The 72,089-nt window shown below is 29.5% G+C and overlaps 4 protein-coding genes across 4 annotated transcripts; 3 read left to right on the top strand and 1 right to left on the bottom strand.

Moving 5' to 3' along the window:
• Positions 1 to 2,415: 2,415 nt before the first annotated feature.
• On the bottom strand, positions 2,416 to 4,713 carry LOC124910306 (probable aminotransferase TAT2). Its single transcript, XM_047450934.1, has 7 exons — positions 4,295 to 4,713; positions 3,865 to 4,204; positions 3,563 to 3,781; positions 3,404 to 3,463; positions 3,166 to 3,321; positions 2,987 to 3,080; positions 2,416 to 2,842 (listed from the first exon to the last, which is right to left on the bottom strand). The coding sequence occupies exons 1-7, from the start codon at positions 4,570 to 4,572 to the stop codon at positions 2,727 to 2,729; spliced, it is 1,263 nt and encodes a 420-aa protein (XP_047306890.1). The 5' UTR covers positions 4,573 to 4,713; the 3' UTR covers positions 2,416 to 2,726.
• Positions 4,714 to 33,021: 28,308 nt separating this feature from the next.
• LOC124946296 (protein CUP-SHAPED COTYLEDON 2) lies at positions 33,022 to 34,636 on the top strand. Its single transcript, XM_047486860.1, has 3 exons — positions 33,022 to 33,226; positions 33,318 to 33,601; positions 34,082 to 34,636. The coding sequence occupies exons 1-3, from the start codon at positions 33,022 to 33,024 to the stop codon at positions 34,634 to 34,636; spliced, it is 1,044 nt and encodes a 347-aa protein (XP_047342816.1).
• A 5,374-nt stretch (positions 34,637 to 40,010) lies between these two features.
• On the top strand, positions 40,011 to 40,355 carry LOC124946295 (uncharacterized mitochondrial protein AtMg00820-like). The gene has a single exon (XM_047486859.1). The coding sequence runs from the start codon at positions 40,011 to 40,013 to the stop codon at positions 40,353 to 40,355; it is 345 nt and encodes a 114-aa protein (XP_047342815.1).
• Positions 40,356 to 52,184: 11,829 nt separating this feature from the next.
• LOC124910311 lies at positions 52,185 to 60,048 on the top strand. Its single transcript, XM_047450938.1, has 17 exons — positions 52,185 to 52,372; positions 52,462 to 52,525; positions 52,652 to 52,760; positions 53,471 to 53,533; positions 54,483 to 54,583; positions 55,752 to 55,818; positions 55,905 to 55,976; positions 56,420 to 56,581; positions 56,695 to 56,774; positions 56,877 to 56,974; positions 57,453 to 57,578; positions 58,046 to 58,143; positions 59,010 to 59,147; positions 59,335 to 59,382; positions 59,451 to 59,565; positions 59,650 to 59,750; positions 59,822 to 60,048. The coding sequence occupies exons 1-17, from the start codon at positions 52,300 to 52,302 to the stop codon at positions 59,906 to 59,908; spliced, it is 1,602 nt and encodes a 533-aa protein (XP_047306894.1). The 5' UTR covers positions 52,185 to 52,299; the 3' UTR covers positions 59,909 to 60,048.
• The last annotated feature ends 12,041 nt before the right edge of the window (positions 60,049 to 72,089 follow it).

Raw genomic sequence — 72,089 nt, 5'->3', positions numbered from 1 at the left:
AAGTGTGAAAATAAGGTCACGAAATGAGAGCTCGATTGAATTGGTGGTTGGTTTGTTAAAGTGAGGATAAAATATCGCGATAATGATATAAGATAGTTGAGGTACAAAATACATGAAGTGAGATCACGAGATTAGTAATGAGATGCTCATTGGAGAATAAAAAATATTAGTAGTTAAATATATTAATGAATTTGTTGGTTTACCGAAGAAGTTGGTGATACAATTAGGGATGGCAATGGGGTGGTTCGGGGCAGGGAATGCATTTACCATCCCACCCGTTTTTACTTCGAAAATATTTTACTACCATCCCCGCCCCATTCGGGTTTGTGGGTTTCCCGCGAGACACCGTTCCATATTTTCAAAAATAAATAATTTTTTTATATAATCAAATTATATAAACAAAATTTTTATTCTAATATATATTGTAATATATTAAAAATGTATGTTATTATATATAAGGAAATAATCTTTAAACTTTATAAAATATAATTAATAAATAAATATATTGGTGATGTTATATATTTAATTGTATTTTTAGTGTTCGGAGCATAATCGGGGTGAAATCGGGGTAGTTCGGAGAGGGGGAACAAATACCATCCCCGCCCCATTCCCGGTCAACTACCGATCAAACTGAGAAAAACTGTCCCAAACAGGGCAATTCGGTTCGGTTACCATGGGACGGTTTCAAATTCTCATCCTTAGATATGATGAGATTGTTGGTTTACCAAAATTGATGATAAAATATGTTGGTATTATTGAGATGGTTGAGTGTATAAGTGAGCTCACGAGATAAGTAGAATGAGATGTTTATTATGTAATAAATGATATTGTTGGTTAACCGAGTAATGAGAGTAAGTGGTCGAAGAGAGGTTAATGTTGATAAGAAAAAAGTTAAATGAATATTTTCTTATTAAATTTATTATCATTTTTATATGAATAACGAAAACAACGATGAATGGGAGGAGAAAGACGATCACTATGATGTCTCAACCATTGAAGCCCCTCATGTTTATATCATAGATGTTGACGACAAAAAGGATAATGAATGTGATGAAAACGATTATGATGACGACCATAAAGAGATAAATATTATTTATTTCAACTTTGTAAATGTAATTTTTATTTATGATTCACGTCATGCTAGTTTATATAAAACTTATCTCGTACAAGTACATAATTATTTTCAATATATTAATTATTTTTTTCTAATTGTCTAATGAAAATAAAAGAAATATCATCCATCTAATCTATTTATAATTTTAAAATTATATGTTCCATATATTTTTAAGTGATTATTTTCAGTATAGTTTTTACTTTGTATATATTAGAAATAGTTTAATTCAATTTATTTGTAGTTTATTTACTCCATAGTATTTGTTAAAAGTTCGGATAAATGTGATTATGTGATAATATTCTGCTAATCTTAATTGCTAACAATAAATGTCTTTCAAAATAAGTTTAATTGTTTTACTTTATATTTTTTATTTGGTCTATAATATTCTCTAAGCATTCATATGTATTTTATTTTATTTATATGGAATTTATTATTTTGCAATCTCAACTTAATTTAATGTATTTGTACTTATAAACCGAAATAAACTAAACCTGGTAAAAACAATTGAGTTTATTTTTTAAAAAAATCATTTTGTCAAAATTCAAATTGAATCATGTTTATTAAAAAAAGTTATCAAAAGACATTTATGTAGCTTATCTAAAAATTTATTAAAAAATCACTTTTTCCTTATTATCGAGTTGAATCACATTTGATCATTTTAAAAAGTGATTGTGATGACTAGATAAAATATTAATTTTTAAATAATCTCAATGAATATTTAACAAAAATATTTGTTAAATATTTTTACATTACAAATATTTACAAATCTCACATGTTTAAAATTATTTACATTACAAATATTTTTGTTAAATGGTACCAGGACTCCCAAAATCCAATATTTCCATAAAATTAGATATTAAAACTTTATCAAATGAAACCGTGTCAAACACTCTCTCAATTCAATAAGTTAAGCTGATTAAAGAATTTTATCAATGAAATATATAATAAGACTATTTTCATTATTTTAAGAGTGTTGGTATTAAACTATGATGAGAAGAACCAATATAAAAGAACAGTTTAAGGAAATACATTTATCTTGAACTCTTATCGAGAGTCAATTTTTGGATAAACCCTATCTTGTTAAATCGATAATGACAAGCTTAGTCTCATCTGGAAAAAAAAATCTACTTAAAAAAGCAGGTGGTCAAAATGATAAATTTTTTATTTTTTAAATATGACCATTTTATCCTTCCATGTGAGGGGAATAGAAGATCCCGTTAACTGGTAATAAATCTCAATAGCTATTCAACAAACTCAACATGTCGGCAAATCTTTACGACCATCTCTGCTAACGATGGAATAAATGAAAAACCGGGTACTAGAACCATTGAAATAATAAAAATTGATCAAATCTTTACAATTATTTCTTAGTCTATTGAAGAGAGTAATAAATGATACTCATCATATGTAGACATTGATTACATAAACCAAACCAAACCAAACCAACCATCAAACCACATTACTATATGTGTAGAAACATCAAACATTATTGTTCTTTCTTTCTTACTATTCCAAAGTAAAATCAATCTATCTGAGGCCTGTCATCTTAAATGTTCCGGTCCACTAGTAATGGCGCCGTCACAAACTCAGAACCAAACTCAAAACCCCGGTTTCACTGATGAGAATGCCTCTCGCAGAAAACCTTAAGCCTATCTAAAGCTTCTTCAAGAGAAGTTGGATCAACCGCAAAAGTAATCCTAACCCAATTCTTCAAACCAACCGCAATCCCTAAATATCCAAAAACAATTGCAAATTGTGTGCTTAAAAAACTATTAGTGGGTATTGTTCATTCATATTTGGAAACATTTATTGACAGTTTCTTATCTGAATCAAGTAAGTGTTTCTAAATGGGTAGTTATTATTATGTTTTACCTGGGAGAAGAATGACAGATTCTTCTTTCGCCAGCTTGAAGCAAAACTCAATATCATCATAAATGTCTTTGAGCAAGAAAAAGTTGATCTTCACCTGTGAATTAATAATCAATCACCCAAACATAAGCAATATGATGAATTAAGATCAAAATTAACTAACAAAATAGTTACTTTTTTACCATTAGAGTCATGGAACCATCTGGTTTATGAGGACATGAAATGCAAGCAATCTCCTTCACCCTCTCAAAACAAATATCTGATGTCTGTTTTAATAATTTAAGTGTTTTCATGAAGAATATCTCGTCGGTTTGACTTAGAATTCGCGGAACTGCAGCCTAAGTTTCAGAATTTCATCAGAGAAACAAGATTTTAAACGCATTTCTTACAAGTTATCTTTATGAATTATGATGCACTCACCTGTATAAAAGTTGCTGGACCCCCCAATATATCGAAATATTTCTTTATGTGTTCAATAATCTGCAAAAGGATTTAAAAAAACAAGCATATGTGATTAATGAAACAGCCAAATTTATTGAAATAAAGAAAGGAAATGACAAGAAAGTGGTAAACAAAGACCTTAGAATTTCTGAAGATGTTTTGTGGGTCATTCAAAACAAACCAGCCAAGCCGCCAACCGGGCACAATCCATCGCTTTGATAAAGAACCAAGAGTAAGAACGGGAGTTATCGAACCAAAAACACCCATTGGCACAAATGGATGACTCCCAAAAGCAAGATGCCCATAAACTTCATCAGCAATTACAAGAATCTTAAGCCTTTTTGCAGTTTCAGCAATCTAATTGTGACAGAGATTCAAAACAAAACAAAAAGTAAGAATTTGATTATGAATTACAAAAACAGAGACAGAATAGTATCAACCTTCTTCAAATGCTGATATGAATACACATTTCCACATGGGTTTCCTGGATTTATAATCACCATTGCCACAGTATCATGGTCAGCAAGGGTTTCAACTGCACTAAGATCAACCTCCCATCCATTTTCAGGAACAAGATCAAAATGACGAACATCCAAATGTCTAAACGAAGCACAAAGCTTGTATATAGGAAATCCAGGTCTGGGAATCAAAATATTTGCACCTGGCCGAGCAACCATTGACAAAGCTACATCAATAGCTTGAGTACAACCAGACGTGACGAAAACATCATCTGGGTTCAGTTTATATGGAAGATTCCGTGTCAAATATTCAGCAATTGCCCTATTCATAAAAAAAAAAATCACATGCAACCCATGAATGAAAAGTAGATAGATTTATCCCCAAATGAAGTAAATTGAAATAAAATTTTACTTTCTGGTTTCAGGAAGACCGGCTGTAGGAGCATAGCCATTGAACTTGCGAGATTGAAGAGAATCGACAACCGATTCTTCAGCGACGGCGGTGGTGTGAAAGCATGAGTAGGCAGATGGGTCTCCCATCCCAAGAGAGATAACCCTTTTTCCATTAGCGGAGGAATCGATGCTTTCAATCAACAATTTCAGAATCCCTTTAATTGTAATGTTGTTTGGATTCTCCAAAACTCCATTGTAACTTCTCGTAGTTGTCCCGTTTTCGCTCTGGCTGTCCATGTAGATGCGTGTGGATGGAAATATGTGTAGGAGAGAACTTATATAGATAGAGCGGGAAGTGAATGACAAGTTGAATATGCATGGAGGGGGTATTGAAGAGTGACGAGTCAATTATATGAGGGTGAGAGAGAGAGAAAGAAAGAAAGAAAAATAAAGGGTTGGAGAAGACTGTTTGAGGGACAGAGAGAGAGTGACAGGAAAGAATGCTGACTATTGAACACCGGGAAGATGAAACCAAAATGAGTTGCGTATCTGGCTCTATTCGAACGCCATTTTTAGGTTGTGTGGATGAAACTAAGCCACGCGCACAATAAGCACGGTTTAATTTGAAAGTAGGCTCATAAATGGGTGTTCTGGCTCAGTTCAACCTAATCTAATTCCTTCTTCAGATTGATTTTTTTTTTAAACTCAGAAGAAAAAAAAATAATAATAATAATAATAATTTGTAGATGATTCTTATGAAAAAATATTTAAAAGGTATTGATATGTAAATTGATTTTCTCACTTTCAATATTTTCACACCTCACTCTTCACTTACCTCCAAAATTATTTATTTATATCCATCACTTTTATATATTTATCTTTTTTATTTTATTTATTTTATTTTATTTAATTATTAAATATTTTTATCATTAAATATAATTAATTAATTAATTTTTAATATGTTTTTTTCTACTTTAATATATAATTAATATAATAAAATATTAAATATTTATATTTATTAAATTATAACCCACTTCAATATTTAATATATTTTAAAAAGTTATAATATAAAAATAATAATATTTTGTATTTTTAATTAAATAAATAAAATAGAAAAAGAAAACATATTAAAAATTAATTAATTTTATTTAATGATAAAAAAAACTTAATAATTACATAAAATAAAATAAATAAAATAAGAAAGATAAATATATAAAAGTGATAGGGATAAATAAGTAATTTTAGAGGTGGGTGAAGAATGAGGTCGAAGTAGGAATATCAGAGTGGGTGAAAAAAGCACCTTCCATTCCATTGATATATATAAATAAAATAAAATAATTTAAAATAAAGTGTATTTTAATATTTTTTAATGAATTAATGATAAGATTGTTAAGAAGTGCTTAATTGAAAAATTAATTTTATTTAAATTATTTAAAAACTCACACCAAACAAGGCTAATCAAAAAGGGCCATATATTGATATAAAAAGTTGTTGAAATAGCTTTTAACTCATAATGGTTATGAGGCTCAATTGAACATGTTAAGAAAAGTTTTAGCTCAATTTGATTAAAGTCTAGACTAATCAAATTAGCCTAAGTTGACTCAAACTAACCCTTTATGGTCTTTAAACTTATTCTCTAATTTGGAAGGCTAGTTAATTGAATAATCCTATACTAGTTTTTTTTTTAATTTAGACTAGGTAAATCATTTCACTAAAGAAATTATAAGAATAAAATTGAAAGGAGAGTTCGAATCATGTGGCGGGTTTGTTCCCAAAATTGAATGTAGATATTATAAGATGTAATATGATTATGATAAATGAATAGATCAGATATAATATGATATTATGATATTATAAGTTACCCTAAATAACTTATACTGATAAAAAAGACAACCTTATTTATTATTAGTTTATCATTAATTCAAACTAATCTTAATTTATTTATAGAATGTATTTAATTGACATAAAAATATTTTGATATATTTGAATTAATATTTTCAATTCAATGAGGCAGTTAGATGGATACTAATATAGATAATTTTTCAATCAAATGCAAATAAATGCATAGATAAATCGAGACTTTTCAAATGTAATGGTTGAAAATGCAATCAATTGCATTAAATGATCTTATTCTCATAATAGAATTTGTTATTTTATTTTGATATAAATTCTCAATCACTCCCTTATTGTTTAAGGCTACAACGAAACTACATTGTCTTGTCATTTAATTATTGATTTGATCTAGATAATAGTTCAATTAATTTTTTTCAAGTACATTGCGTAGTAATTATAATATTGAATCGCTAATAAATTCGTATATGTCTTGAATCAATCTCTTACTTTGGTGATTTCATTTTATTCGTATGGTAATTTATTTTATTTGTAATATTATATTTTATATTTTTTTTAATTTCGAGACAGGATACTTAACCGTTTTAACAAATAAATTGTCGTAAATAAATAAAATTAATAATATTTGAGAGTTTAAAAAAAATTAGCTTGAACAAAACAAATAAGAAATAAGAAGAATAAGTTTAAAAAGGGAAAATGAGAATTTTACAATTTTATATTTTTATATAAAAAAATTGTTTTGTCCAAAACATTTCTTCTTTTGTCAAAGTAGGAAATTCTCTAAAAGAAATAAGGGGTTACGCTTCTGACGACAACATGCTATTGGGTGGTGGGAAAATAGGAAGTTTCCAAGTCCACGGCTAAGTAAGGGTTCCTCCGCAAGGTGAGTCAAAGCCTAAGATGGGTTGTTTCCCTCTTGAGGATGAAGTTTATCCCCACTGTCTCACTAGCTCACCTCATGTACAAAAACTCAAGCTAAAGTTTGAATCAATTCGAGCCAAATCAAACTAGCATTAATGTTTTTGATATACTAAAATGGTAAGATATTGATAGATTTGATTCATTAAATTTATGATTAAGGTAAACATTATAATTTTTTTCTATCAATTTATAAATATTAAAATGATTATTTTGAGTAAATAAATTTAAAATAATTAAAATCAAGGTCAAATTAAGATTAAATAATTAATTGAAATTAACTATTATGTTAATTAAATTCTAATTAATTTAAAAAAAATGCCAGAAAAAATAAAATAAAATAAAATAATTTGAGATAAATATTATATTCATTTCATCCCAAATTAATTTTAAATGGCTCAAATAAATTAAATAAATAATTTGAGATTAATATTGTATTCATTTAAATTTCAAATTAATTATTTAGAAAGCTCCAAAGATATAAAAAAAATTAAAAAATAGGCAAAATAAATATTTTCTAGGTTGAAAATAAGTCAAAAAGAGCGAAGAAAAATCAATCTCAAACAAGCTCCAAGGCTGAAAAAGGGATGTGATCCAGTGCAGCCGAAAATAAAAGAAACGGTTGCAGCCAACCACACAACCATTAGATGAGCGCCTAAGTCTCATCTAAATAACAAAAGCAAGTTGTGTAGCCTGCTGCAACAGAAGAAAAGCGTTTTCGCGCAGCAGCGGGTCAACTAACGCGCGCATCAACGCTGTTAGCCCAAACACATATCATTATAATTGTATCGTTGAGGTGGTCTAATTCAATCCTCCTGGATTGAAATTTAACTACACTCTAACGAATGTTTCTCAAGTTGTTGGTCTCTTCGTCATGTAGAGACTCTCCAACTTTTTGGGGGGAATTAAAAGAGAACTAGCATGACACCCCATAGTCATGCCCCCCGCTTAAACTCAAAGCGCTTCCAGATTAAATTGAACCCGTGACATTTTGGTCTTTTAAGCCAACTTTTACTGATGGGCTACATTGACAACGGTCTTCTCCTCCTTTGTCACCTCGATGATGACATTATCTGCAAGGTACAACATAATTGTTGAATGTGTCTTCTCCTTCAAAATAACCATCTCAATAATTACTTTTGTTTATACTGACAACTTCAGCATCCCCATAAGCCATATTGTTTCAGTAAAGCCCACATCTTGATTTGCCAAAACATTTGAAATTTTTTCTCCCTGTAAACTTGTCTATCTTAATTCTTACCGTTGTCATTTTAGTTAATAGTATATAGTTATGACACGACATTATATAATACTCGGTCCTCCAAAATTCTACAGATACAAAACTATGACTAGAAACGATGTTTTCAAGACAAAAACTTTTATTTTCTAAAGTGCATGGTTGCATCTTTAAATAAGCTTCAACTAGGTTAATAAAAATATATTTTCTAAGAGCCTCCAAAATATTGTCATAATATTTTGTAGTTATATTAACCTAACAAAAATTTGGTAGTTATATTAACCTAACAAAAATTTTGTGTTAATTTTATTTCCTTATATCAATATTATACATCAAAAGAAAAAAAAAATTCTTTTATTTAATATTCATTTTTTTTCTTTACACCAAAACATTCAAAGGTAATTCAACAATCATACTCTTTTTATCTAAATTTTTAGAATTCATTGTCTTATTCTAATTATCAAATCAATAATTTATTAATTAAAATATTAAAGTATTTTTATTTTATTTATTTGTATTAAATTAAATTTATAAATATAAAAGATATTTTAATAATTAAAAATACAAATAATTTATTTTCTTTATCAAACCAAAATTCTATTTTACAAAAACTAAAAAAATCAATATTAAAGAAAGCTGACTATTTTACAGCACATAGTGATTTGTTTAATTATTTGAGCTTAATATAGGGTAATGTTTGGGCCCCACCCACCACTATTCGTAACAATAATGACAACTAATTCACTGTCAATATTAAATGTGATTTAATTTGGAATTATACTTTCAATCGGTCAATTCTGTTATTCAAATTATCTTATTTGAAAGGGTTTTTAATGATCAATGGAACTCATAAATTTATAAAAATATTAATATATTTATTTTAATATTTTATAAGAATTTAAAAATATTTTTATATATTTATTTGAATTTAAATTTAATAAACTATTTTATAGAGGAAAAAAGTTCACCAAAAAGTTTGTTTAATAAGGTTTTTTTGGTTTGTTTCTTTTTTAAATTGTTTAATAAAAAATAAGTTATTTAAGTTTTAATTTGATTAATTAATAAAAAAAATGTATTTAAAAATTAAATTTAATAAAAATAAAATAAAGATATTTTAATTGTTGAAACAAGTGATTTAATAATAATATGATAGAGATAAAATATGAAAAAACTGGTAAAAATTCAAAAACAATTTTTAAGCAAACTATGATCAAACTAGCTCTAGAATTTCTCTTAGTTATGTTTGATTAGATTTATTCTAAAATCAAATACTTCTGAAATAAGAGCTTGATTTTGTATTTTTGAAAAAAAAAGTTGTTAGAATGTATTATTAAATTATTTTTTCTATTTATAATTATATTTAATAAAAATAAAATATGATTTAATTTAATTGATGAATAAAGTAACTTGATATAACTCTAAGGGTTAAGACTTAAGAGCATATTAAATTAACTTTACTTATTAGAAAAATGGGATGTAAATTTTAATATAAACACACATATTGGTTAGAATTTTTCATAAATTGATATTTAAAGCATTCAAATTTCAATTTTTTATTTTATATAATCAAATATAACTCAATTGAATTTACTAATGAAAAAAACATATTTGTTGTTATACTTAACATGTATTTTTACCTATAGTCTTAACAAAATTAATTGAATTATTATGAGAAATATTTAAAAACTATTTTAAAACAAAATAATGACTAAATATAAATATATTTAAGAATAAAAACTCAATATTTTATTCTAAGCAATATACAAGTGTGCAAATGAAACAATCTGACCCTAAAAATCATAACTAATAAAAAAAAAAAAAAAAAAAAAAAGTCTCTACTATCTTTTATGAATAATAACGTTGTGGGGGTAAAGTTCGAGTTAGTCAACTCAATTCAATCGAAGTCGCGGTTTCTATTCAAACATCCCAACCATCAACGATTAACTAAATTAAATTTATAATAAATAAATAAATTCATATCATTCAAACTAAATTTTATATATTATTTTGAAATTTTTAAAAATAAAAAATATTTCAACTAACTAATGTATGATATTAACCGATTAATTAAGTATCTGATTATTCTTATAAAATATTACTTATAAAACCTATCTTTCTCATCTATAATCAACTATCTCTTTCATCAAGCTTCGTCATCATTATGAATCATCCTTCCTCTCATCCTCATCGGATTAATTTTTTAGATTTATTTTTATCATCCTTACTCATTTCATCCTCATCGCGAAACCACTAAAAACAAAAATTCATGCACGTCTCCATACTTTTTATATTTATAAAAAACTTTTATTATTTAATATCTGAAATTTTATTTAAAAGTTTATAATTGTGTAGTTTTATTTGTTTGTAAGTTTATAATGACAAGAATCATATTGTTTAACAAACAAACAAACAAAAAAGTCAATTAATTGGTACTCATGTATCTATGTGGAATATAATTGGTTTCTTTTATTTCTATGACTTATATTAAGGCTTTCCAAATTTACTAATTAATTATAATTAAAAAAATTAAAGATATAACAACTTCTCATATTGGATTTTCATTTTAATGTATAATTTATAACGTTATTAATTGAGAATCGAATTAAAACATTTAATAATTTAATTACGACACATAAAATTATATATTAAGATTTTAGTACTATTCAAAGCAAATGAATAAAAGTAAGATAATTGCATTTTTGCCATAAAGACATTTGGATTTGAAACTTCCCACTTCATATCTAGGTTTCATGTTCTTAGTTTTAGGATATGGAGTGAGTGTTGTAAATATATTTATTTGAATTGAGAAATAGATCTATATATATCTTGGTTAACTTTTAATTCTTTATATTCTGAATCTTTTTTAGAAATAGTTAATGTCACTTTTTTTATAATAATATTTCATTTGTTAGGTTAATGTATCTCAATTCTCAACTATAGTATATTTGGCTTTGGAGAAATAGAAATTAATATTTAGCCCACAAAGATGGTAAGCCTATATTTAATGTGGCTTGCCAGATTAAGGAAAAACAAGACACATGCATGTAATTGACAGTTATGGAAGAAGCTTTCAAATATATGTTATAAACATTGAATTTTGATATTGACATATATTATAAAATTATAACATACTGAAATCTAATATATATATATATATAATAGATGAATAAATGAAATTTTTTAAATATCTTCCAAATCATACTAATATTATGAACCTCTGAAATCATTGGTTTTAGACCCTAATTTCTATTACTTTTTGTGATTACTTTTTTTTTAGTAATTTCTGAATTACTTTTTTTTAATGTAAAATGTTAGCAACATGATCCCACAACACCTACTTTAACTTAAAAATAAATTATGCTAATAGAATAACTAATTCATGTAATATTTGACACTTTGAATTGAATTGTAGTTAATCTAAGATACAAAGATAGTAAGAATATGTTTCAATTTTGAATTTAAATTGTATGTATTAAAAAAAATTATTTTAAATCTTGTGATCACTCTAATTTATTAAAAATTTACATACAAATATAATTTAGAAATTGATTCATAATGTATTATAGTACAAAATATGTGTACTGTGGCTAATTAAATAAATGTAGTTGCCAACCTTGACATTTTTTATTTTGAATTTAATGTTACAACCAACTAATTAATTATGGTATGTATGTGATACCCTAAGACCTTCAAGATTTCAAAATTAATTGAATGCTCAACCACACCAAAAGGTTTATAGCATAATACATTAAAATGTTGTCTTAGAGCTGCTTGTTTGATGTTACTTCCTTTTCAATTTAAATATTGAGGAGATATAGAGGGGAAATTTGGGGGTTGATTGGAAAAAATAAAAAAGTGGGAGGAAAGAGAGAAATTATTTTATTTTTTCTGTTTTATTCCCTCACCTAAATCATTTCTCTTAAATATTATTGGATTTTTTTTTTAAAATTGATAAAATAGTAAGTTATTTAAAAAAAAAAGAATTGTAAGATTATTTCTAAAATATCATTTATATTTAAAAAAAAATTAATAAAAATAAAATATAAATATTTTAATTGATTAATTAAATGATTTAATTATTAAAATAAAAGTCATATGATAAAAAAAATATCATAAATCTAAGATCAAACAAGCTCTTACTTTTAACATTTGTAATATTTTTTTATCTTTTATAACAAAGGATATTCGCTCTAAGTTGATCTGATGATAATAATCATTCTTACTACTTTTTTGAATCTAATTACCTCTGAAATAAAATTGGTGTTATTTATTTTTATTAATAAAGTAGGTTAATAGTTTGATATTGATTTTTTTCTTTTAGAAACATTATCTTTATCCCATTACATTGTCATTTTAATTATCATTTCACAATTTTAATCTTATAGACTTTGGAAAAAAAGAGTATACGGTCTCGATAATTGTGAATTGCAAACTATAGTAATCTGAGCACTTACACCACCAACAATTTCAACAATTTAAATGTGATTGATGTTAGAGAATAATCATGGTTCTAATTTATTCTAAAGGATTAATAATTATAAAATTTATTTAGTCTTTTTAGTTATGTAGGTAGAATTAATGTAGGTAGAATTGAGTCTTTTTAAGTTTAAATATTGTCTCATTACTTATTATTTCTGAGATTCCATATAAATCGGGCAAATATTGTTTACTAAATAATCTCGCATCCTTTGGTTAGAGCCCTAGAGATTGGTTTAGGTCTTCATTATCAAAAAAAAAAAAAAAAAAAATACTTAATTTAACAATTACAATACTAAAATATTAATTTTTTCATAATTTTTTACAAAAATTTCAAATAACTTACCTTCTTTCTTCTTTTTTTCAAATATTTCTTTTCTAAAAATTAAAAAAATATCCAAGATCAGATATGCCCTAAAATCATAAACATGACACAACTAAAATCCATTGAAATCAAATCAAACAATGATAATAAATAATCATTGGGTACATTGTTGGGTTTGTAAAAAATCAACAATTGTGGGCCTTTAATAGTAGGCCTGATAAGTTCATTAGAGCTTTCTGAATGGCCTGACTTATAAGAGGTCTGTGGTGTACAATGAAACAAATAAGTTGGGCTTTAATTCATGATTAAATTAATAATTATATGAGTTAGTATTTTATAATTATAAATAATGAAATTTTAGTTCAAAATAAATAATCGAGAGAATGCTAATTAGATATATATATATATACATATAATAAATAAAACTTAAAACTATTTTATACTAATAAAATAATATATTAAAATAAAATAAAATGATACTTGTAACACTTTCAAAAATTAACTAAATGTTATATAGTTTATTTAGATTAATGGAGAAACAATCATTTATGTCAATAAAATATCATTACCTAACAAAAAAATGCATTCATTATTGAAACTTTTTTAAGATCTTTATATAATAAATATTTTAAATTCGTGATTATATTGTATAATTTATACATAGTTTTATTTAATTGATGTGAAAGTTTTTGTTATTTTAAAATATCATTTTTAAATAACGTGTTCCTCAAAATGATTGACATAAAAATGTATGTAAATTTGTTTACTAATAAGACTCGTCAAAATATAAATAGACTTTAAAATAAATATATATAAAAGAGATGATCACAAAATTCTTTATACTTGCTTCATATTTATCTTAAAAAATGTATATAAGATATGGTAAATATAAATTCACATCATTTTTGTAACTCTGATAAAAATAAAAAAAATAAAAACTGCTCACCTGATTCTTTTCTATGATCTTGAAAAGTGTCACGTTAGAGAAATTATTTTTTTTTAGAGATACAAGTCAAAATTTTGTAAAAAATTAAATTTTATAGTTAACCACATCACTTACATTCATGTCGTGTCGAATATCAGACGAGACTGAGAATAAAATAATAGGTTAACATATGTCTCTTTAATTTTTTTACAATTTAAAGAATAGATCTCACAACAAAGAGTCGTCACCTATTTTTTTACGTAAAATTAGGAAAATATAATTTTTGGTGTATGAACACCAAGAATTTGAGATTCTATTTTGTGGGCTTGGTGTACTTGGTTATGTATGGAAAAAGGCATTGGCGCTATACATCGGTGTAGACGGTCTCTACTAATATATTTTTAGCCTTTTAAAAAATATTACTTTTACACTTATTATTTCTACGTTTTAGCTTTGGTTTAAATTGTTCTACCATACTAATCTTAGTGTTAAAGAAATTATTAACTTTTGTGCAACCCTATAATGGTTTATGAGAGTGAAAGAAATAATACAATAATAAATATACACGTACAAATTAATATATAAAATTATAAATATATTGATTTAATATTTTTTTGACAAACGGTTAAGAAGTTATGACAATGCACATGCGATGCTGTCTTTACCTTTGTGAAACTTATGATCTCAATTGGAAAAGACTTTGATGTATATTTATGATGCAACTTAAATAGATTAAATCAAAAAGATATTAGGGAAAATGATAATCTAACCATTCTATTAAGGAAATTGATAATACGCATTTTAATAGTACTAAAAGTAGACAACAATTAACTCCAACTTGTTTCTTATGAAGCATAGGATAAGTTGTGAATGTTTAGGGTTGAACAAGAAACTCATGCGCACATAACATGTCCCTTATATGCTATCCAACTTAAGAAACTTGGTTTGTTTGTCCCAAATTCATCGACGCTGTATTTACATTTGTGAAACTCAGCTCAATGGAAACAGACTTTGATATATATTTATATTACAACTTAAATAGATTCAAATCAGAAAGCTATTAAGCAAATTGATAATCAGCATTTCAATAGTGTTCGAAGTAGACAACAATTAACTCAAACTCGTTTCTTATGAAGCATAGGATATATAAGATGTGAATGTTTTGGGTTGAACAAGAAGCTTAGGCGCATATTCCATGTCCCTTATATATTTTCCAACTTAAGAAACTTGGTTTGGTTGAAATTAAACTTAGTTGAGCTCACAGCTTCCCTTTTTTCCAAATTCATCGATGTTTCTTTTACCTTTGTGAACTCAACTCAATGGAAAAATACTTTGATGTATATTTATATTGCAACTTAAATAGATTCAAATCAGGACGTTATTAAAGAAATTGAGAATTTAACCATTTTATTAAGGAAATTGATAATCTGCATTTCAATAGTGCTAGAAGTAGACAACAATCAACTCCAACTTGTTTCTTACGAAGCATAGTATAAATTGTACAGTGAAACAATCAATCATCAAAATCATATCCATAATATTAATCATTAAATACATTCATGGAAATCACTTGAATTAACTTTTTTTTATTTTTTTTTTTAATATAAACTATGTTTTTAGGAGTTGAAATCACTTAATTAATTTAATATGCAACGTTACAAATATTTTTGAGCATTTGTCCTCGAACAAGAGTCCAAGAACATGATTTAACAAATTACTACCATTTATTCAATTTGGACGTTTTCATTCTAGATTATTTTTTATATTTTTGGTAAAAATAAAAAAGTTTTTAAACTAGTTTGATTTGACTAATATGCAATCAATTTTACAATTCAATAATCACACAAATAGATCATTCAAAAATAGCAAAAGATATATTTATTGAAAATTAAAAATGAAATAGTTGAATTTAAGGGAAAAATTATTTACAAAGTTTATGGAGATTCTTAGGAGCTAGCACACCGAATCGAATTTTCCAAGCATAAATTATTTTAGAGTACTGAAAAGATCAATTCAATATTCTAGCTTGTAAAATCGGTTTCTCGAGTTCTAATGGGTCTAGGTTGCTTTTTTTTAGGATAGCTATATAATAGTATTTATACACTATCCTAAAAATTTCAACTAAAAATTCAAAGTACAACGCTCAAATTTTTTAAAATTGCTCAAAGTGACCAAAGTTGCTTCCAATATTTTTGATGGATTTGTGATTCTTCTTTGATTGAAATTGTTAGCGAATTTGAATTTTACACACTCATACGATGATACAACACATTGTAGAGTTAAATTCGAAGTTGTAATGAAAGAGAAATACGCGTTTTAGAAAATCGTTGGAGTCTTCACGCAGCTTTGACTTAGTTTGTTGGAATTTTGTTGAAGAACACCAAGAACATGAACATTGCCTAGGCTTTCTCGGTCGCTCCCTCGGTTGGGTCCTAGTCGATCTTCTTCCTTTTCCCAAAATACCTAAAAAAAACAAATAATATCATATTAATTAACAAATAAAAATTCATTTATATATTAACATATCATTTTATTTTATATATTTGGTTTAATTTACTTGAAATTAATTTTTTTTCAAAGTCGATAGAGACGGCTAAGCTCTAAAAATTATTATTTATTTAACAAAGATAAAATATATCACAATTTATTCAAATCTAAGTTATTATATATTTATCATTTATTTGAAATCTGAAATTAATTATTTTTGAATTTAAACGTTACAAAATTTATTCAAAAATAATTATTTATTTAATAATTCATGCAATAAATTCTTCCGTATATAAATTTTATATAGGATTAGTTTGATTTAATTTATTCTCAACTTATTGACGCGGTTTATTCAGCTTATTTGTAGATATGTTTGATATGATCTCAGTTTATTTATTAAGATTGGGTATGTTTCATTCAACTTATAAGTCCAATTTATTTATTTTTTATATTTATAATATTAATTAATAATTAATATATATATATTTATATATTTATTTAATTTTAAATATTAATAAATGATTTAAATTAAAAAATAGTATATTTGAAAATAAATTATATTAATATATTAATTTTTGTAAATTTTTATAATTATTTTTTAATATATAATTTTAAATATTAATAAATGACTTAAATTAAAAAATTATATATTTTAAAATAAATGATATGAATATATTAATTTTTATAAATATATATAATATAAATATGATATAAAATATATATAAATATTTAATAATATTAAGATCAATTTCTTCATTCATATATATATATATATATATATATATATATATATATAAAAATGATGTTTAATTTTTAAAGTGTCCGGATTGTCGGGTCGAGAGTTGTGGGTCGAGAGTTGTGGTTAATTTGGATACTTGGGTCGGATTGTGGGTTGACCCGTTTTTAAATTTAAAACGGTTAAAAATAAAATTAAAAATGCTAGAGGTATGTTTCAAACTTGCAACAACCTAACAAAACAAGTACAACTCTTTAACCAACTAGGCTACAAAGATTTTATATTTTAAATTCAACACCAAATTTGATAAACGCGAGACGTTTTAATATTAATATAAGTTCAACTTTTTAACTAACTAATATATAATGATGTTGAGTAAATGGATACTTGGGTCGGATTGTGGATTCACTCACACATAAACTTAAAACGGTTAAAAATAAAATTAAAAATGTTATCCGTAATTTTTTTCACGGTTTTTTATATTATTATTCGTGAAAATGTACGGGCTAAATTCTAGTGATAAAATAAATAATATAAATATATTAATTTTTAATTTATTTTAAAATAAATAATATAAATATATTAATTTTTATACATTTTTATTAATTTATATTTTTTAAATTTAATTAAACGTGAGTGATTACTTATTAATGTGTTCATAAACACGTTTTTTTTTCTCAATTTCTATTTCCTTTTTTTTTTTAAATATTTAGATGATTATTCATGTGTATGTACATATTATTATGTGGTTATATAAATTGATCATAATCAATAAAGAAAATTAATTTATTATTATATATTTTTTTACATTTTTTTTTTAAAATAATCTTTTCATTATTAATTCATTTTAGGTTACTTGTACCCTCTTCATATCCTCTCGTTCATTTTGACCATAATTTGATTGTATTATATAATTAATTAAAACTAATTTAATTTTTAAAACTATAATTATAAATTAAAAAAAAATTACAATGTATTTATATTTTATATTCTTTTTAATTATTTTATATATTAAGATATATATATATTATAAATAATAAATTAATAAAAATATATTTAAATGTATGTTTTATTATTATAATAATTTTATAAAAATGTTAGAAATAGATAGAATAAATGAAAGAATGAATAAAATGACTAAAAAGATATTAAATAGATGAGAGAGAATAAATAAAATAATTAAAAAATAATAAAATAGATAAGAGAGAATGAAAAAAAATATATTTAAAAGTAATGAGAGAGAAAACAAAAGGTTGAGATTATAAAACTTAAACGTCTAGTAAAGAGTTAAAGAGAAAATTGAGTTTAAACGCAAAAATGAGTTTGATTATAATTTTTTTGCATGGGCTTTTTACACAAAGTTATTATAATAGCTTATTAAGCAAACGCCCAAACGCGTCTTATAAACACTCAATTAAACGAGGCCCATAATAATAAGTCAAAATTTATTAAAATATATAAATTATATAATAAATTTAATAAAATCTACCTAGTTTTACCAAACACTCAACTCCAAATGCATTTATTAATTATGAATTATTATATATAACTAGCATGTATCCCGTGTATTTACACGAATAATAATATAAAAAAACCGTGAAAAAAATATTACGATAAAAATGTGAACATTTTTAATTTTATTTTTAACCATTTTAAGTTTATGGGCGGGTCAACCCACAATCCGACTCAAGTATCCATTTATTCTCACATTGCAGAACGATATCTAAAACAATTGATACAGTTTGATTCTTCAACTCATTTAGTTTGACTTCTAGAGTCCACTTCTTCCTCATACTACGAGTGAAAAGAAAAATATAAAGACTATCATTAAAATAGGCTAGACAAGACTTACTATATCCATATGAATTATGTCCCCTATCTCTATAAATATGACGGAATTCTTCCAATATTGCTCACTAATAATAGTGAAATCTATAGCGTAGAGACAAAAAAGAATTATGATTGATTAAAAATTATTGATGAATCATCGCGTTTATCAAATTTGGTGTTTAATTTAAATAATAAAGTGTTATTAGTCTAGTTGGTTAAAGAGTTGTACTTGTTTGTTAGGTTGCAAGTTTGACCATATCTATATGTTGGGTTTTTTGTTTCCTTAGTCCATGAGGAAAAGCCCAGCAAATAGGCTCATCTTGGGCCCCCACTTGATTCACTTATTTGGGAGTAATATAAAAGGGGAGAAATCTTCTTTTGCAAGAAATAAGAGCAAAAGAAAGAGAGAGAAAATCAAGAAAGAAAATAGGGAAAAACTTCAAGTTTCAGCAGCCTTAGTGTTTTGATGATTACTGGAGTTTGCACCGTTGGATCGTCCTAATTTTTGGACAGTAGCTTCACAACTTATGGGCCAACATTCTGGACGGTGGAGATCGGATTCTGAGGTCTGGAGGTCGGAGTTTCGTTGCCGGAACAATAACAATTGTTTTTGGTGATATCCTTCCTTTCTTGTTCTTTGATTGTTTCTATATCTTTGATGTGCATGTTTCCAAGGGTATTATGAATTTGTATGCCTCTAGTATTTTCTAAAGAAGACTTCTGTATTACTCTCTTACTGGTGATAGTGGATTTTAAGCGGCACTAGGTGTCCCGTGGTTTTACCCATTGAGGGGTTTTCCACGCTAAAATTTTGTGTTGTTTGTGTGTGCTTGCTTGGTGTGTTACTCACTTTTTAGGGGCTGTGTTGATTGCATTTGTGCATACCTATTTGTTATCTTCCTCACAGGTTTAAACAGTTTGGGAAAATGTTGCCAAACGAATGATAAATTCCGCAGTTTGTAGTTTACCGTTGTGGTGCATTTCCATCAATGTGGTATCAGAGCCTTGGTTGCTTATTTGTGAATTGAACTGTTTGAACGATGGAAACTAATACAAGTAGGATGATTAATTTGAATGGTTCTAATTATCATGTTTGGAAGGCAAAAATGAAAGATCTCTTATATGTGAAAGATTATTACTTACATGTTTTTGCTACTGATAAACTTGAGAATAAAACTGATGCCGAATGGACTATTTTGCATAGACAGGTTTGTGGATATATTCGGCAATGGGTGGAAGATAATGTGCTGAATCATATTATTGGGGAGACACATGCTCGTACTTTGTGGAAAAAGCTTGAACAGTTGTATGCTCGGAAGACTGGGAACAATAAACTGTTCTTGATTAAGCAATTGATCAAGTTATAGTACAAAGATGGCACTCCTGTTACAGATCACTTAAATGCGTTTCAGGGCATTGTGAATCAGCTTTCAAGAATGGGTATCAAGTTTGATGATAAGATTCAAGGTCTATGGCTACTTGGTACATTACCAGATTCTTGGGAGACTTTTAGGGCATCCTTGTCCAACTCTGCACCGGATGGTATTATCACCATGGAATTGGATAAGAGAAGTGTTATGAATGAAGAGATGAGAAGAAAGTCACAGGGTTCCTCTTCACAATCAGATGTCTTGGTCTTTGAAAAGCGGGGGAGAAGTCAGAGTAGAGGTCCGGGTAACAAAGGAAATCAGCGTGGTACTAGCAGCTCCGGTAAAGGGAAGTATGCTAATGTTGAGTGTTACTATTATGGTAAAAAGGGGCACACAATAAAGTTCTACAGACAGAGAAAGAAAGAGAACAAAAAGAAAAACTACAACAACCAGAACAACAATCAAAGGAAAGATGACGATGGCAGTGACAAGGTTGAAGTCAATACTATCACTAATGATTTCTTTGTTTGTTGTGATGATAATTTGGTGAACTTTGCACATGATGAGGCGAGTTGGGTGATTGACAGTGGAACTTCGTGTCATGTTACATCACGAAGAGATTTTTATTCATCTTACACTCCAGGTGATTTTGGGGATGTCAAGATGGGTAATAGTGGGCTATCAAAGGTTGTTGGTGTTGGAGAAGTCTGTTTGAAATTTGATACTGGGATGGAGTTGGTTTTACAAAATGTAAAACATGTTCCGGATATGAGATTAAATTTGATTTCTACAGGTTTACTTGATGATGATGGGTACAACAACTACTTTGGTAATGGTTTGTGGAAACTCACTCGTGGTTCTTTGATCATGGCAAGAGGTAAAATGTGCTCAAAGTTGTATGTGGTACAACCGAAGATCTCCAAGAGCATTGTTAATGCTGTGGAGAATGCTGACATGACTGAAATATGGCATAAGAGACTTGGTCATATGAGTGAAAAAGGCATGGCTTTATTGTCAAAGAAGGAAGTGTTACCAGGTGTAAATGATGTCCAGTTGAAGAGGTGTTCTCATTGTCTTGCAGGTAAACAAAACAGAGTTTCCTTCAAGAGCCACCCTCCCTACAGAAGAGAGCACATACTTGATCTTGTTCATTCCGATGTTTGTGGTCCTATGAAGACAAAAACACTTGGTGGTTGCTCATATTTTGTCACATTCATTGATGATCACTCCAGAAAGGTATGGCTTTATACTTTGAAGTCTAAAGATCAAGTTTTAGATGTGTTTAAGCAGTTTCATGCCTCAGTTGAGAGAGAGACTGGAAAAAAGCTCAAGTGTATTCGGACAGACAATGAAGGTGAATACATTGGGCCATTTGATGCTTACTGTAGAGAGCATGGTATTCGACATCAAAAGACTCCTCCAAAGACACCACAATTGAATGGCTTAGCAGAGCGGATGAACAGAACATTGGTTGAGAGAGTCAGATGTTTGCTTTCACATTCAGGGTTGCCGCGTTCCTTTTGGGGTGAAGCGTTGAACACGACGGTACATGTTATTAATCTAACCCCTTGTGTTTCTTTGCAGTTTGATTTTCCTAACAGGGTTTGGAGCGACAAAAATGTTTCTTACAGTCACTTGCGAGTCTTTGGATGTAAGGCATTTGTGCATATTCCCAAAGATGAAAGGTCAAAGCTTGATGTGAAGTCTAAGCTTTGTGCGTTCCTCGGCTATGGCGATGATGAGTTTGGATACAGGCTTTATGATCCAGTTCAGAAGAAGCTTGTTCGAAGTCGGGATGTTGTGTTTATTGAAGATCAGATATTGAAGGATGTTGAGAAGATAAAGACAGTTCCTCGACATAGTGATGATCTTATTGATTTGGGTCCAGTTCCTCTACAACATGTTGACACACAAGTTGGAGATGATGTTCCTATTGATGACCATGGTGCTGATGATGTTGATGCTCAAGAGCAATATGTAGATGAAGTTGTTCACCCAGAGTTACCAGTTCCAGACATGCCACCATGTGTTCCACTCAGACGATCTACGAGAGATCGTCATCCTTCTATACGTTATTCTGCAAATGAGTATGTTCTTCTCACTGATGAGGGGGATCTTGAGTGTTATGCAGAAGCTATAGAAGATGAGCATAAGAAAGAATGGGCTGAAGCTATACAAGATGAGATGGATTCCTTATATAAGAACAATACTTATGAGTTGGTGAAGTTGCCTAAAGGCAAGAGAGAATTGAAGAACAAGTGGGTTTATAAGGTGAAGACTGATGAGTTCACCACACAACCCAGATACAAAGCTAGATTGGTGGTCAAAGGATTCAGCCAGAAAAAAGGTATTGATTTCGATGAGATTTTCTCTCCAGTTGTGAAGATGGGTTCTATTCGGGTGGTTCTCGGTTTAGCGGTCAGTCTTGATCTTGAGGTTCAGCAGATGAATGTCAAAACTGTTTTCCTTCACGGTGAATTGGATAAAGAAATCTATATGGAGCAGTCTGAAGGGTTTCAGGTAGAAGGTAAAGAAGACTATGTGTGTAGACTTCAGAAAAGTCTATATGGGCTGAAGCAGGCACCGAGACAATGGTATAAGAAGTTTGAGTCTGTTATGGGGGAGCAAGGCTACCGAAAGACTACTTCAGATCATTGCGTTTTCTTTCAGAGGTTTGGTGATGATGATTTTATCATTTTATTGCTTTATGTTGATGACATGCTTATCATTGGAAAGAATGCAGGAAGAATTGCTAAGTTGAAACAGCAGTTGAGCAAGTCTTTTGCAATGAAAGACTTGGGACCGTTGAAACAGATTCTTGGGGTACGGATCACTCGAGATAGAGCTGCCAAGAAGTTGCATATGTCACAAGAGCGATACATTGAGAAGGTGCTTTGTAGGTTTAACATGGACAAAGCTAAAGTGGTTAGTTCTCCTCTTACTACCAACTTTAATCTAACAGGAAAAGATTGTCCTACTTCAAAGGAGGACATTGAAGATATGGATAAGGTTCCATATGCCTCAGCGGTCGGTAGCTTGATGTATGATATGGTATGTACAAGGCCGGATTTAGCTCATGCAGTTGGTGTTGTTAGTCGGTTTCTGCCAAATCCTAGTAGGAAACATTGGGAAGCAGTTAAATGAATTCTCAGATATTTGTGCGGTACTTCCAAATTGGGTATCACATTTAGAAATGAAAAGTCAGTGCTTATGGGATACACAAATTCTAATATGGCTGGAAATAAGGATAACATGAAATCCACTTCTGGATATTTGATGACATTTGCAGGGGGACCTGTTTCATGGCAATCAAGATTGCAAAAGTGTGTGGCCTTATCGACAACAGAGGCTGAGTATATGGCAGCAACGGAAGCTTGCAAAGAACTATTGTGCTTGAAAATATTTCTGCAGGAGCTTGGCTTTAAGCAACAGCGCTACGTGGTTCTTTGTGATAATCAAAGTGCAATACACCTTGCTAAGAATTCCATGTTTCATAAGAGAACGAAACATATTGATGTGCGGTATCATTGGATTAGAGAATCTCTTGAAGATGGGTTGTTTGAACTTGATAAAGTTCACACTGATGATAATGGTTCCGATATGTTGACAAAGACATTGACAAGGGAAAAGTTGAAGGTGTGTTGTTCGATCGCCGGTTGGCGAACTCTTCCTCATAGTCAGGAAAAGGGGGAGATTTGTTGGGTTTTTTGTTTCCTTAGTCCATGAGGAAAAGCCCAGCAAATAGGCTCATCTTGGGCCCCCACTTGATTTACTTATTTGGGAGTAATATAAAAGGGGAGAAACCTTCTTTTGCAAGAAATAAGAGCAAAAGAAAGAGAGAGAAAATCAAGAAAGAAAAGAGGGAAAAACTTCAAGTTTCAGCAGCCTTAGTGTTTTGATGATTGCCGGAGTTTGCACCGTTGGATCGTCCTAATATTTGGACAGTAGCTTCACAACTTCTGGGCCAACATTCTGGACGGTGGAGATCGGATTCTGAGGTCTGGAGGTCGGAGTTTCGTTACCGGAAAAATAGCAGTTGTTTTTGGTGATATTCTTCCTTTCTTGTTCTTTGATTGTTTCTATATCCTTGATGTGCATGTTTCCAAGGGTATTATGAATTTGTATGCCTCTAGTATTGTCTAGAGAAGACTTTTGTATTACTCTCTTGCTGGTGATAGTGGATTTTAAGCGGCACTAGGTGTCCCGTGATTTTACCCATTGAGGGGTTTTCCACGCTAAAATTTTGTGTTGTTTGTGTGTGCTTGCTTGGTGTGTTACTCACTTTTTAGGGGCTGTGTTGATTGCATTTGTGCATACCTATTTGTTATCTTCCTCACAGGTTTAAACAGTCTGGGAAAGTGTTGCAAACGAAGGATAAATTCTGTAGTTTGTAGTTTACCGTTGTGGTGCATTTCCATCACTATAACATTTTTATTTTTATTTTTAACCGTTTTAAGTTTATGGGCGGGTCAACTCACAATCCGACCCAAGTATTCATTTACTTTCATATATATATCCAAATTAACCATGTTGAATTTAAAATATAAAGTGTTATTAGCCTAGTTGGTTAAAGGGTTGTACTTATTATTTTAGGTTGCAAGTTCAAACCATACCTATAGCATTTTTAATTTTATTTTTAACCGTTTTAAGTTTATGGGCGGATCAACTCACAATCCGACCCAAGTATCTATTTACTCTCACATATATATACAAATTAACCACAACTCTCGACCCGGCAATCCGGACACTTTAAAAATTAAGCATCATTATATATATATATATATATATATATATATTAGAGTTAAAAACTTGAACTTATATGGTTAAAAAGTCTCGCGTTCATCAAATTTGGTGTTGAATTAAAATATAAAGTGTTATTAGTCTAGTTAGTTAAAGGGTTGTAATTGTTTTGTTAGTTTGCAAGTTTGAACCATACTTATAGCATTTTTAATTTTATTTTTAACCGTTTTAAGTTTATGGGCGTATCAACCCACAATTCGACCCAAGTATCCATTTACTCTCACATATATATACAAATTAACCACAACTCTCGACCCGACAATCCGGACACTTTAAAAATTAAGCATCATTATATAAATTCAAGTTTTTAACTCTAATATATATATATATATATATTAGAGTTAAAAACTTGATTTTTATATGGTTAAAAAGTCTCGCGTTCATCAAATTTGGTGTTGAATTTAAAATATAAAGTGTTATTAGTCTAGTTAGTTAAAGGGTTGTAATTATTTTGTTAGGTTGCAAGTTCGAACCATACTTATAACATTTTTAATTTTATTTTTAACCGTTTTAAGTTTATGGGCGGGTCAACCCACAATCTGACTCAAGTATTATTCACTCTCACATATATATTCAAATTAACCACAACTCTCGACCCGACAATCCAAACACTTTAAAAATTAAGTATGATTGTATATATATAGATTGTGTATTATTTCAATCCAATCACAAACAAAATGCATTCTCTCATCAATCAAATCACTTCCTATTCACTAATCATCACAAATTAATATTTTTAAAATACTAAAATATAATTTATTTGTTTTTTAAAAAAATTATCACTATATCTAAATACCTTATTATTTAAAAAAAAAAACATATCTACTCAAAATCACAACTTATCAATATATATTTTTTAAATAAATCAATCCTGAACTAATTATAAGATTAAAAAATTGATTGTTAAAACAAATATAATGCAAATGAATATGATTGAAACTATGTACCAAATTAATATTTATTTTAAATTTTCAATTATTATATAAAAGATTGTCACAATATAATCAAATATTATTTCTTTTATAGTTAATGAGTCACACTATTCAAATTATTAACTTAAACTAAAATATATTATTTCAACTTTTTCAGTATTTTTTATAAGTTAATCATAATTTAACGTCATTTTATCTCTTCTCATCGACCAAATCACTAAGCAAAAAAAATCATTTATTTAAAAAATATATTTTATAACTCTATATTAAACTAAGTCTTTTTTACCAAAGATCTCTTTTCTAAATCATCATTAATTACCATTATTCAAATACTCATATCATTTGAAGTCATCTACCAAAAAAAACATATAAATCTTCAAAATCAACACTCATCCACATTTATTTAAATAAACCCTGGCTCAATATATACTCATCCACATTTATTTAAATAAACGCTTGCTCTTATTTTAAATTGGGTTGGAATAGGTGTAATTTTATTTTTTTTTAGTTTAGCGGTAACAAAATATCGATATCTTCAATTATTATGAAGTTTTTGGTTCGAGCTCGTCAGACCACCATAAGTTCTGCGTCTGATTAAATATTTAAGTGTGTTTACGGACTAAGTGATTAACACGCAGAAATTAGTTGCACTACAAAATAGAAGCGGAACTCAGCATTCTATTTTAAAACCAAACAAACCCTTAAAGATGTGGAGAGAGAGAGTTACCGAATTAGTAGTGCTTATAAGCTTAACCAAGAAAGCACGGCAGAGAGTAAAAACAATTTGTAAGAAGAAGAAGAAGACAGGCGGGTTTCGCAGGCGGAGGGCGGCGGAGAATGACTCCGCTTGTCGTCATGCCCTAATTTCACGGCCATCTCTCTCTCGTTATTCACGCTCTTTATTACTTGTGTTGTTGTGCACTCCATTTTCCTTTTTTCTTGTCGTTTTCTTGTTACCTCTTGTTTGTTTTCAAACTTAATTAATTTGTTCTTTTAACCACACTTTTTTATTTTATTTTAAATAACAATGAAACTAGCTAGTATTAAAATCGAATTTCAAACGAGGTCTATAATTAAAATAATAACATCACTGACATTTTCTATTCTCCAGTTTACCTTTCTTCTTCTGAGGAGAAGGAGGAGGAGTAATAAGAAATCTAAACAATTTCCTCTGTAATTTGTTTTTCTTTTAATGTTACAAAAATAAAAGTCAACTTGAGCACGTTTGATAAAATAAAATAAATATTTTATTGAAGTTTTTTTTATATATTGAAAAGGTTAATTATTTGAGTATTATTTAGGAGTTTGTTTATATATGAAATAATTTGGGTTGTTTTCAAAATATATTCTTTGATGAAAATATAAATTAAATATGTTTAATATTTATAAAAAAAAAAATAAGTATAATATTTTGATAAATTATGATATTGATTTTTTTAGATTGAATTTAAATAATTTAATATTTCTTACATAATATATTAAATATTATAAAAATAAAGTAAGATTATGAGTATATTTTAGTGAATTATTGAAATGAATTTAATTTTAAAACTAATGAAATGATGATAAAATATCATGTCAATCAATTTTGAATTAATTATGTGACTATCAATTTTGAGTTAATTATGCTACTATAAAAGAGAAAGTTTTGAAACCGAATAAAAGAATGAGTATTCAAATTCACATCGACAAACTTTTTAAGAATCTCATTCAATAAACTAAATGTCACAACTTTTGATATTCATCTATTGGTGGAAGTCACAACATTCTTGACAACTTTTTGTAGTTTTAGTTTGATTATGTTACTTTTGGTTGATTGATGTTTATTTTAGCTCCTCTTTTGTGGTTGTAATTTAGGACAATTTTTTATGATAACTTGTATTCATATGTTTTTATTGATATTTTCATATTAATTTTGTAACTTTGCAAAATATGGATTAATTCAATTGTTCTACTTTTGTAAAAACAAGTAAAAGTATCATTTTTCACTTTGTTATAACTTATAACTGGTGTTGTTATGTTATTCTTCTAACCAATATATTTTCCTCTAGACTTCACCTTCTATTGCAAGTATAAATGGTTGTTTAGTCAGTTTCTACTCCAAAATACATCACCAAAACTTTATTTGAAATTCGTTCAAACCGTCGGTCTCGGTTTATCGATTGATTCGATCAATTTTATTCATTCGCCAAAATTCATTACTAAATAATGCAACAACCTAAAATTTTGTTTCAAAAAATAACAGCAATAATAATATAAATAAGTATATCATAAATATATTTTTCTTTACAAAAATAAAAAGACTTTATATATATTTCTAACATCTATTTTCTTTCATGGTTAAAAAAGAGATTTAATGTATCAACTATTGGCTGCAACTGTCTTATAGATTTTTTTTTTTATAAATTTTAAGCAATAATATATCAATAAAAATGGTTCAATTAAACAGTTTAAAAAAATACAATTATTTGATTTTGACAATTGTATTGATTTACCTTACACCTTAATTACTTATATAGGAGGCTCTCCACACTCTAACTAAATTAAAATTTTAAGTTATATCAATCAATACTCAATATACTTGATAGGACTATTCACAACCATATATCTTATTTATAGGTGGGATAAAAGATAAAAACGGATTATTAATCCAAATTTCATTACCATAACCCTTTTTAAAACAATAGATTATAAGAAGAATAATGTTATATTATTCTTTTATATGTAGGGAACATATTTATGAATAAATGATTTGTAAAAGAATATAAATTATAGAGAAATAAATATTTGAAAAGGAGATAGACAAATTGACTTGTGGGTATGTAACTGTTTTAAAGGAGAAAGAAGAGTTGTCCTTTCAAGGGGACTTGTGTCAACGAATAAAACAGATCCTCTAAATAGAACTTTTAATCTCGTGTCGTCAAAAATCATGTTTTTTTTATCTAATTAATTCTCCAAATTAGGAGAATATTATAAATTAATTATCTTTTGAGTGTTTTCATATGAGTATTGGTACTACTGTGTCAACCAAGAAATTAAATTAACCAACTAACTATTAATCATTACGAACTTGTTTAAGTTGACTTTTGAAAATAATAAAAAATGAATTAAAATATTAATTATTATAATATTATTTGTTTATTTAATTTTTATAAAAATTAAAATAAATATAGTTTAATATTTTGAAAGATAAAATTGAATAATTTGATCTTCATTCATTTAATTATTTTAGAAGAAATCTGTATACATAATCTTTAAACTATTCAACTAAATCACTTAAATTTATTATTATTCATCAACTAATTAAATATCAAATTATATTTACTTTAATTTTTATAAAATTTAAATTAAAAAACAATTATTTAACTTGAATAGATTAAAATAATTATTTTTTAATCACACAAAACTTTAAATCAAAACCCATTATTTATTTTTTCACATAACCCAACATCAAAATCCAATTATTATTATTTTTTATTATATATACTATAACTTTTTTAAATTTTAAATAAATAAAAAGCTTATTTAACTTGAATAAACTCAAATAATTAATTAATAATCTCAGAAAATTTTATATCAAAAAACCAAAAATCAAATCTCAATTATTATTATTTTCAAATAATTCAAGATCAAACACTATATGATTTCAAAACTCTTTTAATTATTTATAGTCTTGTTAAGTTTGATTATAATAAAACATTATTTTACTCATCTCTAATTTATGATATAATTTAATTTATTAATAAAAAGACTAAAATATTTTTTTATTTTAATTATAATAATATTTTATTTTATAATTATATATTATTAACTTCTAAATCTTTTTTATCAAAAAATTATCTGCACTTTTCAAAATCATTAATAATCATCACTTTTTAAATAATCCATCATCCAACATAGTCTTAACTCCAACCCTAAGTCCTAAGTTTTTTCTTTTGTTGTAAAGTATCATTACTAATCATCACTTTTTAAATAACCCATCATCAAACAAAGTCTTAAATCCAACCCTAAGTCCTAAGTTTTATTCTTTTGTTGTAAAGAATCATCACATTTTAGATAGGGCTCTCAATCAATCTCTATTGTAATAAGTATATAGAAGATGCATGCTATATAATTAATGTTTTAATTCTCATCACATTAAATAGGTTTAATAAGCTAACAATTCTTATTAAAGTGAAAAGAAAAGTAAAAATAAGATGTGGCCTAGATATAAAGGAAGGGAATAAGATGAATCAAACAAAACTTGATGGTTGTATAAGAGGATGAGTTCACACAGCGTGCGCTTGGGTGGATGAGATTATTTAATGCAAAAGTCTGACAAAATATGAGAGAGAGATCTATAATATATGTAGTAGGCAGCTAGCTAGCTAGCTATAATATATATGAAACCTATCCTATAAGAGAGAGAAAGAGAAAGAGAGGGTCTCAAAATCCGAGCATGAGGTGTCTAAATCTGAGTGTCAATTCTCTCTCTACTTCCATCCGATGGATGACTGACGGTGATGGACAGACGGATGGATGTATAGATAGATTGGATTGATGAACAGATCGATGCATGCAATTTTTACTTTCATTTCTTCTTTCTTCTTTTTTTTTAATTAAATGTGTTACGGGGGCATGTAACAATGGGCATAAGTTTGATCTTGGGTTTTTAGGATTTGAATGAATTAGCTTTACAAAAATTTGTTTGATAAAAAAAAGGTTTATTATAAAGTGGGATTTATATATGTCAAACAACAAAGGGGACTTATATATCTTTTTGTTTATTGGATGTTGGAGCTTTTCCTAGCTTTGTTATGACTACTCTTGTTTTTCAACTGTTTTTCTTTTGTTAAGTTTCATGAATTTGACAAATTTGATCTTCTATCGGCTCTAACTCCGGCTGAAGTTGATTTACCAAATTCTCAAACTTCAAAGCAACCGTGTCTAGGCACTTACCAAACTATACAACACAAGTTAAACAAACTTTCGAGTTGAAAAATATCATTGTCTTATCCCTTCTTGATTCGTTAGCTTAATCGTCGTGGATAACTAGATAATTCTTAAAAAAAACACACATGTTAATGTTCCAGTATTAGTAATGTCATTTTCATAGATTATCAATAATTTTAAGACATTGTATACTCTAATAAATCTTATTAACATGGTATAAGTATGTATCCTTCCCTCCCATATTGTAACAATTATGTAATTTGAAGGCATTTATCTGTGCAATCAGTTTGGTACAAAAGTTAAGGGCACTTAGCTAGGCTATATATTTAGAAATTAAGTTAATTAAAAAGTCTTTTTTATGAGTAATTAATATGATTCTACTTGTTCACTACATTTTATTTGTTAAATGTTCATGTATATATAATTTTTTTTAAAATTGTTTTTATGTATGTGGTAACTTATTTGTTACAACTATTATACTCGCTCATTACCCAAAATTATTTAGATTTTGATATAGTTTAAATTAATAATTGTGATTCTTTTAGAATTTAAACTTTGTCTTATCTAATCTATTATTAATAAGTTATTTTTATTTATTTTAATCTTGTACCTATGCTGTGCTGCTGACATTTGAGATAGGGAATCAGCTTTATTGATCCATGGTAAAAAAAAAATAAAAAATAAAAATACATGCACAGATTTACACAAAATAAAAATAAAAAATCTCTCCCCCTATTAATTAACCTACTTTCTGTTCTCACCCATTAGTTTTTCTTCTCCCACTGAACCAAGGAATACCCTACCCTGTACATTTCCCTCACACACGCACGCATACTCTCCTTTATAACTTGTTTGATCTTGTTTTTTTTTTTTATTTCAAAATAAATTATTAAAATAGTAAATATATTATTTTGTTTAATAATTTAAGTATTTTAGTGGTTAGAGTGATAGTTATTTGATGTAGGCATTGTTCAATAAAAAGTTTTTAATAATATTGAATTTTATTTTATTTTTTTATATAAAGGCCTAGAGCTGGTTTGAAGAAATTTTTTTGAGAGGTTTATTGAGTTTTTTTTTCTAAAAAAATCTGTTTGATAAATTTTAAAAAAAAAAACGTTTTTGGGTTAATATAGTAAAACTTTTTTTTTTCTTTTTTTTGGGTTAGTAAAAGATAATTTTAATATTTTTAATAGATAAAAATAATAATTAGATGAATAAAGTGATATTAGATTTATGTAAAAAAATTAAATATTCAAAATCAAACACATTCTTAAAAGTGATGTGATTAACCAGAAAATAAAAAAGTATAGTGAGTTTTTAAAATATTCAATCTAACAAAACTTTAGAGAGATAACTTGATGCTGGATAAAAAAAAACTAGGTTATTTGACACACTTTTTTTTATTTGTTGAACTATTATTTGTGTTCTTCTGAATTTAAAATCCAAATGTCATAAGAATAACATAAGGGTATTATATATTTTAATTAATGATTGAATAGTTAAAAATAAATACAAAATTTTAATAAAATCCAAAAAAATCAATATTTTTTTAAAAAAATGAAGACAACGTCAAACAAACAAGCCTACTCCAGCCTGCCCTACTCTCCTCCTCCCACCCTCTTCATACATCACCCTCTCTACCCCTATCATATAATTCACATGATCAGCCTTAGCTCTAGCCTGCCCATTTTATCATACACCATTAAAATAAAAAAAAATAAAAAATCATAATACAATAGGACAAATCCATAAATTCCAGATCAATTTCCCCCCAATCCCATAAATCTTCATATCTTATAATTTCCCCTTTTTCCCCTCTTTTCTCTGCCACTCCCATATAAAAACACAACCTCTCCTTTCTTTTCATAACCTACTACGTTGCGTAGTACCAGTACTCTTTCTTCTTCCTCTTCATTTTTTCTCTCAAATGGATTTCAATTTCAATTATCACCATGTTAACAACAACAACCACAACCAACAGGAAATACATTTACCTCCAGGCTTCCGTTTTCACCCCACTGACGAAGAACTTATCACTTGTTACCTTCTCAAGAAAGTTCTCGACAGTAATTTCACCGGTAGAGCCGTTACTGAAGTTGATCTTAACAAATGCGAGCCTTGGGAGCTTCCTGGTAAAAATTATCATTTTCTTGATGTGGGTTTTTACTAGAAGTTATAAAGATGATATTTTTCTCATTTAATTTCTTGCTTTATTTTTTGTAGAGAAAGCGAAGATGGGGGAGAAAGAATGGTTTTTTTTCAGTTTGAGGGATAGGAAGTATCCGACGGGATTGAGGACAAATAGGGCAACTGAGGCTGGGTATTGGAAGGCGACGGGGAAGGATCGGGAGGTTTATAGCACAAAGACTTCTTCTTTGGTGGGTATGAAGAAAACCCTAGTTTTTTATAGGGGTAGAGCTCCTAGAGGAGTTAAGAGTAACTGGGTTATGCATGAGTATCGTCTTGAAGGCAAGCTTGCCTACCATTATCTCTCTAGGAGCTCCAAGGTACATATTTTATCTTTCTAATCTATTTTAGCCTTTTAGGGTTTCATCACTTTCTAGGGTTTCGACATTCTTCCCTTTTTGTTTGTAAACTGTTTGTTGGAAAGCTAGTGGCATTAAGTACTTTAATAATAAGTTTTAAGTTTGCATGATCAAGGGTATGTTTAAAAATAAAATAAAAAAACATTTGTTTTTATTCATTCATACATCATTGTAGTGAAAACCCTTCAAACCATTTGATCATGAGTTAGGATTGAATAATTAGTAATTTTGAACCGAACAAAGCTGGAAATATGAACATTTTGATGATCATGCATACTTTGAAGATTCTTTATGCTCTGAAATCATTGAATAAGAGATGTACAGAGAAGGAACTCATAGTCTGATTTCATTTTCATTTTGATGTTAACTCCGCACATCCTTCAATGTAAATGATGTAATAAAAAGATTAAATTTTTTTCTATCTATCCTTCTTTAATATAGGATGAGTGGGTAATATCACGGGTATTCCAGAAAAGCGGCCCCGGAGCAGTACCCATGTCAGCCACCGCCGGCAGTAGCGGCAGCAACAAGAAGAGTTCCTATAACCGTTTAATGATAAACACTTGTCCTCCAAATTTCTACCAGTCTGACGTCAGCTCTCCGTCATCAGTTTCTCTCCCCGGCCTTCTCGACCCTTCATCCTTCCATGCCGCCACCGCCTCCTCCGCCGCCGATTCTTACACCGACTGTGGTGTGAGTGTCGCCGTCGCCGCTGCCACCGCCAACGCCAACGCCGTCTCAAAAGAGCACGTGTCCTGTTTCTCCACAATGCCTATTAATAGCTTTAACCCTAATAATGGTAACTTTGATCATCTCCTTCCTCTTCCAACTTTACCAATCCAAATGCCGTATTATCTACCGCCGCCGCCGCCTTCATCGTCTTTTAGCCACGGAAGTTATGGAACAACAGCACCGGCCGGTGAACTGCCGGGAAATCAAATGATGGGTGGTAGTAGTATGGGACCCACGGAGCTTGATTACATGTGGACATTTTAATTTTAATTTAAACCTATGTTGTTGTTGTTCTTGTTGTTTATCTAATTAATTAATGTTGTTTAAGATTTGGTGTTTTAATTAGTTAATGTTTGTAATGCATGGGATTTGAATATTTGATTGGAGTGCATGATGATGATGTATTTCTGAGATCATTTGAATATTATTATTATTATTATTATTTGGGAATTAATTAATTAATTATAGTTGTTATTATTGTTGTTATTATCATCTGATACATTGCATTATTATTGAGCTGCCATGAGAATTATATAAGGTAATAATGATCATGAAAATGAAGGTGCTGGTGTATTTAAAATGGACAGATGTACGGATGAGGGTTATTTCAGAGACAGATGATACAATTGCTGGGAGTCTCCACCTGTCATGCTGATACAAAAACTAACTACTCTTGTGAAAGCTGATTTATATGGGATTACATTATTTTTTTAGTTTAATAGTTTTGAATTTGTATGTTTTTGAGGTTGTTTAGTTGAAAATCATTCATTCATGCTTGAAATATTGGAGTGGAATGGTTAGATCTTTTAAAACAAGTCATTCCTGCTTGTTTTGTGGTCATTCTTCTATTCTTTTCGGCATTGTAATTTAATTTAAAACGGAAATTGTTGGTTTTTAAAAGGCGATTTATATATATTTGTACACTTGATAATTAATCGATATTGTTTTCTTTGATGAGACATCTATCTAGTTTTTGTTGGCATTGTGAAAATATATCAAATAACTAAAACATTGTACTTCATGTTTAATCTTGTGGTGATCAATAATACATTTCTAAATGTGAAAAAATGAAAAAATAAAATAAAAGTGTTTTTAAGGTCAATATATAATTCACAACGATAATGTTTTTTCTTATATATATATATATATATTTAACTTGGGTTAAGTAAAAGGTTAAATTTTTTACTTTTTATCATAACAAATCTGACACTTAACCATTTAATGATTCGGAAGCTCATTTGGTGGATTTTTTTTAGACTTTATTCTTTATTTTTGTTAGCTATTAAATTACTTCTTTTATTAATTAAACTATTATTATTATTTTATTTTATAAAATTTAAATATTAAATGAAATTTTAGTAATTAAACCAATTAACCGTTCAAATCATTTTTTTTATAAATAAAATCATTTGGACAAAATTTCAAAATACCAGATCAAACAAGCTCTACAAGTTTAAATCATATTTGAAGTGAAGAGAGTGATCTCCTTCGAACTGATTTGATTTTTTCTTTTTGCATTTTTTTATAAAAATATTTATTTGATTAAAAATATGGGTTATTTGAAATTTTGTTTAAGATAAATTATTAAAAAAAAAATTGTATTTAAATTTAATAAAAGTGAAGTAAGAGATTTTTGCTATTTTTATTAATAAATTAAGTCATTTGAAGATTTTAAAAATTACAAAATAAAACATTAAAAAACCAAAATAACTTAAGATCAAACTATTATTTGAAAAAAAAAACTTGTTTATTGTAAAATTGTTTCTTTAGATTATTTAATAAAACAAATTTAAAATTTAATATTTTAAAAATCAATCATTTTTAATCAAATTTAGGTACATTAAACCCAATTTATGGAAATTTTATTCTCTAATTATTTTAATACTTTTTTTTATTTGTATCATAGGTATTGAAAACTGAGGTAAGAGATAATTACTCCATACATGCCTTTGTTTATTTTTTTATTTATAAAAATTTATATATAATTAAATATAATTTCATCTAAACAAAAACTTTTATCCTTTTAAATTTGTGATATTAAAATTTTATTATTTTACGATTTTATAAACTATTTCAATTTTATACTATTTTACATAATATAATATAATGAATTTATATTCAAAACAATAACATATTTAAATAAATAAGCTCTAAGTTATTCATTTTATAATTATAACCCTTTCGTTATATTATTTGTATAATATTTTCTAAATTAATTATAGATATATAAAATGATAATAATATATAACTATCATCTTTGTAAAATATATTTTTAGATTTCAAGTAAGTTATGATTTTACAAATTTACTTATGTTTAACGATTTTATTTAAAGTTTTAAATATCTACTTATGTTTAGAGACTATATGTAAAGTTTGGACTGTATTGAGTTGAATCAAACTTAACTTTAATTGATTTTTTTTTCTTCTCAAGTGAAATTGAAAATACATGTAAGTGAAATTGAAAATACATGTCCTGACTATAGGATTTCTGTTTATCTTTTTATCACTTAAATTTGTGTTGACGTTATATTTTGTTTATGTGCTATCTTATTTAATCAGATCAAATTTTTTATACCGTTTTTTTTATGATCTGAATAATTCTCTCATCAATCTTCGGTGGATTGTTTCTAACTTATATCCTCCGATTGTACGTGTTAGTGATGTTTTTTTGAATCTGTGTCCATTCCCTATTTAGCAGCAAATGAGATGAAGATACCAGATCTGGAGTTATTTTTCATTTTCCAATAAGAAGTCACCGAACAAGATTTTTCAGTCAGAGACCCTCTTACATATATCATTCTATTATTTTTACGAGTTTCTCACTTTTTTTGACCATATATGTAGATGTAACTATCACTTGACATGATATTTTCCTACTTTGCTTACCAACCCTCTGTCAATGACTGATAAAGTATTAAATAAATAAGAAAAATTATTTATTTATTTTTTATTAATTAGACTAAATATAATAACTAATTCTTAAGTTTTCTCAAATTAGTTATCTTTTCTATTACTATTATAAATAAATAAAGTATTGTAAAGATTATTAATTCAATCAATAATATTATTTTAATCTTTCTCTTCAAAAACTCAATCAAATAGTTCGTATTTATTTTATTAATTCTAGAAATCAAACTTGGTATCATAGCTTATAAGGGAAAACTTCTGAAAACGACTTCAATGGAAGAACAATATCATTTCTCAGTTCTACCAATAATACCTGGAAGCATAAAATTTGATAAACATAACTATATCTATTGGAAATCACAAGTTACTCCAATCATGATAGGTTATGATTTTATAGATATAGTAGAAGGGAATCTTGAAACTCCTCACAAATTTCTTCAAAAACAGATGATCAAAATAATACAATTCAAATCAAGAATCCAAAATTTAAACAATGGCGTATCCAAGATCAAAGGATACTTGCATGGCTCTTTTCAACATTGACCGACGAGATTCGTCAACAAGTCTCAAAATCATCTTCGATGCAAGAACTTTGGGAAACCCTAGAGAAAATCTATGTTTCTCAATCAAAAAGCCGACTATTTCAGTTATAGAGTCAACTCCTAAATGCACACAAAGGTGGTGACTCTCTTCTTAACTTCATTCAACATATCAAAAACCTATCAGATGCACTTATCGCTGCCGGACAATATGTTTTTGATCAAGATCTGCAACTAACTCTACTCAACGGGCTTGAAGACGAGTTCGAGTCGATGATATGTGCTCTAACTTCCGGACAAGATCTATCGTTTAATGAGATGACAAACATCCTTCTAAATCATGAACAACGACTCATATTCAAGAAAAAAAAAGTCCATTATGAAAATATATCGCCCTCAAATGTTTTGGTGAATGTTGCTTATATTTATGGGCATGAAGGCGAAAAAAACCAAAGACAGAACCGAGACAATAATCGTCCGTAATGTAATTTTTGTCATAAAATTGGTCATCGCTCCGAAAGTTGTTTTTATAATCCATCTTGTCAAATATGTAATGTACAAGGACATAGTGCTCTCTAGTGATTTCGTTTTAATCCTTCTACAAATCCTACAATAATGTTAGTTATATCGTTTACTATTGTAGATCCAACTTGGTGTCCAGATTCAGGTACTACCGACCATATTACTTCCGATCTTAATAATCTACATGTACATGCTCCTTATGCAGGTACTAAAACTATTAAAGTCAGAAACGACATGCCTCTGAATATTTATAATATTGGTACCACTAAAATTTTAAATCAACAAAAATCTCTCTACTTACGTAATATCTTGCACGTTCCGGATATTACTAAAAATTGGATGAGTGTCGCGAGATTTTCATCAAATAATAACGTATTTTTTGAATTCCACCCGAATTATTGTCTTATTAAAGATCGAGATACGAAGATAGTGCTTCTTAAGGGATTACTCAAGGATGGACTTTATTGCATTGAACCTACTCAAAGTTCGTTTTCAACATATTCTAATAAACAAGTGTTTATTGGTATTTGATCTCCGGCTCAAATTTGGCATTCACGACTTGAACATCATTTTATCGCTATTACATCTTTAGTTATATCACACTTTAAATTACTAGTTTCAGGTAGTAATACTATTTCTTTTTTGGATCATGTCAATATGGGAAAGCACATAAACTACCTTTTTCGGCTTCAAAATCTACATTTATGCCTCCTTTAGACATAATTCATTCGGATGTTTGGGGACCTGCTCCTGAATTTTCGTCTATTGGTTGTCATTATTTCGTAAATTTTGTGGATGATTTTAGCAAATTCACATGGATATATCCGCTAAAAAAAAGTCGGATGTTTTGAATACGTTTATCAACTTTCTTCGACTTCTTGAAAATTTATTTAGTAGTAAAATCAAAATATTGCAAATTGACTGGGCAGGAGAATATAGAAATTTCCAATCATTAATGGATAATCATGGTATTTTACATCGTTTATCTTGCCCACATACTAGTGAGCAAAACAGTATTGTTGAACGAAAAATTTGTCATATTACGGAAACTAGTCTCACTTTATTGGCTCATGCATCTATGTCACTACATTATTGGAGTGAAGCTTTTGAAACCGCCACATATATTATCAATCGTCTTCCTACTCCGACATTACATCAACGTTCACCATTCGAGACTATATTTAACTCTTCTCATGACTATGGTTTTTTGAAGACATTTGGGTGTTCTTGTTATCCACTCACACAACTGTATAATCAACACAAACTCAATTTTCATACTACTTAATGCAGTTTCCTTAGTTACAACTCATCTCATAAAGGTTATAAGTGTCTTCACATTCCGTCTGGACGAATATTTATCTCTCGAAATGTCACTTTGACGAGCTCACTTTTCCTTTCAAAAGTAAGGACCTTGTGCACTTGTCTAAACCACAAGAAGATAATGAGACATCTCTTCCAACAACTATACTTAATTCATCAATACCACCTCTATTATCTCATATCACTTCATCGTCTCCACCATCACCCTCTTCGACCTCCACAACATCACCAAACACTATATCATCTTCTTATACTACTATATCGTTCCTTCAACACAACCAATTATCACAACAGTTAATGCACCTAAATCTTCTACTCATCAGATGATCACACGTAATAAAGCACGATATATGTCCTCGTCAGCTCTCACTGCTACTTCTTCCGCTACTACACCTACATGTTTTACCAAAGCTAATAAGGATCCGCAATGGCGTCTTGCCATGACAAATGAATATAATGCTTTTATTCAGAATAAAACATGGTCTCTTATTCCCCGTACACCATCTCATAATCTTGTTGGATGTAAATGGGTTTTCAAACTCAAGCATAAAGTTGACAGGTCTATTGATCGACATAAAGCACATCTTGTGGCTAAAGGATTCCATCAACAACAAGGTATTGATTATGAAGAGACATTCAGTCTTATGGAAAAACCCATTAGTATTCGTGTTATTCTTTCTTTGGCAATATCTTAATAATGGTTCATTCATCAACTTGATATTCATAATGCATTTCTTCATGGGTCTCTACAATAAGAAGTTTACATGGCACAACCACCCGATTTTGTCCATCCAGATTTACTTAATCATATATGCAAACTTCATAAAACAATATACAGTCTTAAACAGTCTCCTCATGCTTGGTATGCTACTCTTTGGACTGCTCTACCATCTCTTGATTTCATAGAATCGAAATCTGACACGGCTCTCTTCACGTATTAGACACCTCAAATAACCACATACTTTTTAGTATATGTGGATGATATTATTCTCATAGGCCACTCTAAATCATTTCTAACAAAAATTATATTTCAATTAAATAATTTATTCATGTTAAAGATTTAGGTTAATTACATTACTTTCTTGGAATGGAAGTCACTCGTACCAAAGATGGCTTATTTCTTTCTCAATCCAAGTATATTGACGATATTCTCACTTAGGTTGATATGCTTCAAGCAAAGCCATTACACACTCCCGTCTCTGCTGGCTCATCTTTTTCTAAATATGATGATGATCATTTATCTGATCCGTTTCTCTATGGGAGTATAGTTGGGGCTCTACAATATCTTACTAACTCGTCATGAGTTAACCTTTACTGTCAATTGAGCTTGTCAATTCATGCAAACTCCCACATCTTCTCATTGGGGAGCAGTTAAACGTATTCTTCGATATCTTCGTCATACTCCTCGTCATGGGATCTTTCTTCGTCAAAATTCTCAATTCACTCTTGCTGCCTACTCTGATGTTGACTGGGCAGGATGTCTTGATGATCGTCGTTCAACAATTGGATTTTGTATTTTTTTAGGTGATAACCTAATTTCTTGGAATTATAAGAAACAACAAGCACTGGTAAAAAAAGGGTCTTTACCGACGGTTTTTCCCGAAGGTTTTGTAAACCTCTCCTAAATACTCCCGAGAGGAACAAATCTTTCGCTATTAAAAATAGATTCCGAGAGGGGTGTAAAACCTTCGGGTTTATTCATTATTACCGAAAGTTTTACAAAGAACTTTCGGTTTTTACCTTCCCAAAAAACCCAAAAAAATTCTAAGTGTTGGATGTGGGTTATTTGCGAAGGTTTTTGGAAAAACCTTCGGTTTTGAAATCCCTTGGTTTTTTAATTGCGAAGGTTATTCAAAGACCCTTCGGTTTTGCCTTTTTTGAAAATTTCTTTTCCGAAAGTTTTACAAAGAACCTTCGGTTTTTCTCATTAAAAAAAAATTCAAATTTTTGAAATTGTTTTTTCCAAAGGTTTTTTAAAAAACCCTCGGTTTTGACTAATATCAAAAGCGAGAGTTTTATGAAAACCTTCGGCCTCAACCTCTATAAATACAAACCCTAACCCTTCTCTTTTTCATTCCGCTCATCTCTCCTTTCTCTCTCTTCCGCCGCCGCCGCCGCCTGCCTCCTCCAAGCCGCGGGTTCTTCTCCTCTCTTCAGGTAATTTGTTTGATTTGTTTTTTTTTGTTTTGTTTATTGTAAGATTTAGATTTCTTAAGTTTATATATATATTATAGATCTAGATTTATGTTAGTTTACGTTATTTTGTTTGATTAATATATATATACATATATCTGAAACGCATTTAGGAAATGGGTGATTCGACATGGAAGAGACTTCGGCGTACACCGGAGAAACTACATCCGTGTTACCAGAATCTGATAACACAATCAGAAATTGCGGCACGTGAAGAAGAGGTCAGAAAGATGACGCTGGAAATAGAACAAATCCGATTAAGGGATGCCGAAAGAGGTCGTTTGCTCAGTGAAATCAAAGCGGACCGGGCCGAAATGTCTCAGAGATTAGAGAATCTCGAACAGGAACTTGTCTTGTTGAGGAGTCGACTGAATCAACCACCCCCTCCTTCCACCCCATCTAATAATTAATTTCTAGATTTATTATGGATTTATTATGGGTTTATGACAATTAATATTTAATTTTATGCGTTATGTTTTAATATTTATGAATTATTGTTATTTTGTTTGTTTGGTTTGGTTTAATATGTTTTAAATAATTATGTTTTTGTTGACTTTTCACCTTTTTTAAAAAAAAACCGCCTCGCCAAAACCGAAGGTTTATTTGAAAACCTTCGGTTTTGACCCATTTTTTTTTTAAATCTTGAGGTTAAAACCGAAGGTTTTCAAATGAACCTTCGGTTTTGTCCTTACATTAAAAAAATCAGATTTTTTTCTAAGTATGGGGAAGGGTAAAAACCGAAGGTTTCAAATAAACCTTCGGTTTTGTCCTTACATTAAAAAAATCAGATTTTTTTCTAAGTATGGGGAAGGGTAAAAACCGAAGGTTTTCAAATGAACCTTCGGTTTTGTCCTTACATTAAAAAAATAAGATTTTTTTCTAAGTATGGGGAAGGGTTAAAACCGAAGGTTTTCAAATAAACCTTCGGTTTTGTCCTTACATTAAAAAAATCAGATTTTTTCCTAAGTATGGGGAAGGGTTAAAACCGAAGGTTTTCAAATAAACCTTCGGTTTTGTCCTTACATTAAAAAAATCAGATTTTTTTCTAAATATGGGGAAGGGTTAAAACCGAAGGTTTTCAAATAAACCTTCGGTTTTGTCCTTACATTAAAAAAATCAGATTTTTTCCTAAGTATGGGGAAGGGTTAAAACCGAAGGTTTTCAAATAAACCTTCGGTTTTGTCCTTACATTAAAAAAATCAGATTTTTTCCTAAGTATGGGGAAGGGTTAAAACCGAAGGTTTTCAAATAAACTTTCGGTTTTGTCCTTACATTAAAAAAATCAGATTTTTTCCTAAGTATGGGGAAGGGTTAAAACCGAAGGTTTTCAAATAAACCTTCGGATTTAACACTTCCCAAAAAAATTCTGTTCAAGGTCGAAACCGAGAGGTATATTTAAAATCTTCGCAAATAAACATCAAAACCGAAAGTTAATTTTATAACTTTCGGTTTTCACACTACCTAGTTTGTTAAATTATTTTGTTTTTAACCCACTAATCTTAACTTCTAACTAATATAATCAATTTTGTGTTGTATTTTAAAAATTAATATTGTGTTTCATGTTCAAATATTTAGGATTGTGTTTGATTCTTATAGAGAAGTCTATATGAATGTTCATGTTTGATTATCTTATGAATGTATGTAATGTTTGATCATATGGATTGTGCAATATTTTAAAGACATCAAATGTGTTTAATTAATATTGTTAAAGGTCATTAGAAGGTGAAAAATCAAAGAATTTAATAATTTATCAAGTGCTAATTCCGAAAGTTATATAATTAACTTTCGGAAATAACCATCAAAACCGAAAGTTTTCAAAGAAACTTTCGGGTTTGACATTTCTCAAGACCGGGTGTTTTATATAAAACCTTCGATTTTGATGGTTATTTCCGAAAGTTAATTTTATAACTTTCGGAATTAGCACTTGACAAATTGTTAAATTAAAGTATTTTTTCTTTCCAATATAGACTCCTAACTAGTATAATCAAATGTGAGTTCTATTTTAAAAATTAATATTGTGTTTTATGTTAAAATGTTTATAAATGTGTTTGATTATGTAGAGAAGTGTTTATGAATGTTTATGTTTGATTATATTATGAATGTGTGTAATGTTTGATCATATGGATTGTGCAATATTTTAAGGATATCAAATGTGTTAAATTAATGTTGTTAAAGGTCATAAGAAGGTGAAAAACCAAAGAATTAAACAATTTGTGAATTGTTAATTCCGAAAGTTATATAATTAACTTTCGGAATTAACCATCAAAACCGACAGATTTACCAAAACCTCTCGGTTTCATCTAATTAAATTTAATATTTTATATTTCAAAACCGAGAGGTTTAATAAAACTTTCGGTTCTCAAAATGATCAAAACCGAGAGTTTTAATAAAAACTTTCGGTTCTCAAAATGATCAAAACCGAGAGTTTTAATAAAAATTTCGGTTCTCAAAATGATTAAAACCGAAAGTTTTCAGAAAACTTTCGGTTTTAATCATTTTGAGAACCGAAAGTTTTATTAAAACTCTCGGTAATCACTTTATTAAAAAAAATAAAACTCTTTCTTTTCCCCCGATTCTTCTTTCCCTAATTATCTTCTTCCCTGCTTCTTCCGCCCGCCCGCGCCGCCTTCATTCTTCAAGACACGACACCCGAAGACGACGACGCCCGAAGACGACGCCAAGACGACGCCTCCCGAAGACGAAGTCGTCGCCCTTCCAGTCGAAATCAAGGCGTGACCGCGCCCCTTCTTTTCTCCAAGCCGTCGCCGCCGTCGCCCGCGTCAACGCCGCTGCTCTCCTCGCCTTCAGATCTCCTTCAAAGGTTAGTTATTTCATAATAACAGTTCTATATATGTGATTTAGGTTAGATATATAGGATTGAAATATAGGATTGAAGTTTAGGTTAGAATTTTAGGGTAAAATTTTGATGTTTGGTTAGATTTATTGTTTAATTTAGGGTTTTAGTTTGATTTTGTTTTGGTTTGATTGGATTGATTGTTTGTTGGTTTGATTGTTGTTAAATTGAAGTTTGATTTTAGGTTATTTGTTTGATTTTAGGTTATATTTGTTTGATTGGGTTGAAAATTTGGTTGATTTTGGTTAGTTTAGGTGATATTAGTTTGATTTTAGTTTGATTCATGATTTTGTAGTTTTATTTTAGGTCTTTTGTTTGATATTTGGTTATTTGTTTGATTAGGTTGAAAATATGGTTGGTTTGGGTTAGTTTAGGTTTTTTAATTTGATGTATGTATTGGATTATGTTATTGGATTTGTTTTTTGTAATTGGTTGTTGGATTTGGTTTTAGGTTATATTGAGTTTGGTTGTATGATTTTGTTAGATAATGTTAAATTAGGTTGAAAATATGTTTGATTTTGGTTAGTGTAGGTTTTGGATTGATTATTTTCTTGGATTGATTTGATATATGTTTGGTTGAATGTTTGTTGGTTTGATTGTTGTTGAATTGATGTTTGATTTAGGTTAGATATGATTGAAGTTTAGGTTAGAATTTGAGGTTAAAATTTGCTTTTGGTTAGATTGAAGTTTGATTGGAGTTTGATTTGGTTAGATTTATTGGTTTGAATATTTGGTTATATTAATGTTGGTTATTGTTATTAGGTTTGGATTAGAAATTTCAGCCGCCCGCTGCCCGCCCGTCGATCTACATCCGCTGCTCTTCTTCGTCGCTCTGTTTGTGCAAGGTTAGTCTTGTTGGTTTATTATATGGTTAGGTTAGTTTCATGTTAGATTTATGTTAGATTTTCATGTTAGATTTAAGTCGAGATTTATGTTTGATTTGAAGTATGTTAGATTAGGTATTATGTTTGATTTACGTGTGATTATGTTAGATTAGGTTTGAAATGTGTATGAATGAAATAATTTTGAATTATAATTTATTGTTTTGAAATGTGTAAGAATGAAATAATGTTAGAATATATGTATGTTAGATTTAAGTTAGATTTAGGGTTTAGGTTTTATTATTGTTTGTTTATGTGGAATTTTGGTTATAATATTAGATTAAATTGAATTTTGGTTGGATAATGATAGATTAGTTAGAAATTATGTTAACATTATGTAAGCCTAATTAATTTAGACAAATTTAAGTAATTAATAATGCGGGTTGTTTTCCATTTTATTAGAAATATGGAAGTACCCGATAAAAGCTGGATGACCTTACGTCGAGATCATCCAGATTACGAGGAAGGTGTTGACAAATTCCTCGAGTATGCTGTTAGGAATACATCCCGACAAACCGTGAAATATCCCTGCGTGAAATGCTTGAACACGCCGTTTATGGAAATAGACGAAGTGAAGACTCACCTCATCGTTTATGGAATAAATATTCATTATGAGTATTGGTATTTTCATGGAGAAAAGAGACGCACTACTCAAGTGGTTAATGAAGATGTCGATGAAGATGCCGATGACTACGATGATGATGACGACGATGATCAGTCGGAGGATGCCGTGCCGGAATTCAACGATCCGAGACCGGAGATGAATAATACAGTTAATGAACAGGTCAACGAAGAACGTTATATGCACGAATTTATAAACGATATGTTCCCCAACGTTAATGACGTCCCGAGCAACGATGAACCAGTCGAAGATGCGCAAAGATTTTATAAATTGCTTGATGATTCCAAACGGCCATTGTATGAAGGTGCTCGAATAACGAAATCATCGGCACTACTGAAACTACTTCACATAAAAAATGTATGTCAATGGACGAATTCTTCGTTCGATATGTTGCTGCGTCTGCTTAAAGACTACATATTACCGATTGACGCTCAATTGCCAAACTCATACTACGAAAGTAAAAAATTCATTACTGATATCGGGCTTAAATATGACAAGATAGACGCATGTAAGAACAACTGTATGCTATTTTGGAAGGACGACATAAATGAAGATTCTTGCAGAGTTTGCGGTCTTTCAAGATGGAAAGTCGACCAAACAAGTGGGACAGTTAAGGAGAAGCAAAACGGGAAATTCATTCCAAAAAAGGTGTTGAGATATTTCCCTTTAATACCAAGACTGCAAAGACTATACATGTCCTCAAAAACGGCTCCAATGATGAGCTGGCATAAAGAAGGAAGAGTTGACAGTGATACGTTGAGACACCCCGCTGATTCCTTAACTTGGAAGACGTTTGATGAAAATTATACAGATTTTGCTTCAGAATCCCGAAACGTAAGACTTGGTTTATCAAGCGATGGATTTCAACCATTTGCAAATGGGAAAAAATCATACAGTGTTTGGCCGGTAATTCTCGTCCCTTATAATGTGTCACCCACGACTTGCATGGATTCTAGCAATTTCATTTTATCTATGTTAATTCCGGGTCCAAAGAGTCCGGGAGATGCAATTGACATATTTCTCCAGTCATTGATCGATGAGTTGCATGAACTGTGGCAAACAGGAGTGAGAACGTTTGATGCACACACCTCGCAATACTTTAACATGCGAGCTGCGTTGTTGTGGACCATTAACGACTTTCCCGCATACGCGAATTTATCAGGCTGGAGTACGAAAGGTAAATTCGCTTGTCCTTGTTGTAACAACGACACAGTATCTCTTCGATTGGTTCATGGTTCCAAACAATGTTACTTGGGTCATAGACGCTTCCTTCCACCGAAGCACAAATACAGAAGGGATAAAGAGTCGTTTGATGGTCGAACTGATTATAGAGATCCCCCTAGATTGTTAACGGGGCAAGAAAGTTATGAGCAAGCACAAGACCTAGAAGACATCATTCTTAGTGCGGATATGAGCAAGAGAACCAAGATATATCATGAAACGCGAGGAGACAATTGGAACAAACTTATCATTTTCTTCCGTCTGCCTTATTGGAAATCGTTATTATTGAGACATAATTTGGATGTGATGCATATTGAGAAAAATATCTGTGATAGCGTGTTGGGAACAATAATGAATGTGAAAGAGAAGACTAAGGATGGTCCTAAAGCCCGTAAAGACTTAGAACTCTTAGGCATAAAATCATGGTTTCATCCTATAAATGATGAAGGAGTTGTTCATTATCCAGAAGCGCCTTTCACTTTGACATCCGAAAATAAAATACGTCTTTGTAACTTCTTGAAAGATCTAAAGTTGCCTGATGGGTTCTGCTCAAATATCGGGGGTTGTGTAAATTTGGAAGAGAAAAAGCTTTCGGGATTAAAGAGTCATGATTGTCACATTTTGTTAGAATATCTAATTCCTTTAGCAACTCGTGGATTGCTTCCAGAGTATGTGTATGATGCGTTAGTAAATTTGTCTCGTTTCTTTCGGTTGTTGTGCTTCAAAGAGTTGATTCAAGAGGACCTGGAACAATTGTACATGGATATTACATTGACACTTTGCAAATTTGAAATGATTTTTCCGCCGTCAATCTTCGACATCATGATGCATCTCCCGGTTCACTTGTCATTTGAGGCTTTGCTTGGAGGACCTGTTCAGTATCGATGGATGTATCCCTTTGAACATTACATGGGTACAATGAAAAGATATTTGCGGAATAATAACCACCCCGAAGCCTCTATAAGCGAGAGCTATCTTGTTAACGAAAGTATTAGTTTATGTGCCAGGTATATGGAGGAACAAGATCAAGAAAATGCACAACCTGAAATCTCGGGGATTTCAATATTTGCATCATTGGAAGACCTATCTAACGGAAAAGTATACAACTTGGATTATATCGATCGAGTTACAGCTCATTCTTACATTTTGAAAAATTGTCCCGAAGCAGAACCTTTTTACATGTAAGATTCAATGTTGCTGTTACTAATTAGCATTAAAGAGTGTGCTATTTAATATTCGATCTGTTTGCAGAGATTATAACAACGAGTCCAGTGGAGAAACGTTTACAGCATATTTCAAGCATCGAGTGAGTAAATTACAAACCATATATCCTAACTCTTTTTATTCATATTAACAACTTCATTTCGGATATATAGGTCGCCCATTTAGCAGAAATTAACGACATATCAAGAGACCTCAAGATCTTAGGAGAAGGTCCAAGTATGTACTCGTCTATGTATGTTTGGTGTAAAGTAAACGGATTCAAATTATGTACAGAAAAACACGACGAAGGTTTGACAACTCAAAATAGTGGGGTGGTTGTTGAGGGGTACAACGGATCTGAAACTATGTCATACTACGGAGTTTTGACGGATATAATCGAAGTACAATACTATTCTCACAAACGAGTTGTTTTATTCAAGTGTAAGTGGTTTGATACACACAGAACAAGAATATTGCGCTGTCTAAGAGGCTAGCGGGGACGAGGATCCCTCTAACGTTTAGAGAGAAGGATGGGAGGCCAGGCGGTACAGACGTGGAAAGGACACGGTGGTCTAGACATGTGGGGTCGATTATCCGGGACCCCGCAGTCGTCTCACACCGTCTTCTCAAGTGGAAGACTTTAAGTGCAGACCAATTGGATTCACTGTGGACTGCTATCAAGGTTAATAATTATTACTTGATTATACATTACGTCATTAAATAATTATTTTTAACATTTGGATGTTATTTTTTTTAGGATCCGTTCGAAGCGACTAATGGTGACATTGAGTCTTTTCAAAAAACGGGGTTGGGACATGCCAATCAGATATGGGATAGATGGCGGTCGGATTTGAACAAGAATTATATCCGCGTCCACAACGGAGACGAGGCGGCGGTACTGGCTAATCCTCCACCGGACTACGATCGAGATGATTGAGAGTTTGTGTGTCGCAACCATTTCTTCATAGAAACGTTTAAGGTACGGTTTCATAATTCAAATAAAAGTTGATATTAATTAATCTAACTTCATTTGTTATTTCAAATACAGAGACACAGTTCTACAAATATGAAGAACCGGAAGAATCTGAAATTCCCGCATCGAACGGGAAGTAGACCGTTTGCACAAATTGAAGACGAGTTGGTAAGTACATTATTTGTAATAACTTAATATAAAGATTGTTATTAATTATATAAATCATTTATTTCAACAGGCGATTGAAATGGGACGGCCACCGTCTGTAATTGAAGTATTCAAGAGGACCCGTACACCAAAACCGACACAAGAAAACCCAACACCCGTCCCGGACGAGCACGTGCAAGAGAAAATTGTAAGTGAATTGAATATGCCTAGTTTTTTATTATAGAAATGATATTTTATTTGAATTGTGCAGGCTGAGATGGAAGAGGTTGTTAGTAACGAACCGGGAATATCGGATTTTGAATTGACGGAGAGGGTGTTCGGACAACAAAAACACGGTGTAGTGTTCGGAATGGGATCAGGCGTCCGGCCCACACACTTTCGTGAGGATCGTCGTAGTGGAAACAGTTCACAGCGAAACAATGAGCGATTGTTAGAAGAGAATCAAATAATGAAGCTCAAGCTGGAGGAACTGGAGAAGAGAGATGAAGAAAGAAGGCGCAAAATGAAAGAATTGCAATCAGAAAAGCAAGAAATTGTGGAAAGAATGGAGAGGGAGAAGTTAGAGATTACCGAAAAAATGGAGAGGGAGAAGTCAGAGATGAACGCAAGAATGGAGAAAATCGAATTATATATGAGGCAACAACCACCTCCTCCCCCCACAAGCTAAGGTTGTTTCGATTCAAAACATGTTTTCATTATAGGTTGAATTTATAACAGATTGTTCGGAATATTAGTTTGGTTTCGAATTTTGTAATGTTCATGATCAATTAATGTGATCGTTTAATGTATGCTGCATTTCTTTAATCATTAATATATTGGTTTGGCTGAACAGGTTTTGGTTGCAAGCAAAATAATCCGCACATTTTTAAAAATTTAGGGGAAAAAACCGAAAGTAATATTGAAATCTCTCGGTTTTTTCTCTTTTTGGAAAAAACGAGAGATATTAGAAAACTCTCGGTTTTTAGCCAAAAGAGAAAACCGAGAGTTATATGACAAACCCTCGGTTTTTATCCAAAAGAGGAAAACCGAGAGTTATTTACAAAACTTTCGGTTTTCCTCTTCGGGTAAAAACCGAGAGTTTTCATATAACTTTCAGTTTTCTTGAAAAGGAGAAAACCGAGAGTTATTGGAAAACTCTCGGTTTTTACCCGAAGAGGAAAACCGAAAGTTTTGTAAATAACTCTCGGTTTTCCCACATAGAGAAAAACCGAAAGTTCTTTGCAAAACCCTCGGTTTTTCCACACAGAGAAAAACCGAAAGTTATTTGTAAAAAGAGGAAAACCGAAAGGTCTTTGTAAAACCCTCGGTTTTTCTACAAAAGAGGAAAACCGAAAGGTCTTTGTAAAACCCTCGGTTTTTCCACAAATAGAAAAACCGAAAGGTCTTTGTAAAACCCTCGGTTTTCCGCAAAAAGAAAAACCCGAAAGTTTTCATATAACTCTTGGTTTTTCTCTTTATGGAAGTCCCGAGAGAGTCAATACCGAGGGATGGCGAGGGTAACTAAAACCTTCGGTAAGGTGTCTTCACCGAAAGTTATAGGGTCAAAACCGAGAGTTTTAACTCTCGGTTTTGACCCCTTTTTCACCAGTGAAGTAGTTGCTCGCTCTATCTTGCATATACAACTACTGATCTTTGTTGGATTCAATCTCTACTTAGTGAACTTTGAGTTTCACTTTCTATGGTGTGATAATATTGGTGCCGCATTCTTATCAGTAAACCCGATATTACATGCACGCACAAAATATATTGAAATCGATTTTCACTTTGTTCGAGAAAAAGTTGCTCGTAAACAACTACTCATCCAATACATTCCTACTGAAGATCAAGTGACTGATATCTTCACCAAATGTCTTTTTTCTCATCGATTTGCTCTTTTACGTAGCAAGCTCACGGTTTGTGCCTCACCTTTTCGCTTGAAGGATGTTAAAGTATTAAATAAATAAGAGAAATTATTTATTTATCTCTTATTAATTAGGCTAAATATAATAACTAATTTATAAGTTTTCTCAAATTATCTTTTCTATTACTATTATAAATAAATAATGTATTTTAAAGATTACTAATTCAATCAATAATATTATTTTAATCTTTCTCTTTAGAACTCAATCAAATAGTTCTATTTATTTTATCAATTTTAGAAATCAAACTATGACAAAATTCAATGTCGTTCAAAATATATGGTAGAGATTCTTCTGAACATTGTTTGATTGTTTGTTCCGTTTACTCTATTTCATCACTTATCGTTACATATCTTTAAAGTCACCCTAAAAAATTATAAAATTGTTAGGATCTTTATCGTTATAATTTTAATTATATTATTTAACACCTTAATAACTTAATATTAAGAAAAAAAAAAAAAATTAGCCCTAACGTGTCCCCCAAGCTCATCGGAAATACGTGTCACTTGGGAGCGTATTTGTATTTTGAAACGCATAGGCGGAGCTAGTTCAGTCGGTGGGCCGCCTTAAGCTTTTCTCTGTTCATTTCTCGCGGCAAGAAAGGTCAGACTGAAGGTTCAAGAGTCATGGAAGAAGAAAACTTGAAAATTGATATTGATCAGTTACTTGAGGCAGCGACTGATTTCGCACTCTATCTAGGTAATCACACACACACACACACACATTCTTCACGTTTCCACTCGTTTACCTTACTCATAAGCGTTTTCTATATTATTTTCTTCTTCCAGACGTTCATTCCGAAGCTTCGGTGAAGCAATTTGTCGATCGCTTTCCGATTCCTACCATCATCAGGTAATTCTTTGCACAAAAACTATTTCTCCAACGGAAATGACATGTAGTGAATCAGTGAATGTCTTGAAGTTATTGATGATGAAAGATAGGAATGACACTCTAAAATGTCTAAATTAATATTTGCAGCGTTTTACAAACGAGAAGAGAACCGTCTAATCTTGAAGTTATTTTGACTACTTGCTTAGAAAAGATCTTCGCAACTAAATATGGAGTTTCTCTGGTTCCGGAATTCCTGGTGAGAATCTTGATCCTGTTTATGCTGCTTGCGGATGGATTTGTTGTTAGTTGGATCCTCTTTGATGTCTGATTAGATTTCTTATCCCTATTTTGTTTTTAATATTTTTCCATTTTGGAATCTGATGAAACTAAGTTTACATTCTTTTAAATCTGTCTATTGCCGTCATTACTAGATAGTCTTGGATGATTTATTTTTATAATAGTCAGACTTACTTTTTAGAGGAACTATTGCTGTTTTTTTTGATCCTACGCCATGTTACCCAAAGTTAAGACATGCTAGTACTATCCATGTATATGTTTAACTAGATTGCTCATGCTATATTACAATTCTTCTTGATTAGAAGTTTGGGTTGTATGGCAATAGCTGGTTTATGTGCCTAAAGTTTATCGGTTGTACCTTGTAATAAATTGAAATTATGTAGTTGTATTGCTGATATCAATCTCCAAGCTAAGGTAACATATTGTCCAATGGTCCAAGATATTTTCTCCAAAGGGAATTCAAAGATCAAAACCACTCCGATATAGTCTATCAAAGACAAAAGTTTTGAACAAACCGCACAACATAAAGTAGCTTTATCTTAGTGACTGAAGTTCATTCTTGTGGTTTAGCATGGGCATTCTGCTGTTTTGTTCATTGATTTTGTCAATTGTTTTAGTTGTGATTGCAGCTATTGATATATTTTGTGCTTTATGTGCTTTCTTTTATAGGGTTTCATTGTGATGGGCCTCAAAGCTGATTCCGAGGAAGGCAGAATTGCAGCCTGTAAAACAGTATGTACCTGATAATGTTTAAAGCTTTCTCATCACTCTACTTTTCAACATAATGCTAATATTTCTTTGACAGTATATTTTGTAAATTTGCTGACTTTGCCTTTGTACTACCTGAATTCTCTGCTTATTATATTCTGTTGTGCTCATTCAGCTAGATGTTTTTATGGTTACAAATTGTATTCAGATATTCTTGACATTGTGTTCTTGATATTTTTGTTTGCCTTCATTATATCAAGCATCATGATGAATAACCTACACGAGATTGATAGACCTGATGCTTCATACAGGTTTTTGGGAACCATTGGATGAATGGGGTTATTGTAACACTTAATGTACCAACTGGTCTCATGGTTGCAAATGCATTAGATTGATACTAAGTAGTTATATGTTAATTTTCATAGATAATGGGAGCTCATATTGAGAATACATGCTAATTGCATATCCTATCTTATGCACACTTTCCCATGTAAAGCTAATTATGTAGGAGTCATACTTGCATGTGCAGTTCTCCTTTGCAATTGAAGTTCTATTTTATCATTCTTCTCCATGATGTACTTTGTGTATTTGATGTGAACCAAGCATGTAATTCTGATTTGATGCAATGACATATATTATCATAAGCAGTTGTTTCTAAGATGATCTTGTAGGTTTGTTGCATCTCAGAGCAATTTTTTGAAAATTTGATATAATAAAAGTCAATTCCATGTAAACCTGGAAATTATTCATTATAAAGCCTTCTTATCTCGCTAAAGAATTCTTAGTTTCTCAAAAACTCTTGATGTATTCCTTGTGTTAGCCACGTCAAATGTATTTTTGGATATTTTATTAAACAATTGACCTTAAGAAGAATCCTCTATAAGAAAATGAGAGTGATATAATTTTGTTTCTAGTTGATGTAGTGGAAGGAAATTTGTAGTAACTAGCATGTCTTTGTTACAATTGTGAGCAGGTGTCTTCCTTTCTGAAAAATGCTGAAGAAAATACTTCTGCTCCACAACTACTTCTTGATCATGGGATATATCCACTTTTACTCGACTGCCTCATTAACGGGTGAGTTATCAGATATTGAACCTCTTACATATGGAGTGGGATTAAGACGTGGGTGATACTTGATGTCATATGTGAGTTTTAATTTTAGTTTGAGAAATTAGTGTCACATGCACACATGTATGAGAGTTTTATTTAATTCAAATTTCATTCTCAGCCTCATATTCAATTTTGTGTACATTATATTTATGTGAAGTTAACCATCTTGGTCAAATGCTGTGCAGTAAAATCATTTTGCTAAACATGACTGAGTAAAATGGTAAAAATATTTGTCTAAAATCTTTGAAGGTCTCCGTTTTGTTCACACAATGAGGTTTAAAATATTTTCCTATTAGGGGTTGGTTGTCTCCCAGAAAAATAAAATTTTATGAAGCTCAACTCACTTTAGAATGCTTATATTTGTTCTTAACAAATATTCTCTTATATGTTGTTGCATTTTATGTCTCTTGGAACTTTTAGAAAACTAAAGAGAAGTTATTGCCTTACTTAATAAAGATACCTATAACATAAGGTACTAATATCTTAAGCAATCTAATACTAATTTTCAATCTTATTAATATTATATTGTTAATATATACATAATTATAAAAAATTCCAGAACATACCCCAATAGATATTAAAAAATTGATATTTTTTTAAGAAAATTTAAAAAAATATTTTCCCAAACCCAGCTCCGGAGCTGGGGGTTTCCAAACAGGGCACCCTCCATTGGCGGAAGCAATAGAATAATTCTTGCCTAAAGCTAAACTAAAGAGAACTTATATTATTGAAAATGTCTTGCTTAAATGATCACCTATTTATTGAATATTCTACCTATAACATAAGGTAATAATATCCTAATTAATCTAATTAAATATATGTATTAGAAATTAGAATCATATCATTATTATGTTATGAGATGTTATTCTAGTTCCATGACATTATACAATACCTAATATTCAAACTACATGGATTATGAAGGTAGAAAATGTATTGTCTAGAATGATTTTGTTTGAGCTAACATACACTAGTATGTTATCGTTTATTATTTGAGGGATTCCATTTTTTGAAGTACAAGATGTTTGGTTGTTCTTATCTGCTGTATACAACATTTTCTCTTTTTTTACTTATCTCGACACACCCACTCTTCTGAAGCTTTATGATTATTCATTGCCTAATTTATGTTCTCTAGTGATTCCCGAGTTTCCACTGCATCAGTGAATGCCATCATAGATTTAGCTGGCTCTCCAGAAGGAATGGTAAGGACTAGGTTAAAGCGAGGCTCCAATGCAAATATAATTCTTTATAGAACTATAGTTCTCACTTTTCTGCATTTGTTTTGTAGGCGGCCATTTTTCCAGTCAATGAACAGGAACCTGAACACCTGAAGAATGTTGCAGCAAGAGGCACATCTGTGGTATGTTGGTAGATGTTGTCTGAATAATGATACAGTTCCACAGATAATGTGGAGAAGCTTATCAACAATTCTCTAGCAAAATTCTTAGTAGATTCTGTCTAAATGATGATAAGGTTCCATGATGTAGGCATGACTTCATTATTGAGCATTTCTCTAGCAGACTTTTTCATTTATTCATTGACTACTCAGTACTCACTAGTATCCATTGAAAATAACATTGTTTGCTTACTCAACTATTCCAACATCACTTGGCCTTTTCCATTAATTTGGTCAACAGCTACATAAGTCTAACCAAGTTGACTGCATTTTTTGCGTCTCAAAATCTAGAATGATTATACCCTTTAACGTTATTGCATATTTATGTCTAATAAGCTACTGTCAATAGCTTCATGTGATTATTGAGGATTATATCTCTGAGCCTTGGCTATCTTTTGAACATTCAGGCAAGAGTCCGAGTTTTTTCTCTGGTTTCAAAACTTTTCTCCATTTCAAGCTCTACTGCAGCTGTAGTTTACAAATCAAATCTTCTGAATCTAATAATTGAACAAGTAAACGATATGGAAGATTCAATTGTAACTTCAACCATTCTGGAGCTATTATACGAGGTTTGGCACTGATTATGCATTTCCCACTAATTGTAGCTTCATATGTCTGTGTGCTTCCCTAACTACTTTTTGAAAAAGAATAACGCACCACCATGTTTGAATGGTGATTTTAGATCCATTTGGCAGAAGTTCAGCACGGGACTGAGTTTTTACTGAAGAAAAATCTGTTTCAGATTCTTACATCCATTATTGGGTATTTCCTCATTTGTCTCACCCTTGTATATGAACTATCACTCTCTTTATTTGATTTCGTAGATTACTTCTTTGGTCTGAGAAAAGCAATCTATTATTGTAGAAACTTATCTGCTAAATCAGAATTACGAGAAAGAGCAATGATCATTGTTGGGAGGCTAATACCGGAGGAGAATGCTTTTACTTGCATTGATGAATCTAGTAAGACATTCTCACCTCTGAAATTTTGTTTTCATTCATCAACATTGTAAGATGCCCTTAGGACTTCAACGCATATGTTATTCATAGATCTACTTCTGCTGATTTGCTTATGCGTAACAATAATAAATCTTAATTAGTTCAATGCTTTATTTTGAAGTAAATTCCATTTAATTGTCAATTCCTATGCTTATCTTAACAAGTTCTACGCATCTGTAAATTCCAGTTGCTTAAAATGCAATTAATGATATAGTCATGTTGCTTTCACATCTCAATGTTCCAATAAATGTACCTATCTTGTGCTACATATGCTGCTAAATTGTAACTAGCAAGGCATGCCAAAAGTAGAAAATGTATGTCACATCTTGTTGTAGGTTCCCCTAGTAGGGATAGTTTTGAAAATTGAACAAGTTGTTGTTTCTGTTCTTAAATTGTACTTAAAATATCATTCTGATACTGCTGATTTTTTTTGGTACGACAGGTATTAAAAGTTATCTCTCAGTAATTTCTGGAAGGACTGGGTTGTTTTGGAACAAAGATGCAGATGAGACTGAATTTGCAGATGAGAACGAATGCGCATTTTGGACCTTGGCTCAAATTGGTTCATGTAAGTATAACTCTACATTCATGTGCTGATAACCGCTATATGTTGATTTTATATTGTGTGATTGCCCAAATATGAGTCCAGTTTTTCTTTAGTACCCCTTCACTTCTTCCATCTAATTAATGTAAATGCTCTTATTAAGATGACAAATTTGAAGGACTAAAATAATCATGGCAGCCTGACATGGCCTTTTGTGGAAGTTAATCTTAGTGTCTTTTATAGGAATATCAACCAGGAGTGGTTGAAGGAAAGTTTTAACTTAGAGTTAGAAAAAGATTCTGCAATCTGCATCAATGTTGATATCATGCTGTCCGATTTAGGGTGCAAAGGGACATGTTTCTTTTTGTGGTATTCAAAGCATTAAGGTCGTACTCATGTTAAAAGTTTTCCTGGAAGGGATTTGGATTATCTGTGACAACCCTTATTGTATTTAGAAACTTAATCTCACTCTGATCCTACCATGGTTTTAGCTTTTCAAGGAGCTCTCTTGCTGCTACAAAGTCCTTCCCCTATCATGAGGCATGTTATCAATACTGCTTTTGATCAGCATGCCCGTCACAAGCAGCTGGTGTGTACATCCTTTATTGTGAACTTTGTTACAAGATCTATTTGCATATGCTATGAAACAAATTATACAAATTTTCATTTTTTTCCTTGTTCAGCTTCTAACAAAATCAACTTTTCGTTTCCACTTTAACTGAAAGATAAAGAAAATCAGTTCTCAAATCCACATGGCTTATAGTTTTTAATTATATTTCTGTCAAAGCCAAAAATATCTCTACTGAGCACTTGGCAGAGTAGCTATTGATACTGAAAATTCAATATATTTAAAATACTGTTATGGCATATAAAGAATCAAAGACTTTCTGCTCCACGCGTTTGCATCTATTCAAAAAGAGGGGCCTGCACCGGATGAGATTTTTTTGATCTTATTGGCATCCAACTGTTTCCCGTATTTGCTTTCCCCCATTCCCCATCCCCTTTTTGTAAATTTTGAACTCTTCTCGTGTTCTTTCTTTCTTTGTTTTAATGAACGTTGACCTTAAAAAAGAAAACTTTACAAATAGTGTTGCTTATGTGAATGTATTTCTTCTTTCCAAGGATGAAAACAATGTTCATGTTGCATAGGAACATTCACCAACAAATAAGGGGGAAATAAAAACTAAAAGAAAAGTAATGGTGAGGTTAGCATGCTGGAAAGTATGTGCAAGAAGTGTTTATTCTCGGTTTAAGTAAATGAATGTCATCCATGTTAATATTTTCATTGGTAGTACTAATGATCGACAGTTCGAGTCATCAACCTAATTGGTTGGTTGGTTATCCTAATACATTTTTTTAAGTGGTCCAACTTTCTCATTAGAATAAAAAGGAACACATGAAGCCTTCAAACATTACAAGGTGGTTATTCTAATATATATTTATTGTGAATCACAGGCTGCACTACATGCTCTTGGGAACATCTCAGGAGAAACTCGTCCTCAACATAAGAGGATTCTCAATGTTGATGCAGAAGAAAACCTGAAAAACCTCATGTATGAAACAGCATCAAGCACTTGGAAGCATACGCCCTCTGTCAGTAATCTTCATCTTTATCTTGAGTTTCCTTTCCTTGATTAGGGTGATCAGCCTTACCCTTGAGGATGTTGATTTTTGTTGTGTTTCTTGATGAAATATTGATTCTTTTGATGAGGTTCAAACGGTTATACTGCTCCATCTTGAAAAGGTGGTGTGTTAAAGCATTTGTTGCTGTACATTGCAGGGACTTCTCCTATCAGTTCTCCGACAGGGACCCGAATTCTGCCTGGCAGTGAGTATTATTTTTTTTCCCATTTACTTTCTGAGAAGTAAGGTCTGAAAGTTGAAAATATTGATTAGGGATATAGAGTGATAGAAGGCATGGTGTGTCGGCCATGGTGCCTGATGGAGATATGTTCTAGGCAAGAGATAATAGAGTCAGTGATCAACACGAATAAGGACACGAGTAAGCAAGGTAACAATGTTTTGCACAAACAAACAAACGGAAACAGAAGCAGTTAAACAAAAGCAAGATTAAAAGGATGTTGTTGTTGTACAGGTTTGGAAGCTAGCTACAAATGTTGTCAAGCAATTCTTAGCGCCCTGACATCTTCAGGCAACGTGCATAATGACGATGCTCTTACACAAATTACTATGAAGGTTTGTTTGAAACAAAAAACGGCGTTTTGTTTGTTTGTCGTTAAATGCTGACTGTTTGTTTCTTCTTGTAGTTGGATGAGGTTGTTAGAAGAGGTCCTTATCTTGCGAGAAAGAATGTTGGAGCTCAACCGTTGGTTATGACAGCTGAAAGATTTTGAGATGTTGGAGCTCAACCTTGGTATGTTTTCTTAATTTTATTATAAAACTTTGTTGTTAAAGTTAGAGTCAAAATGTTTGATAAATAACACACCAATAACTTTGTTATATTTTCTTCTTACCAAATATTTCATAATCCCTATATGTCTTACCCTATTATATAATCTATTTTAATATGTTGGTTAAATTCATTATATTTATTTAAATTTTAAATTTACATTTATTTTTTAAATAATAAATTAATATATGAAAAATAAACTTTTAAATTAGATATAAAAATTATTTTCTTAAAAATAAATAAATAAAATTTTAAAATAAAAATAAACTAAGTGTTGGAGAAGTTTGAAATAAAAAGACGGAATTAAACATGTTTACGACGGCTAACAATTTTTTTACAAACAAAACTATTTAAGAGACTATCTTGTTTAAGGTTTTGAAGCTCGAAAAGATTAATTTCAATTCCTCATTCTTCACAAAGAACATTTCTCCAATGGTAAATGAATGGAATCCCTGATGATGTTATTTTAAATCTCAAATACTTGCATTTTTTTTTTCTCTAAACCTCATAGATAGTGACTCCAGAAAACAATTCAACACATTAGAGTATAAATTACTTGTCTTTGTCTTCTCGTTCTACGAAGTGACCATATATACATTTAGCGAGTTTATGTCAAACTAGCATTTAGCCCGTGCATTTGCACGAGTAATATTAATATAAAACTGTGAAAAAAAATTACGGATAACATTTTTTATTATTTTTTAACCGTTTTAAGTTTATGGGTGGGTCAACCCACAATTCGACCCAAGTATCCATTTACTCAACACCTATATAGATTAGTTAGTTAAAAAATTAAACTTATATTAATATTAAAACGTCCCGCGTTTATCAAATTTGGTGTTGAATTTAAAATATAAAGTCTTTGTAGCCTAGTTGGTTAAAGAGTTGTACTTGTTTTGTTAGGTTGCAAGTTCGAAACATACCTCTAGCATTTTTAATTTTATTTTTAACCGTTTTAAATTTAAAAACGGGTCAACCCACAATCCGACCCAAGTATCCAAATTAACCACAGCTCTCGACCCGCCAATCCGGACACTTTAAAAATTAAGCATCTTTATATATATATATAGATTCGAAACATACCTCTAGCATTTTTAATTTTATTTTTAACCGTTTTAAATTTAAAAACGGGTCAACCCACAATCCGACCCAAGTATCCAAATTAACCACAGCTCTCGACCCGCCAATCCGGACACTTTAAAAATTAAGCATCATTATATATATATATATAGATTAGTTAGTTAAAAAGTTGAACTTATATTAATATTAAAACGTCCCGCGTTTATCAAATTTGGTGTTGAATTTAAAATATAAAGTCTTTGTAGCCTAGTTGGTTAAAGAGTTGTACTTGTTTTGTTAGGTTGCAAGTTCGAAACATACCTCTAGCATTTTTAATTTTATTTTTAACCGTTTTAAATTTAAAAACGGGTCAACCCACAATCCGACCCAAGTATCCAAATTAACCACAGCTCTCGACCCGCCAATCCGGACACTTTAAAAATTAAGCATCATTATATATATATAGATTAGTTAGTTAAAAAGTTGAACTTATATTAATATTAAAACGTCCCGCGTTTATCAAATTTGGTGTTGAATTTAAAATATAAAGTCTTTGTAGCCTAGTTGGTTAAAGAGTTGTACTTGTTTTGTTAGGTTGCAAGTTCGAAACATACCTCTAGCATTTTTAATTTTATTTTTAACCGTTTTAAATTTAAAAACGGGTCAACCCACAATCCGACCCAAGTATCCAAATTAACCACAGCTCTCGACCCGCCAATCCGGACACTTTAAAAATTAAGCATCATTATATATATATAGATTAGTTAGTTAAAAAGTTGAACTTATATTAATATTAAAACGTCCCGCGTTTATCAAATTTGGTGTTGAATTTAAAATATAAAGTCTTTGTAGCCTAGTTGGTTAAAGAGTTGTACTTGTTTTGTTAGGTTGCAAGTTCGAAACATACCTCTAGCATTTTTAATTTTATTTTTAACCGTTTTAAATTTAAAAACGGGTCAACCCACAATCCAACCCAAGTATCCAAATTAACCACAGCTCTCGACCCGCCAATCCGGACACTTTAAAAATTAAGCATCATTATATATATATAGATTAGTTAGTTAAAAAGTTGAACTTATATTAATATTAAAACGTCCCGCGTTTATCAAATTTGGTGTTGAATTTAAAATATAAAGTCTTTGTAGCCTAGTTGGTTAAAGAGTTGTACTTGTTTTGTTAGGTTGCAAGTTCGAAACATACCTCTAGCATTTTTAATTTTATTTTTAACCGTTTTAAATTTAAAAACGGGTCAACCCACAATCCGACCCAAGTATCCAAATTAACCACAGCTCTCGACCCGCCAATCCGGACACTTTAAAATTTAAGCATCATTATATATATATAGATTAGTTAGTTAAAAAGTTGAACTTATATTAATATTAAAACGTCTCGCGTTTATCAAATTTGGTGTTGAATTTAAAATATAAAGTCTTTGTAGCTTAGTTGGTTAAAGAGTTGTACTTGTTTTGTTAGGTTGCAAGTTCGAAACATACCTCTAGCATTTTTAATTTTATTTTTAACCGTTTTAAATTTAAAAACGGGTCAACCCACAATCCGACTCAAGTATCCAAATTAACCACAGCTCTCGACCCGCCAATCCGGACACTTTAAAAATTAAGCATCATTATATATATATAGATTAGTTAGTTAAAAAGTTGAACTTATATTAATATTAAAACGTCCCGCGTTTATCAAATTTGGTGTTGAATTTAAAATATAAAGTCTTTGTAGCCTAGTTGGTTAAAGAGTTGTACTTGTTTTGTTAGGTTGCAAGTTCGAAACATACCTCTAGCATTTTTAATTTTATTTTTAACCGTTTTAAATTTAAAAACGGGTCAACCCACAATCCGACCCAAGTATCCAAATTAACCACAGCTCTCGACCCGCCAATCCGGACACTTTAAAAATTAAGCATCATTATATATATATAGATTAGTTAGTTAAAAAGTTGAACTTATATTAATATTAAAACGTCCCGCGTTTATCAAATTTGGTGTTGAATTTAAAATATAAAGTCTTTGTAGCCTAGTTGGTTAAAGAGTTGTACTTGTTTTGTTAGGTTGCAAGTTCGAAACATACCTCTAGCATTTTTAATTTTATTTTTAACCGTTTTAAATTTAAAAACGGGTCAACCCACAATCCGACCCAAGTATCCAAATTAACCACAGCTCTCGACCCGCCAATCCGGACACTTTAAAAATTAAGCATCATTATATATATATAGATTCCATGAGATAAAAGGGCAATTGCCAAAAAGGTGCTCAAGAGATTCAACCTCTTATGAGCATAAGTGATGGTCGACACCATGTCTTTTGTCATAGCCAAAAGGTTGAACTAGTGTATCAAGATGACCTTAATAGATCATAACACTCTCCACCAATTGATGAGACTTATCTTTCTGATTTTATCAAAGTTACACTTTTGTTGAACTTTTTGGTTTGTTCCATCCTCTCTATTTTCAGCCATGTCAATATCATCAAGTTTTGGCAAGACTCCATTGTTTCTTGAAGGATATCATGACGTTCTAACACTCAAAATTTTGTCTCTATACCTTATTCTGACATCCTGAAATTCATGTTTAAGAATGATAAGACTATTATCAAACCATGGGTCAAGCAAAAAGAGTTCCATCCTTGCTATAATCTCTTTCATTCTGATAATATTTTTCAATGAGCACGACATATTGTTCTTAATTGGGTTAATTTGTCCAGATCCTAATGTCTTCATTCATCTACAATACTTAGTCATTCATTGAAATGGCTCAAAATTGTTTATACCTAGGTACTTTTATAAATCATCATTCCACATAATGCCGTAATTAACTATAAAGTTTCAGATCAGTTCTCATTACCATTAATATTATGGTATCTATATAGAATATAGTTAAGAAATTCGCTGCTTAATTTAGGTAAACATTTATTATTATTATTATTATAAAAAGTTAATTCTTATTAATTTAATAATATCTTATATAATTTTGTAAATAATATTAAACAATATCTACAAAATTGAAATAACTAACAAAAATTTAGATATTATATAATATAATATTTTTTCAGAATTAAAATTCATAAAAAAATTCCAAAATCTAAACATTTTAATAGATAAACATATTTAGTAGTTTCTATTATTTAATTAGCTTCATACAAAAAATTTCAAAATCTTACCATTTCCAGCTATTTCTTTTTTTTAAAAAAAAAAAATAATTAAAAATATTAATATATAATATGATAAAATAAATAATTTTTTAAATATATTTTTTTTAATATTTTAATAAATAAATTAATACATTTTCAACTCTCTTACAAATATTCAAAATTCTTTCTTTAAATTCATTCATTATATCTAATTATACTTTTTTTTTTCTTCATGCACCCACTATTTTATAAATCTAAAATATATATAATTAAAATTAATAAGAATTAATTAAATAATTTAAATATAATATTTTTAAATAATTTATATTATATAAATATTAAAATAAAATATATTAAAATAAAAAATTGTAAAGATAAAATATCGAATTGTTAAATTTGAGGAGATATTTTTTTTTTTTCAAATCTCACAAATGATTAAAGTTGTACATACAAGATTCTAAGCATGAATAGTGGATAACTAATATGCTTAAATGTTAATTAATGGTTTATAATTCCATTTAAGATTTTTTTTTTAACTTAAATAAAAAATTATGTTCTTTAAAACTGAAATTAGATTTATCTTTTAAACTTTTAAATAACGATAAATAATGTATAAACAAACTAGAAATATAAATTATAAAAAAAATCATTATTCATAAACTTATAAAAATATAAATCATAAAAAAAACATTTATTCATAAACAGGAAAAAAAATTGTAAACAAGGTTATTCAAGTAAAACACAAATTAAAAACTAAAATAAACAAATTTTATTGTTATGTAGTTTCACTCTTAGGACTATAAATGAGCTGAGCTCAAGCCTGTTGAAGCTGGAGCTCGACTGGATTAAGTATTTATTAGCTCGGCTTGAATTAGGGGTGTTCATTGGTTCGGTTTTTGAGTTATTCGAGTTTCTCGGTTCGGTTTATTCGATTTTTTTTAATCAATTCGAAAATCGAATCGAATTCGAATAAATTTTAATTAAATCGAACCGAATTTGATATTCGGTTCGAATTTCGAATTCAAACCGAATTAGTTTTTTTTTTTAATTTTTGGAACTAGCATAACTCAAAATAAATTTAACCAGCCAGGAATTAAACCCGAGTCTATACCATGGTAAGGTATTATTCTACCACTAGACCACTGATACTTTTTTTTCTTTTATTATAATTTGATTATTTTGAACTTTTTCTTAAGTTAAGTTTGGAAAAATAAATAATAAAAAATAGAAAAATAAATAATAAAAAATGAATTCGGTTTTTGGTTTGGTTATTATTTATTAATTTAATTAATAAATAATAAATTAATATTAATCACCATTAGAATTTTATTGTTCATGTAGCTTTGCTCACTATTGAGAAAGGAATCATTAATTTTTTCCTAATAATATCCATTTTTTCCGACTATCTCTTGTAGTTTTCTATTGAACATTAGCCTGTATGGCTTGATTCCGTAATCTGATTGAGGGACACTGATCCAACACATTACTTGTTATTCATATTAATTTTCTAGTGAATTGAATTGGATATGGAGGACCACTAGAATTTGAATTCGATAGTGTCCTCCAAAGAGGAGGAACACAAATATTTAGGTTTGATGAGACTATTCGAGAAGAAGGAGGAACACGATGAGCGAGATTCGATAGTACTGTCCGAGAAGGAACATGAGCAGTTGGATTCGATGGAACTGTCCTAAAAGGAGGAACAAACAGAGACATTGGTGTAATACATCATCATTGGTAAATAGTATCTTTAAAAAACTCTTAAAAAGTTGTACAACTTCCAACATATTATAATCAATGTTGAAAAGACTTAAATTACCATCACCGCATAATACTAAAACCTAAAAATAAAAAGATAACGATTTTTACATCCCAATGATTCAACAAACTCCATAAAATTCCAAATGCATAATTGATCTACATCTCTGATGACCATCAAATTTTCTTGACTATTATATATGAATTTTACAAATATGCACAAATTCAAGTATGATGTTTGAAATTTTTTACTACAAAATTATTAAAATGGAATACAAAATTCAAATTTATACCGTACGGAATTTTGAAAGAATTTATATTAACTTAGTTGGGTGTTTAAAGACTTTCGTTTTATTCGAATAAAAGTTTCCCTTAAATTATTTTTTAATACTAATCAAACATTATTTAATTAATTTATTGTAAAACTTTTACAAAAAAACTCTAATATTAGTTTAAAAAATATAGAACTTTTATTTAAATTTCAAGAAAAAAAATCCTAAATCAAATTAAAAAATAAAATTTCTAATTTGAATTTTATAAACTAAAACCTTAACTTAACCATTTAAGCATAATGAATTAGAAAAGTTGAGTTCACTTGAATGAACGATGAGGGAGAATGACCGGAGAATCGATAAATGAAGAATGTTAAAATCGTTGATGGTGACAAAAGAGAGCGGATAGAAGTGGAGATCGAGAGCACGCAAAAGAACTATCATTAAATTAGTGACATGTATTTTTTTTATATAAATAATATCACGTATAATAAGTTAAAGATATTAGAAAACCGTTAAGAAAAAACATCATTTTGTATAACTATAACAATAAATAGTCACAAATTGTGAGATTTGAAAAAAGAGGTAAAAAAATTCAAATTAACTCAATAAGAACCCTCAATTTAATAATTCGACCATATTTACAGAGAAAATTATTTTTCATTTTATTTCTTCCAAATTTACGTTCCACGAAGAGTTTGAGCTTCTTCTAGTAATTTATTCTAATTATGAGTTTTATTTGTCTTCGGGATAAAAGTGTTATACCTAACCCCTTCACGTTCGTCGCCATCAGCGACACCCAGTATATCACTTCCATCCTTCTCGACACCTCCATGAAGAAAATCAATTTACATGCATTAAACAGCTATAAAGCCACGACACAGTCGCACCAACTTGATTACATAACCACGTCATTTATATATAATGCACCTAAAGTTATTAAAACCTAAAGAACCAATAAAATTAGTTCAAGAATAAAAGTAGAAAATATTTGTACCTTCAATAAACAATGCTCATAGAAGTATGTTTACACTGATGGGAATGAATGTGATTAAAATTTGGCTCAGTCTCTCTTGTTGGTTGATTCCAAAGCATTACTTTTAGTCTAAGGGGCAACTCTCCTCACTAGTATCCAAACACTAAAGGAGCTTGACCCACCAATTTCACCAAGAGGGTAACATCCCTTCATATAGTTAGATCAAGTCAAATATAGTAGGTTACTAAGTGATTGGGCTACAGTGTTGGACCAACCAATATCTAACAATCTCCATCTTTGGCCTAAAGTAGTGCAAAACACAATCACAGAATCACAAGACACATCATTGCCAATGAGGCAACAAAGAGAATACCCAAGGTAAACTAATGTCACAAAGATCAAGGGCAAAAGCACAAAAGCATGTCAAAATCACAAAGGTTGAAAACAAATATCAAAATGCATGCGAAAAATCACAAAGATTGAAAGCAAGATCTCAAAGCATGCCAGAAAATCACAAAGATCAAACAAAAGAGCACAAGAATGCGAAAATCACAAAGATTGAAGGCAAGATCACAAAGCATGCCATGTCCACAAAGGACTAGGGCTGTAAATGAGTCAAGCCGCTCGTGAGCTACTCGCGAGCCGCTCGGTCAAAGCTCGACTTGAGCTTGACTTTAATCGAGTTCGAGTCGAGCTCGAGCCAGCTCGTTTAATATTCGACTCGAACTCGAGCTCATATAATGCTTGCTCGATGGCTTTTCGAGCTTTTTCGAGCCGGATAATATAATATATATTTTTATTCATTTAATATTAAAATTTAAAACAATATATTTTTTCTCTCTCTTTTCAAAGCCCATATAATAGGCTCAATCCATATTATTATATTATATTATCTAAAGCAAAATCCCTAATTTCTAATGTATCAATCTACATCTACACGACTCTTCCGTCTCTTTTTCTTCTTTCTCTTCTCTTCACAATTTCTTCTTCTTCATCGCAATTTCATCTTCTTCTTCACCATTTCATCTTCTTATCTTCTTATTCACCATTTTATTTAGGGGTGTTCAACCGGTCGGTTAACCGGTTCCAGTTAAGACCGGTTTTACCTTTTATTTTATAAATCGGTTAATCGGCCGTTAATGTTATCGGTTTTACCAGTTCTGGTTCTACCGATTTTGGTCGGTTCCGGTCGGTTAACCGGGTTTAACCAGGAACCGATAATTTAATTTTTTAAATTAAGTAATAAATTTATAAAATAATTTTATTTTCCAAATTATTGTTTGCACTTTCCTATTATATAATTCTCCATTATTTCTTGTCTCTATTATAATATTATTATAAAATATATATATATATAATATAATATATTATATTATTAAAATATATTTTATTGATATATTTAGGAATATGTTATAATATATAATATATTTTATATCTATTTTTGTTAGCTTTTTATATATTTTTTGAAAAAATTCAAATTTATTATGTCGATTAGTCTTTGACCAACCAAGTATAGGTGAATATGATTGAATTTCCTTCTCAACCGGTAAAACGGATAATTACATCGGTAAGTTATAATAAAATAATGGTTATCTGAATAAATTAATTCAGTTTGTTTATAATTTATTTTTATAAAATTTAATATAAATTATAATGTTTTTTTAAATAATTCTATAAAATTATAATTTAAAATCTAAAAATATTTTTTTTATAAATTATTAAATATTTTTTATAAAATAACTAATACAAATTATAAAATATATAATTAAATTATTACCGGTTAAACCGTTAGAAAAATAGGTAAATCAAAACCGAACCGTTTAACTGGTAAATAACCGGTTGACCGGAACCGCTAGAACCGGTTAACCAATAAACCGTTAAAATGGAACCGATTAACTATCGATTCGATTGGGTTACCGGTTTTCCGGTTTTTTTGCACATCCCTAATTTCATCTTCTTCTTTTTCTATCTTCACTATTTCTTTCACTTATTGATAACAGGTTGATTCAATTTTTCATATTATCTTTCATCTACAATATTTTTCTCATTCATTCACAAGACTTACATATAAATTAAAATCTATCTATTTTCACTTTTACCGTAGATAACTTTGATTTCCTTTCCTTTTGCTAAACTTATACTTATGATGAATATAGAGTATATATATAAATAAATATATAATGATAATATATATATATATATTATATATATATATATTATATATATATATATATTATATATATAACATGTTGAGAAGAAAAATGATTAATAATATATTATAATATATATATAATTAATAGATTCTAACTATAAATAAATTAATAAATTCTTGTTATATTTGCACTCAAATAATTTAAAATATATATAATAATATTTAATATAAAACATGTCTAATATTTTTTTTAGCAGTATCTACCTCTTAATGTATAAGTTAAATTTTAAATATTTTTTTAACATTTATTTATATTAATTATTTTTAAGATTAAACATTCATATTATGACTGTAGGTAAGTACGTGTTATACTTGACGAACAGACTTAAAAAATATTAATATATTGAATGTTCAAACAATTTATATTATTTTATGTTTTAGAAATTTGATTAGTAATTGTGGTTAGATGTTTTTGGAGTTTGGACTATCATTTTTGAAATTTTGAAGATTTATGATTGTTTCATATTTTTACTTCGAAATATCATGTTTTAAATGTTGAATATGTATGAAAGTTTGATATTTTCATTTTGAAAATAAATTTTGGTTTGAGTTCGAGTTTGATCTTGAGTTTGAAAATTTAATTTTAGTTCAATTTTTTCGAGTCGAGCTGAGCTTGTAGGTTAATAGTCGAGCTCGAGCTCAAATTTATAAACTCGTTCAAGCTCGAGTTCGAGTCGAGCTAATAAATACTAAGTCGAGTCAATCTCGAGCTCAAGTTGGTTCGAGCTCGACTTGGCTCATTTGCAGCCCTATTAGCACCTAGTTATCTAATAAAAATAATAACTCATAATTTAATTTCCCATTTTTAGAATGCTAAATTTCTGTAATTAATTTCTTCTATAAGGTAGCGTTTAGTATGTGGTACAAATTATATATGGTATAATTTGTATAGATGTATAAATTGTAACGATGTATAAATAATATAAGATAGTATAAGTTGTATAGGTTATTGATGTTTGACATGAATTATAAGAAATGGTATATGTTGTATATAATTTATAATTTTGGGTTTGGTATATAGTATAAGATGTAGTATAAGTTGTATAAATATTCATTTAAAAATATTATTATTATTATTTTATATATTTATTTATATTATAAATAATATTGTTTATTATTATAAATTATTGTAGTGTTATTATTTAATAATTAATATAATTTTAATTAAAATAAAAAATTAATTATAATATAAACATAAATTTTATTTATTTAATTTAAATACTATTAATTATTGTAATAAAATAAACTAAAATAAATTATTTATAATATAAATAAATAAATATAGAAAATAATAATTAATAAAATTATCGTTATAAAAATAAATAAATATTTTTATTTAAAATATTGAACTATTTAAAAATATATATATTAAAATTTATTATATATAATATAATAATAAGTTATATATAATATTAATAAATGGTATAATGAAAAATTAAAAATTAAATGAGAGAAGAATAATGTTGTACCTAGAGGATTAGTTATGAGGTATAAATTATATAAGGGTATAAATTTATACCAATAGTAAAAATATAAAAAATACCATATTAAAACACTATTGGTAGTTTATACTATACCAATAGTGTAATACCCCTTTATACCTTTAACCAAACATAACCTAAGAGGATAATTCACATTTTTTTATAGAAAAATAATAACTCATAATTTTATATAGCAAAAAATCCACTACATTAATGTTTACTAAATCTGACATCACACGTTAAACTTTCAAGTTTGTACTTTTATATTACATTTATTATAGAGTGATAGGGCGATAACATTTTAGATAAGTTATCGCTATTTATGTAAACATATTTAGTTGTTCGTATATGTACGGTCTTTATATATATATATATATTGTTACTAAAACTAAAAAAAAATTAATATAAAAGTATAAATCTCACTTTTATTATATTTACGAATTTGTTTAAACGAGATAATCATAGTATTTTGTACGATAAAATTATAATTTTTAAACATTAAAATAAAACTAAAGTACATATATTTTGTATAGTCAAAATCTTAATGTCATGTTATATAAATATAACTAATTATATTTGTGTTTATTCCTTTATTACTAAAATAAAAAGAATAATAAGAAATAAAAAAATCATAATTTTTTATGGCAAAATATCCAATACATTAATGTCAACTAAATCTAATATCACACATTAAACTTCTAAATTTGTATTTTTATATCCCAACATTTCATTAGAGTAATACTGCAGATAAGTTTTCGCTATTTAAATAAACATATTTAGTTTTATATATTTATTTATTTATTTGGTTACTTGGTACTAAACGAAAACTAAATCTAATATAAAAGCATAAATTTCATTTTTAATATAGTTGAGGATGTATTTATTTAGACGTGATAAGGATAGTATTTTATACTAATAAAATTAAAACTTTTAAACATTAAAATAAAATTAAAGTATATATATCAAAATCTTAATGTACTATTATATAAATATAATTAACTAATTAAATTTTATTTATTTTTTCCTTTATTAATAAAATAAATAAATAATAAGAAATAAAAAAAATCAAAAAAAAAATACACTACAGTACTAATGTACTAAATTTGATATCACACATTAAACATCTAAGTTTTTACTTTTATATCTCAACGTTTAATTATAGAATAATAAATCTATAGAATTTTAGATAAGTTCTAGTTATTTAGATAAATATATTTAGTTGTCCGTATA

This window comes from Impatiens glandulifera, chromosome 7 (genome assembly GCF_907164915.1).
Source record: "Impatiens glandulifera chromosome 7, dImpGla2.1, whole genome shotgun sequence".
NCBI lineage: Eukaryota > Viridiplantae > Streptophyta > Magnoliopsida > Ericales > Balsaminaceae > Impatiens > Impatiens glandulifera.
Note: the sequence above shows the minus strand (reverse complement) of the source record. Positions and strands in the feature narration are given on the sequence as shown.

Excerpts from the sequence above, each read along its gene's own strand:
- LOC124910306 (XM_047450934.1), bottom strand. The coding sequence starts at position 4,572 with ATGGACAGCCAGAGCGAAAACGGGACAACTACGAGAAGTTACAATGGA. Across the intron at positions 3,322-3,403 it reads GTCCAGCAACTTTTATACAG|GCTGCAGTTCCGCGAATTCT; the intron begins GTGAGTGCATCA and ends TCTGAAACTTAG. Across the intron at positions 3,081-3,165 it reads ATGGTTCCATGACTCTAATG|GTGAAGATCAACTTTTTCTT; the intron begins GTAAAAAAGTAA and ends ATTAATTCACAG.
- LOC124910311 (XM_047450938.1), top strand. The coding sequence starts at position 52,300 with ATGGAAGAAGAAAACTTGAAAATTGATATTGATCAGTTACTTGAGGCA. Across the intron at positions 54,584-55,751 it reads CTCGACTGCCTCATTAACGG|TGATTCCCGAGTTTCCACTG; the intron begins GTGAGTTATCAG and ends TATGTTCTCTAG. Across the intron at positions 56,775-56,876 it reads ATTCTTACATCCATTATTGG|AAACTTATCTGCTAAATCAG; the intron begins GTATTTCCTCAT and ends CTATTATTGTAG.
- LOC124946296 (XM_047486860.1), top strand. The coding sequence starts at position 33,022 with ATGGATTTCAATTTCAATTATCACCATGTTAACAACAACAACCACAAC. Across the intron at positions 33,227-33,317 it reads CGAGCCTTGGGAGCTTCCTG|AGAAAGCGAAGATGGGGGAG; the intron begins GTAAAAATTATC and ends TATTTTTTGTAG. Across the intron at positions 33,602-34,081 it reads ATCTCTCTAGGAGCTCCAAG|GATGAGTGGGTAATATCACG; the intron begins GTACATATTTTA and ends TCTTTAATATAG.
- LOC124946295 (XM_047486859.1), top strand. The coding sequence starts at position 40,011 with ATGTCCTCGTCAGCTCTCACTGCTACTTCTTCCGCTACTACACCTACA.